Source organism: Nothobranchius furzeri, chromosome 8, assembly GCF_043380555.1.
Source record: "Nothobranchius furzeri strain GRZ-AD chromosome 8, NfurGRZ-RIMD1, whole genome shotgun sequence".
Lineage (NCBI taxonomy): Eukaryota > Metazoa > Chordata > Actinopteri > Cyprinodontiformes > Nothobranchiidae > Nothobranchius > Nothobranchius furzeri.
Window position 1 is genome coordinate 53,673,146 of NC_091748.1, and position 59,407 is coordinate 53,732,552.

The 59,407-nt window shown below is 42.3% G+C and overlaps 2 protein-coding genes across 2 annotated transcripts; one reads left to right on the forward strand and one right to left on the reverse strand.

Annotated features, from left to right (window-relative positions):
- The first annotated feature begins 2,635 nt into the window (after window positions 1-2,635).
- Window positions 2,636-24,179, forward strand: tnni3k (TNNI3 interacting kinase). The gene is made up of 25 exons (XM_015971482.3): window positions 2,636-2,808; window positions 3,000-3,108; window positions 3,236-3,321; window positions 3,544-3,641; window positions 3,775-3,885; window positions 3,953-4,051; window positions 4,146-4,284; window positions 4,373-4,517; window positions 4,598-4,702; window positions 4,779-4,873; window positions 4,941-5,090; window positions 5,157-5,240; window positions 5,320-5,376; window positions 7,267-7,359; window positions 7,450-7,507; window positions 7,608-7,802; window positions 15,314-15,418; window positions 15,491-15,543; window positions 15,892-15,944; window positions 16,337-16,469; window positions 17,272-17,381; window positions 17,924-17,983; window positions 18,058-18,227; window positions 21,652-21,731; window positions 23,867-24,179. The coding sequence occupies exons 1-25, from the start codon at window positions 2,769-2,771 to the stop codon at window positions 23,944-23,946; spliced, it is 2,508 nt and encodes an 835-aa protein (XP_015826968.1). The 5' UTR covers window positions 2,636-2,768; the 3' UTR covers window positions 23,947-24,179.
- Window positions 24,180-26,310: 2,131 nt separating this feature from the next.
- Window positions 26,311-58,649, reverse strand: erich3 (glutamate-rich 3). The gene is made up of 14 exons (XM_015971481.3): window positions 58,404-58,649; window positions 52,478-52,571; window positions 52,257-52,382; window positions 52,076-52,147; window positions 51,760-51,888; window positions 36,729-36,887; window positions 36,464-36,661; window positions 35,608-35,788; window positions 35,350-35,536; window positions 34,153-34,385; window positions 33,943-34,071; window positions 31,238-31,570; window positions 30,115-30,249; window positions 26,311-29,078 (listed from the first exon to the last, which is right to left on the reverse strand). The coding sequence occupies exons 1-14, from the start codon at window positions 58,421-58,423 to the stop codon at window positions 26,425-26,427; spliced, it is 4,650 nt and encodes a 1,549-aa protein (XP_015826967.3). The 5' UTR covers window positions 58,424-58,649; the 3' UTR covers window positions 26,311-26,424.
- Between the last annotated feature and the right edge of the window lie 758 nt (window positions 58,650-59,407).

Below are 59,407 nucleotides of genomic sequence, written 5' to 3' on the forward strand. Positions count from 1 at the left end.
ACCCAGGAAGGTTTCAGGGGGGATCATTACTTCTTGCTACATTGGATTTCATAGAACAATAATACTATATATAACATGTATGTATGTATTCTAACAATAAATGAAAACAAAGAAAACAATCCACTCCGATGATTTTCATGCTCAAGATAGATTTTATTCAGAAGAACAGCATTCACAGGTAGCAGCAGTATCATTTTTCCCTCAAGGATGTAATTAAATTATTTTCTCCACTCCAAACATTTTGACACCAGAGTGCTTGCTTTACCTACAGAACATGGTAAGCTTTGCTCAGTATTGACCAGCATCCCATCAGAATGTGTGCTTCTCTAAGCTCTAGATCTGTTGATGAACCCACGTCTGATGGTTCTACTTCTGCTTCTGCCCGGGCCATTTCCACCACTGTCCACCTGGATGGGGCTGGAGATGGAGCGTGCTCCACTAATGGCTTTGCTGCAACAACCCTGGGACCCGTGTACAAGTCTTTTCCTTAGACAACTGACATAATCTTGTCTAATTTTGTCTTTACAACAACGGAAAATTGGTCTTTTCAGAATACTGGGGCAAGGAAAACAACGTAAAGTAAACCTTAAGTGAATGTGCTGTACACACTAAAATGCAGCAAAGAATTTACAGACTGTGTGTCATTTCACACCCTTCCCTGATGTGTTTCATATAAACAGTTGGCCTTTCTGGGTTGAAGTGAAGTAAATGTGTATTTATTGGTGTGTACGTTTGAGTTTAATCTCAGTTTTTGAAATATTTAACTGCCTTTAAGCTATGCACATGGACATATGTTCTTAACATGCTTCCAGTGATTACATTCTTCCTGTCGTATTAAAATCACTGATCATTTGCATAAGTTTCATATACTTTTCAACACTGTCATGATTAAATGATAAATGACCCACACTTGTATAGCGCCTCTCAGAGTAAGGACTCCAAAGCGCTTTACACTACAGTGTATCATTCATCCATTCACACACACATTCATACACCGGTGGAGATGAGAGGCGAGGCTGCCGAGCACAGGCGCCACTGGTTCCTCCCGACCACCACCAGCAGGCAAGGTGGGTTAAGTGTCTTGCCCAAGGACACAACAGCAGAATTCTCTGTCAGGAGCCGGGATCGAACCTGCAACCTTCCGATTACTGGACAACCCGCTCAACCTCCTGAGCTGCTGCTGCCCACAAGCACACCAACTGGACCTCTTTTGTGATGTGCAGCTTAATGTTGAAGGATCGCCGTGATACAGTTAGTTTTTGGAGGTTAACGGATTCTCCGTTTATTCTGAGGAGCTCAGTAAACAAACGCAAAACAAACTACTTCAGAGGCTGGGTAGGTCTCTGGAGGGACAAACGGTTTATAAATACACGAGGAACCTTTACACATCTGACATACCTGATGAGCTCTGTAAACACAAAGCGAACGACTTCAAAGGCTGCCAGCTCTAATTACAGAACACATTTTGTGTGATTATATAAAAAGAAACTGATTTAACTCGGTTACAAAGGCATACAAGTCATTAGATGGCTGCAGGTCGCTCATGTCAGGAGATGTGAGGCAGATACTTTACTTTGTTGTTCTGTCATGAGACTCTTGGTGGTTGTTAACCATTGCTTTTGTTTTATCTGCTGTAATCCTGTAAAATTTTACATTACGGTCCTTTCATCTATTTGTGCCGCCCACAACGCTGCATGTGTTAATGCAGATTTTTAATTCAGTTTATTGATAACTGACAGATAATAACAGTGGACAGATGGGGTGTGCTGTCTTTTTGTAGCCTGGCAAGCCAGACTAAATAAATGTATTATTTAGTCTGGCCATGCTTCATTGACGGTTCTCGGTTGTGGGGCGGGTTCTACCGTTGTCTTTCAAATGATCTCTGCATTCCACTGGACAATGAATGTGACATACTCTTGTTTCACTCTGTTGCATCATCCCACCCACCAGGCATATAGAGTGCCCTGATTGGCCCACAAAGCGGATAAAGCGCTGTGATTTGTTCGCCTTGGGCTTCCTGACAGGGTTGCGGAAGGCGCTTTATAAATAAAGCTTTGATTGATTGGTTAAGCAGATAGAGCACTATGATTGGCCCACCATTATGAACCAATCACAGCTCTTTATGTGTTTGAAACCCCCTCTAGAGAGCTGTGATTGGCTAGCCAGAGTCCTGGTAGGAGCTTCGGAGGTTCCAATGGAGCATGCCTAGACAACTTTGCAAAGCAAGAATTTGGTCTAGTTCACTAGGCTAGTCTTTTTGCTCGCCGATCAGAAGCTGGGGGGTGGGGTTTGGGTGCATTACGTCATGCATCAAGGGGTAGAAAGCTTAGTATTTGAATGAAATAAACACAGCCATATGTGTACTGATGTGTTTACATATAACTACTCAAATCTGACAATTTGCATCTGTTGTAGCTTCACCAGAACACCAAAACAGATGTTGGTTTCCTTTGACTTTTCTTTTATTCTGCATAAAAGAGTTAAACGAGTTCTGTGAAAAACAATGTAAATCCGCATATTTAGGGATGATCAATCAGAGGAGGACCGTGTTCTAGGTTGGGACACTTCTCACCTTCTTTGTTTTGGGCCATTCACACTCACAGCAGAGGGAGATCAGCTGTCAGAGCTGCAACACATTCCACTCTGAGGTGTTTATTTTTAGCTCACAGCCATGATCTCCCTTTTATCTGGACCTGTGCAATTGTGGCTGAGTGTGAGATTGTATTCCTACCAACTACAGAACTAGAATTCAGAGGAAGAATCCTTCAATGGGAAATTACAAATCAAGACCATCTCAGACTTGCACTGGTAATGTATCTAATAGCCTGTTAAAATACATTTCTTCCACAGAAATCAGGATCAGTGTTGCTTTTTTTGTTTATAGCTTGGCTCTGTTTATTGTAAAGAAAACAATAATAATTAAATCTAGAATATCACCTGATATTTGATAAATGATGATGATGAAACAGACTGTTGTATCTGACTGTGGTAACTTGAAGATGAGTGGAAGAAGAAGGTGGGCGAGTCATACTCTGTGATCATTGAGAGGCTGGACAATGACTTCCAGCTTCCAGAGAGTGCGTTGGCGGACCTTAACCTCGCTTTCAGGTAACAAACATCTACATTTTTCACAAACAGTTATGATACAAACTGCATTACGTCTTCTGCAAATGTATTAGTTCAACTGTCTGAATAGATGAGCTATTTTCACACATTTTGGTTTTTGCCGTTTCAGCTCGGATGAGGCTTTTAAGAAGGTGAATGTGAATTACCGAACAGAGAAGGGGCTGTCGCTGCTGCACCTCTGCTGCGTGTGTGGAGGTATGCATGACTACCGGAGTCTATTAATAACTCCTCTGCAAAATGTGACAGTGGAGGGAAGGATCACTGTAGTGCTGACTGACATTATTGTTTGGAAATGACCTTTCTCGTGTCAGGCACGGTGGAGCAAACAAAAAGATTAAATGTGTTGCATCCTTCTTTCCTATAAGCTTCGTTAAAAGTCAGTGTTCTGCATTTCTGGGTGAACATGTTTGTTTTTAGGAACCAAGGCCCACATGCACACCTTGATGCTAAAGGGTCTGCGTCCTTCTAGACTGAGCAGAAATGGTTTCACTGCGCTCCAGCTGGCTGCTTACAAGGTGATGTTTCTTTAGTTGGGTTGTGTTTAAGAGCTTTTTAAAGATTTACCACAGGGTGGAGTGCAAGTACACACAACTCGTGGCTGAAGATGAGGTTTACACGAGGTGTATCTGTTGTGTTTTCACACTACAGGACAACACAGAGCTGCTGACCGCTCTCCTCCACGGTGGGTCAGACGTGCAGCAGGTGGGATACGGGGCTCTCACAGCCCTTCATGTTGCTACCCTGGCTGGGCATCAAGAGGTGAGAGAAAAGAATCACCTGCTTTGGACTGAACTCAATTTAAATTGTTGTTGTTTCTCCTCACCAGGCTGCAGATATACTCCTGCAACATGGAGCATCTGTAAATGTTCAGGATGCTGTGTTTTTCACTCCACTGCACATCGCCTCCTACTATGGCCATGAACAGGTATAATTTTAGTGTAAATCAACACTTATCTAATAGAAATGAACTCTTATGAATAATGTTTTTTTATGTGTTTCTGTTGCTTTTTATTGTGCAGGTGGTGAAGCTTCTGCTGAAGTTTGGAGCAGATGTGAATGCAAGTGGTGAGGTTGGAGACAGACCGCTGCACCTGGCAGCTGCCAAAGGTTTTCTTGGTGTCATCAAACTGCTGTTAAGTGATGGAAGCAGAGCTAATGGTGAAAATATTTTTAAAAAGTTAAAAAATGCTTGAGATAATAGAGGGATTGTTCATTTTTTCCTCCAATATTCCTCTCTTCTCACCAGTAAACGCCCAGGACAATGAAGATCACGCCCCTCTTCACTTCTGTGCCCGTTTTGGTCACCATGAGATCATCCAGTTTCTTCTCCAAGGAAAGTTCGAGGTTCAGCCTCATTCTGTGAACATCTACGGAGACACGCCGTTACACCTGTAAATGATTTTGTTGTCTCGGATGGTCTCTTCTGTACGTTTTCGGATGACTTCAACACTTGAACGTTGTGTTTCATCAGGGCGTGCTATAATGGTAAGTTTGCTGCAGTGAAGGAGATAATACAGCTGTCTGGTACAGAGAGTCTTTCAAAGGAGAACATATTCAGTGAGACAGCGCTCCAGAGGTAAAGTCAAACCCAGATTATTTATTTGAAGTATCTGGAGGCATAATCCCTGAAGAATCTACGTATATTGTCCCAGCGCGTGCACTTACGGTAAAGACATGGAGATGGTGAAATTCTTGCTGAGCCTAAACGCCATGAGTATCAACTATCAGGGCAGAGATGGACACACAGGTGGCTATTTGCATTAAAACGGTCTCTGCGTGATAAAACCAAAACTAAGTTCACATTTATTTTACAGCTCTACACAGTGCGTGTTTCCATGGCCACATCCGCCTGGTGCAGTTCCTGCTGGACAGTGGTGCAGACATGAACCTTGTTGCCTGTGACCCCAGCAGGTCCAGCGGGGAGAAAGAGGAGCAAACCTGTCTGATGTGGGCCTATGAGAAAGGTGTGTTAGTGCAAACACGAGTGCGTGAGATCAACTAGAGTCCAGTTCTCACATTGTGTTTCACAGGTCACGATGCCATCGTCACTTTACTGAAACACTACAAGCGTCCTGATGATTCTCCATGCAATGAGTACTCTCAGCCAGGAGGGGGTGAGTTCCCACCTGAGAATTCACCACATTTAATGAAAAACCCATAATGAGATTTCTGATTATGATGCTTTTCTTTCAGATGGGTCCTATGTTTCCGTTCCGTCTCCTCTTGGAAAGATCAAAAGCATGACTAAAGGTAGTGGGGTGCAACAGATTTCCCACATCCCTGTCAGCTGGCATGTCTGCACACACTCAGTCTGTTGCCAAGGGAATGGGTTTAGGTGCTGATCAGGATGCTGTGCTGCCCCTGAGAAACTGTTGGCTTTGTGGATTATGGGCCAATCTTTAGTTTAGTACTAGAAAACCTGGTCTAGTCAGAAATTTATACTCATGAGGGCACAAAAGTCATAATAATTTTAGGCTTTTATTTGTTGATTTGAACCAATCTTTTTCCTGGGTTAACGATCTTAAAAAAAAGTGATTAAGATTAAAGTCCCATAGTTGTCACACACATTGGTGTGTGTGGTGAAATTTGTTCACCGCATTTGACCCATCCCCTGGGGGAGCGGTGAGCTGCAGACACAGCACCCCTAAATCCAACCCCTTAATGCGGCGTGTCAAGCAGGGAGGCATCGGGTCCCATTTTTAAGAAGGTCTTTGGAATGACCCGACCCTGATTTTGTTGGACAGTTTCCCTGTTTTATTGTTTTATCTGTGCTTTCAGTGTTTTCAACATTTCTGTTTGTATGTTTCAATTTAGCTGTTTTACCTATGCTTTTAGTTTTTTTAACCTTTGTTTTATTGTTTTTAGTTTGCTGAATTCGCCTGTGCAGCACTTAGGACTGCTCTGTTGCTGGGTTTGAAATGTGCTATACAAATTAAATGGTATGATATGGTTTTGAACCCACGATCTCCCAGTCAGGGGCGGACAACCTAACCCTAACACTAGGCCACTGAGCTGGGTACAAACAATTTTAGTGATAAATAAAAACAGTGCACAGTTTTAACCAAAACAGAGTCAACATTTCGTAACAGAAAATATAAATCCTTCTGTCTTTTCATTAGAGGTGCTAAAGGTTCTCGAATGTCTTTTATCTTCTTTTTAGGGATCATGATTGACTGTAGCTTGTAGCTTCCTCTCACTCGCATCAAAATGATTTATTTGACAGCATTAATTGGGCTGATCAGTACTCTGCCTCACATAATGGAAACCAGTTTGAACCATGGTACTGGAGCTGGAATAACAAAGTAGGACTATCTTCAGTTGAACACAGTTAGGTGTAACCCTAAAACTTAAAAGCTGAGTTTGTGTCCAGAAAACAACACATTTGCATAAAGTCTATCGATCTAGTCAAGAAGAGTGGTCCAACATCAGCCAGAATGATACAAGAAGCTTTTGTTTGATCGAAGTTCAGCTTGATTAAGAACATTTAAATACATATTAGTGTTTTAACACTTTAGGGAAGGGGGAACATCTTTAAAAAATAAAACATGCAGACCTAATTTTGGCTTTTTAACTGCCTATGTGGACATTGGCTCCTCTTATTCTTCTCAACTCAAACCTTTTTGTTATTTTTTACAGACACTTGATATTGACCTTAAGTTTCATTTTTTTTCTTTCGTTTTTGGGTGGGTATATTCGGCAACATTTTTATTTAATTTAATTGTTTGATTTAATGTTTTTTCTTTTAAATCACATCAAATACAAGTTTGGGTCTCAGGAGGTAAAGCTGCTATTGTTTAACCGTAAATTATTGAACTCAGTCATTAAAAGCCTTGGAATAATGTCCATGAAGAGTTTCGTTCAACTTCTGACCACACCTAAAACAAGCAGTGACTAGTTCTCTTGCTAATTCTTTGCTCTAACTATTCTCGAAAATATTTTAATTTGTATAAAAGGTGTGTGATTTATTAGTGCTGTGCTACATAATGGACATTATCTGATTTCAAAGCCTTTACACAATTTGTTCATGAAATGTGCTTGTTGCATATTACCTGAGACCGTAGCAGTGAATTAAAAAAGCTGAATATTGTCTTCCTGTGCATTTCCAGTTAGAGGTATTGACACATTAAACTGTGTTTTCAGAGAAAGCAGAAGTTCTGGTGCTCAGGGCCAGCCTTCCATCCCATTTCCACCTTCAGCTGTCTGAGCTGGAGTTTAATGAAATTATCGGTTCTGGTAGGTCCACTCCTCTTTGTTTTCCCCATTCTGCTGATGTGCTAGCAAATCTGATAATATTATTGATGAGCGTATGCGTTACACACACAGGTTCCTTTGGGAGAGTCTACAGAGGCAAGTGCAGAAACAAAATTGTGGCCATAAAACGGTATTTCTTCCCCACAGAAACAAAGAAGTGATCAAGTATCCCTGCCCTGCTGACAGAAACAGAAAAATGATCAGTTGTTTCGATTTTCTCTCCTCTGCAGCTATCGAGCCAACACGTACTGCTCCAAGTCAGATGTGGATATGTTTTGCAGAGAAGTTTCCATCCTCTGTCGTCTCAATCACCCCTGTATCATCCAGTTTGTAGGGGCATGCCTGGATGACCCCAGTCAGTTTGCCATCGTCACCCAGTACATCTCAGGAGGTTCTCTGTTCTCTCTGCTGCACGAGCAGAAGAGGTGAGATACCAACACCTAAATACTGCCAGGTTTAATCATCAGAGCTTAACTCCTCATGGACTTACCAGACACGGTTAGATGGCCAGGGGGAAAAAAAGCTACAAACAGAAAAAAAGTTAAAAGAAAATCTTTTGTTTTCTTAACCATTACAGTGATCCCTCGCTACTTCGTGGTTCGTTTATCGCGGATTCACGACTTCGCGGATTTTTTCTTTGGAGCCTTATTCAAGGGAAATTCGCCGATTTGCGGTATTTTTCACCGATTCGCGTTATTTTTCTATGCGAAATATCAAGAAATTCCAGTTTTTTTCCATCAATTTCATCATAAAATGCACTTTTTGTAATAAAACTAAAAAAACCAAGTAAAATTTTTTTTTCTTGAGTTTTACCCACAAAAAGAGAATGTGATCATACGATAATTCAATGTAGTACTGTACTGTAAATATGGTGTCCCTACTTCGCGGATTTTCACCTATCACGGCCAGGTCTGGAACTTAGATGGCCAGGGGGAAAAAAAGCTACAAACAGAAAAAAAGTTAAAAGAAAATCGTTTGTTTTCTTAACCATTACAGTGATCCCTCGCTACTTCGCGGTTCGTTTATCACGGATTCACGACTTCGCGGATTTTTTCTTTGGAGCCTTATTCAAGGGAAATTCGCTGATTCGCGGTATTTTTCACCGATTCGCGTTATTTTTCTATGCGAAATATCAAGAAATTCCTGTTTTTTTCATCAATTTCATCATAAAATGCACTTTTTGTAATAAAACTAAAAAAACCAAGTAAAAAATTTTTTTCTTGAGTTTTACCCACAAAAAGAGAATGTGATCATACGATAATTCAATATAGTACTGTACTGTAAATATGGTGTCCCTACTTCGCGGATTTTCACCTATCGCGGCCAGGTCTGGAACGCATCTACCGCGATAAACGAGGGATCATTGTACTTGTCGTAAGGGTCGCAGGGAGCTGGTGCCAATTTGACAAATACGTATGTTTTGGTTTGTGAAGAAAACAACCACATGTGCATGGGGAGAAAAAACACATCTCAGTAAGGCTTCAGCCAACTTTTAAACCATGGATGTAATTTTTGGAAGGGGGGGTGGGTGACATGTCCCCCCCACTTTTTCCAAAGTCAAGTTTTGACCCCTGCACTTTCTACCATCAAAAAACAATATTACGCTATATTAAATAGACACTGGTTGAGCACTAGGACCAAGCAGAAAACAACCATTTGTGCTGAAGCCTGTTTCCCATTAGAACATACTGTAAAGACCCCCCCCCCCCCCCCCCCCCCCCCCGGTCCTCATGCTGGTTGTGTCCCCCCAATTCTAAAGTCAAAGCTACGTCCATGTGTTCAACATTTGACCTTCTTGCTGCAAGACAGAAGCACTCCTAACTGCTCCACTGCACAGCCCAACTAAAGAAAAGACAAAAATTAAATCAAAGTAGAAATGGAAAACCACCATAATAAATAACAAATTATGTAAAGACCCACAAATAGTCATGAGAAAGAATCAAATAAATCAAAGATAAAAAAAGTATGATAAATTCATTCTGAGTACATACAGTACACATCACACGTCACTCAGAAGTAACAATGAAAGGCTGAGAGAAAACAAAAATACAAACCCAAGAAAAAAAACTCAAACATTTATAAAACTAGATGTAAACCAATGCAAAAGCTGCACCAGTTGATGTTAGTTAGTAGGAAATGAAGGGATATCTGTTACATGCAAAATATCTTCAAAATGACACAAACAGATCGACTCAAAGCCACTGCAACCCTGCAAGTCAGTGTTAAGAGACACAAAAAGACCACAAAACACACAAATCTCATTTGCTGTCATTTATTCCTCTTTTCTCTTAAAGGAAGGTCAAGAACCTTCTGAAAGTTAGTTGTGGCACAGTCTGAAGTAAGCAGTTCAAACAGAAGGTATTTTGGTTAATGTCTCTTTTTAGATCCGTTTATTATCATCATCATGGAGTTATAATGTTTTATTATTTGATGCAACTCAATTACTCAAAGAAAAGTGACCTGTTATGGTAATAATTATATTCATATTCCTCCTTTTTATTAAGTGAAAATTATGAATGATTGTAGACACTGTTGCGACATCATTAATTATGAAATATGTCATTTTTGTTAGCCATTACTTCAACCAAGAAATAAGATGCCTGGATTTGATTAATGCCGTCCTATATGTGTAACACACACACACACACACACACACACACGCACGCACGCACGCACACGCGCGCGCGCACACACACACACACACACACACACACACACACACACACACACACACACACACACACACAGACTCACTGCGTTATTTTCAAATAATTTGAATTACTAATTTAACTTGAACTGCATTTGTAATAATTTAATCTCTTATTCTTGAGTAAAATAAAGAAACTGGCTAAATCATCACATCTATGGTATCAAGAAACAACTTCTGAGTTCATACACTCACAGGGATTGAGCATATACTGTTTACATCTTTAGCTCCAGTATTAAGTTTTGATCAGGCCCCCATAATTCTGGTTTGAAAATGATGAAGTAGCAAAAATTGCAGTTCCACCCTCATCCGCTAGGGGCTGGTGTCAGAAGAGAGCAAATCCTCATTGACTCCCATGTTAAAAATACCAATTTTACAGCAAAAATAAACATGTTTATAGCCTGGTTCAAAAAACATTTTAGATTTAATAGATCTAGTTTACATTCATGACAACTCTGAGGGGGGTGATTTTTTTGTAACTCTCCTGTTTAAGTGGAATTCAATGATTAAAGTTCTGAATAATTAATGAGCATTAGAGCCACATGACTTCAGAGCTAGCTCCAGGGAAAGGCCTCAGCGTGGGCTATGGTCTCACCTTAAAAGATGTTCAGCCGACTCTCTGAACATTGTTTTGTCTGTGTGTTCGTGTTTGGATTGGGGGGGATGCTGTGTCATTGAATTGTTTGGTCAAACATGTTATTGAGGCTGCATAAGAAACTTGAGCGGGTGCCCAGCTTCTCCTGTCCCCTGCCCGGGAACAGTTGTTGGAGCAGGCTGTTCCTGTTTTTCTGGCCAACAGGGATGGGCGGACAAAAGTCTGTAGTCATGCTGGTCACTTGTGGATTTCTGAGGGAGACCACAGAAACACGGCAACTCTTTTTGTTCATGCTGCTTCACTTTTGAGTCATTCAGAGTTTGCTGATTGAATCTATGTGTTTACACCGCTTGGTCTAAGATGGGTTGAAATATAATGTGTTGGTGTGGCTGCTGGGTAACGAGAGCTACATATCTGACCGAGGATAGCAGAGGCTATGAACCAGCGAAGCCTGATATCCTCAGTCAGCGTACCTAGCTAAGATTTTGTTACTAAGCAGATTGGAGGTGCCTCACTTTGGAGTCTCTCTACTGCGTTTTTCTGGCTAAAACACCCGGAAAAACTCAGTCAGCTTCGGGTTAGCATGTAGCTAAAGTCCCACGATCTTCGACCATGGAGCATAAGCTGATGTAAAAGGCCACGGCACTCGGCTACGATTGCAGCGGTCTGAGGCTCTTGTAATTTAACAGTCCCAGTCCATATTAGATCGCCACAGGCGACCAGCATGACTACAGACTTGCACGGAAGCCAGTCGGCCAGAGCTCCTTCTTAGCTTCTTGGGTTAGCTAATTTAGCTAGTAGCCACATTAGTTCATTTGTTCCAACCGTAACAGCCCCACCCTCAGTTCCACCTCATTTCCCATTTTTTGATTGTCTGGGCATGACGATACGTGTGGCACGGTCAAAATGGCGGTGGGGGGGACCTCCCATTTAGAAACAAAGGGTGTTTCTCAATGTCAAGGTGTTTGGCCTTGTGAGGCAATGTCTTGCGAGGCCAGGTGCCTTGCTTACGAGGACACAGTTCTTCCTTGGTTATAGAAAACTGTTAAATGGAACAGACTTGCATCACGTAACCGCGGCTTCCACGGCGATCACGTAACGTCACGTGACACGGAAAGTAACATTATATTTTATATGTATAACTTTCAATAAAAATAAATAATGACCGTTTGAATTTTTAAATTGTGTATATATATTTGTCAAATTAAATATATAATGAAGTTACTACCCGCTAGCTGCCAAAGCTGCAACTGATATGCAACTGACCAACCACAGATAACTTTTTTGGATCTAAAAAAACTTTTTTAATTAGTTGACTTACTTTTAAACTTGAAAGTTGCCCCCAAAGTAGCTGCCGGCTTTTGATTCGCCATCCTTTTGAAAATACTGCTGTGCATTCTGGGTAATTTTTTTTACCAAGGCTAGGCTGCAAGACACCTCTCGTGTATCCTTACTCAGCTAGCTAAACGGCTAGCAAACGGAGAACACAAGCCTCGGTAGAACATGAACATTGGAACCCACCTTGGCAGTTCCTGATGACGTATCTCCTAGGCAACCGGGGGGGGGGGGGGGGGGGGGGGCTAAGCAAGACATCAAGGCGAGGTTTCTTGGCATTGAGAAACACCCAAAATTTGAGCCTATAGACATTAAATGTCCAGTATATATGTCAATAGTGTTGAGTTGCACAAACAAAATGTTTAAACTCACAAAAGCTGCAGGTCTCCTGTTTAATGAGCAGACCACACTGGTAATCAGCTTGTTGTGAGTGCTAAACGTTCTTTTGCCACTGCCGTGTGGGGCAGTTGGGGAAATGCATTTCAAAGACTTAACCGAGTCCAGCTACAGAATCGAGCAGAATTCCGACGTAACAGTTCATTGGGCAGCAGTAGCTCAACAGGTTGAGCGGGTTATCCATGAATCGGAAGGTTGCAGGTTCGATCCTGGCTCTGGACAGGGAATTCTGCTGTTGTGTGCTTGGGCAAGACACTTAACCCACCTTGCCTGCTGGTGGTGGTCAGAGGGACCAGTGGGGCCTGTGCTCGGCAGCCTCGCCTCTGTCAGCATGCCCCAGGCAGCTGTGGCTACATCGTAGCTCATCACCATCAGTGAGTGAATGTGTGTGTGAATGGATGAATGATACACTGTAGTATAAAGCGCTTTGGAGTCCTTACTCTCATTTATCATTTAACACCTGTGTGTGAAGGTGCAGGTTTCAACCAGGCCCCCACAATGCGGCTCTAAAATTGAAGCCAACCCGGAAGTAGCAAAAATTGCAGTTCCACCCTCATCCACTGGGGGCTGGTATCAGAAGCGAGCAAATCCTCATTGACTCCCATGTTAAAAATGCCAATTTCACAGCAGAAATAAACATGTTTACAGCCTGGTACCAAAACATGTTTTTGGTTTAAATGATCTAGTTTACACTCATGACAACTCTGAGGGGGGTGAATTTTTTTCTCACTCTTCTGTTTAAGTGTATTAAAAGCCTAAACTTCTGTATAATTAATGAGCCTCCGACACACGTGACCACAGAGCTAGCTCCGTGGAAAGGCCTCAGTAGAGCCTCGGTCTGGCTTGGAAACTGCTCCGGCATTTTGAGTCACGTTTGTGTATAATTTTTTGGATATTTTTTGTGCAATTGTTGGACAAAATGACTTGCTGTGGCATTAATTGCACTAATAGAGCGTCCAAGGAGTCTCCACTTCATTTTTTTCGGTAAGTAAAATTATATTTATGTATTTTAGGTCACTGCCGAGCTGAGCTTGGATTTTAACATGTACTGTTTAACCATGAAATTTAAATGTAATACGGTAAAACCCAGTGCATTTAACATAATGCTGCACTTTAGAAAATGGGTTGAAATATAACATGTTGGTGGAGCTGGGTTCCGACTATCGGCTTGTGGAGCTCTCAGGAGACCGATGTTTTCCACCCGGAATGCCGGCTGTTTCTCCCCGCAGCCCTGTCCATCTCTGTCTGATCGCGGCTTCTGTTAGCTGCGCGGGCTGACGGCTGGTTCTCCCTGCAGCTCGACGCATCGCTGTCTGATCACGGCTTCTGTGTGCTGTGCGGCTGCCGGCTTGTGGAGGTCTCCGAGACCAGGTCTCTGTGTTCCACCCGGTTTTACCCAGTGGTCAGCCCGGCGTATCTCTTACTCAGAAGCTCTGGTGTGGTGCACAGTTAACTCCGGTTGTAGCTAGGTTGCTACCTCCGTTAGCTTAGCTCCCACCTCCGCATTAGCTTCAGGTTCACTTGTAGCTAGGTCGACCGGGTGTCGTCAGTCGATCCCAGCCGATCCCAGCCTTACAGCCCCACCCTCAGCTCCTCCTCTCTTCCCTTTTTTGGAATTGTCTGGGCTTGACGGAACCTGTGACACAGTCAAAATGGCGGTGGTGGCCACCTCCCATTTGGCCTCAAAAAAGTGATATTGGAGCCTATGGAAATTAACTGTCCAGTATACATATATGTTGATGGTTTCAACCAACAGGAGAGGGGGGGAGAGATGATGTAAACGGCGAGTGCATCGCAAGGACCGGACTGATGTTTTTGAGCAAAACTGTGGGAAAAGTGTGGCTGTTTAACATCCTCATTATAAAAAGTGCACACCCACAACCTCCACGGCTGAGATGCGGCGCTCGAGCAGATGTCTCTCATTCTTTTCCGACCCTGTGGCATGCAATGTTTTTAATTTATTAAGCTTATACATTTTTTTACTCAGTAACTAGTAACGGACGTGATTGAAAACGTAGCAAGTACAATTCTTTTAACAATGTTTATGTTTATTCATTTAGGAGATGCTTTTATCCAAAGCAACTTACAATTTATAACCTATAGGCCATGTTGTGACCTGTGGGGGAAACTGGAGTGCCCGGAGGAAACCCACGCATGCATGGAGACAACACGCAACTCCACGTAGAAAGGCCGCAGCCGAGTTTCGAACCTGCAACCTTCGTGCTGCGAGGCAACAGTGCTAACAACTGCGCCACCATGCAGCCCAAACAAAAACATACTCATGTAAAAGTAAAAGTACAGACTTTATAAACAACTTCAAAAGTATTAATACATCAAAAAAGAAACTTTGTTACTTTCCACCTCTGGTGAAGCATTGAAATTTCCAATCACTTTAATCAAAAGTAAATCGTTGGTGATAAATTTCTACTTAAAATTTTTTTTGCACCTTAACTCGCGGTGTGTGCGAAAGATATGTGTGTGTGTGTGTGCGCATGCGTGTGTGTGTGTGAGAGTGAGTGTGTGTGTGCGTGACTTCTTTTACATGAGCTGTGTTTGATGATTGGAAAGTCAATTCCGTTGTACACCTGTGCAATGACAATAAAAAGATCTTGAACCTTGAAAAATTTGAGTCGAGTCCCAACTACATGAAGCTGCAGCAGATGTTTGCACAGAGCAGTTGACAGTTTCAGCTCTCATTATCATATTGTGAGCACCAGTTCACCAATCTGTGCCTCTCAGCTGGGATCACCATTGATCCAGATGAAATGTTCTGCTAACTGTGTGGCCAGGTGCTGTCTTTACAGACTGTCCTATTGATCTGTGTAAAGTGCTGTGTGTGATTGGCAGAGCCCATCGATCTGGTGCTAAGTGGTTGCTGCTTTTAATGATGTGTCAATGGACAGGCTTATCGACCTGCAGTCCAAGCTCATCATCGCCATCGACGTGGCCAAGGGCATGGAGTACCTGCACAACCTCACCCAGCCCATCATCCACCGGGACCTCAACAGGTTGGTGCTAATTGCGCACACGGATGGAGCTCTAACATCACTGCTGTCACTAATTAATGGTGTCTCTACCAGCCACAATATCCTGCTGTATGAAGACGGTCACGCAGTGGTGGCTGACTTTGGAGGTTAGAAAACCTGCTCTTATTTACTGGTCAAAACAATATATTTGAATATTTGAAATTCATAGCTCAAAAATATAAATCAATTGGACGCGGGCTCGTCCAGGATCACTGAACTAAAATCATTCCAGTTTATTACTCAGTTAAACCAGTGACCAAAAGCTTAGATGAGTTTAGCAAAGTAGTGGTTTGACTGTTGGTTTTAAGTGTAGACTTGTGCTAGACCATGGCTCAATTTATTGTGGAGACGTTCAGAAGGGGTGCCGTGAGTCTTATGGGCATCTCTGCAGCGGTTTTCATGATCATTACCGCCTCTTCCCTTTAACCCTTAAACATCTGTCCTCTCTTCTGCAGAATCCAGATTTCTCCAATCTGTAGACGAGGACAACATGACCAAGCAGCCGGGGGTCAGTGCTTCCTTCTTGTGTTTTATGACCTGACTATGGGTTTCCTCACGCCTCTCACACTGGGTGCAGATGCTGTGGAATAAATCACTTTAGGGGGTAAAAAATAAAAATATATGTGCTATTATTCTGCGGGAGGTGAAGACAGAGCTTCTGCTGGCACCTGCCATCAATTACCCAGCAGCTAAAAACTGCCTTCATGCAGAATTTGTTTAAATATGCTGACTCGGCACCACAGAGTGCTTTGCCTGCAGTTTGATGTTAAGTGTGTTGCATCTCTTGGGATCTGCCTGTTGTGTCCAACTACTTGCCCTTGCCAGGTCTCAGTATTTATTACAGTAATTGGGCTCATTGTGTGTGTGTGTGTGTGTGTGTGTGTGTGTGTGTGTGTGTAGAACCTGCGCTGGATGGCTCCTGAAGTGTTCACACAGTGCACCCGTTATTCAGTGAAGGCAGACATGTTCAGCTATGCCCTCTGTCTGTGGGAGCTGCTCACTGGAGAAATCCCCTTTGCTCACTTGAAACCAGGTGATTTCTTTTTCTTTCCTACTTTCTATAGTTTTTTAAAACTTAAAAAAAAGTTTAAACTATTTCAGAAGAATTTTCACTCGAGAGTTTAATGCAGCAGGAAAAACAACAGCCTACACAAAATAATATCTACTGTCGTCTCAAACCAGCTCTAAAAGCAGGTGTCACTGTCTTTTAAGTTCCAAAACAAATGTCCTCCAACAAAAGACCATTGGTAGCAACAGGTGGTTTCTCTTCAAACACACCTCAGACTTTACTCCTTGAACACATTTATTCTGTTATATTTTTTGCAAAAATATAACTCAAAATCAACCGTTCATTTCTTGCATCTTCGACATCTAATTCCCCAAGTTCACAAAGTGATCAGACAACAATTATTTAAAACCCTCCGATCACCTCTTAATCTTCCTAATTAATTAGAGGGCCCAAAATTTTTCTAACTAATCACAAGTTTGTCAAAAATAAAATTATTATAATATTGAGATTGTAAATAAACTTATAATATATTCTTACTCCTTCAGCAAAAAGAAGAATGGATAAAAATTATGATTTATAACAATTCAACCAAAACAAGCATGTCTGGCATTCAATATTTTAGTATTGATCAATATTGCTTAATAAAGTGTTTAACAAAAGTGATTTATATTTATTAATGCATCCATCTTTATTTTTCTGTATCATAAATAAAAGCTAATCATAAGATCATTAAAAAAAACACCATCACATCTAAATTAATTTCCCTCTGGGATTAATAAAGTATTTTTGAATTGAATTGAAATTAAAACTATTCCTCTATCCTCAGCTGCGGCTGCAGCAGACATGGCGTACCATCACATCCGGCCTCCTATTGGCTACTCCATCCCCAAACCCATATCTGCTCTTCTCATGAGAGGCTGGAACTCGTGCCCAGAGGTAACACCCTGGCTTTTCTGTGTTCTTCTCTGTTTATTGGAAATATCAAACAACAACCTCTACATTCATATCAGCTGATTGTCACTCCTCCCAGCATGTACAATAATCTCATCAGCGTCGTTACTGAAGCTCTAGAGTCAAACGATACAGAGTCAGCGCCTCTTTTATGCACACACAGCAGTACGAATGGATAGCGGCCGCTCCCCACATATAAAAGCTGGAGGCTCCTCCCACCACACTGTGATGCTCATAATTAAGCTACATTAACCCCTCTGTGCTTCCAGTTAAGGAGACAAACATGTCACCTGTTAGTCAGCCTGAAATTCTTGTCCTGATTTTTTCTGTCCTGCTTGTCCGCACCGGGGTGCAGACAGACCACTGCTGCTTTCTCGGGATGTGACGCTTAATGGAACAGGTCTCATAGGCCAGTGTGATCTAAAGCACTGTTTTTAGAAACTGACATCACCTTTGATTTAATAAAATTACAAGCACTGCATTAGAAAAAACACATCTCACCTCTGATGCCTTGGTTGGAATTTCAGGATAGACCTGAGTTCTCTGAAGTGGTTTCGAGTCTGGAGGAATGCCTGTGCAATGTTGAGGTATCTAACATATTCTAATCTGCTTTGATGCTGCTTAAATCAAATGTTTGCCTAAGTATGTGATGTTTTTTCAGCTGATGTCTCCAGCTTCCAGCAACAGCAGTGGCTCCCTGTCTCCCTCCTCCTCTTCTGACTGTCTGCTGGGGCGAGGAGGACCGGGCCGGAGCCACGTGGCTGCCCTGCGCTCCCGTTTTGAGCTGGAGCATGCTCTCAACACTCGCGCCTATGCCTTCTGGACTCAGAGGTAGACCAGCTCAAGCACCTCCTCAGACAAAGTGGAGAATAATTTACTACAATGGGGCAAAAAAGTATTTAGTCAGCCACCGATTGTGCAAGTTCTCCCACTTAAAATGATGACAGAGGTCAGTAATTTTCATCATAGGTACACTTCAACTGTGAGAGACAGAATGTGAAAATAAATCCATGAATTCACATGGCAGGATTTTTAAAGAATTTATTTGTAAATCAGGGTGGAAAATAAGTATTTGGTCAATAACAAAAATTCAACTCAATACTTTGTAACATAACCTTTGTTGGCAGTAACAGAGGTCAAACCATTACTATAGGTCTTTACCAGGTTTGCACACACAGTAGCTGGTATTTTGGCCCATTTCTCCATGCAGATCTTCTCGAGAGCAGTGATGTTTTGGGGCTGTCACCGAGCAACACGGACTTTCAACTCCCTCCACAGATTTTCTATGGGGTTGAGGTCTGGAGACTGGCTAGGCCACTCCAGGACTTTCAAATGCTTCTTATGGAGCCACTCCTTTGTTGCCCGGGCGGTGTGTTTGGCATCATTGTCGTGTTGGAAGACCCAGCCACGTTTCATCTTCAAAGCTCTCACTGATGGAAGGAGGTTTTGGCTCAGAATCTCACGATACATGACCCCATTCATTCTGTCCTTAACACGGATCAGTCGTCCTGTCCCCTTAGCAGAAAAACAGCCCCAAAGCATGATGTTCCCACCCCCATGCTTCACAGTAGGTATGGTGTTCTTGGGATGCAACTCAGTATTCTTCTTCCTCCAAACACGACGAGTTGAATTTATACCAAAAAGTTCTACTTTGGTTTCATCTGACCACATGACATTCTCTGCTGTATCATCCATGTGCTCTCTGGCAAACTTCAGACGGGCCTGGACATGCACTGGCTTCAGCAGCGGAACACGTCTGGCACTGCAGGATTTGATTCCCTGCCATTGTAGTGTGTGACTGATGGTGACCTTTGTTACTGTGGTCGCAGCTCTCTGCAGGTCATTCACCAGGTCCCCCCGTGTGGTTCTGGGATTCTTGCTCACCGTTCTCATGATCATTTTGACCCCACGGGATGAGATCTTGCGTGGAGCCCCAGATCGAGGGAGATTATCAGTGGTCTTGTATGTCTTCCATTTTCTGATAATTGCTCCCACAGTTGATTTTTTCACACCAAGCTGCTTGCCTAGTGCCTACCTATGATGTAAATTACTGACCTCTGTCATCATTTTAAGTGGGAGAACTTGCACAATCGGTGGCTGACTAAATACTTTTTGCCCCACTGTACATGATGGTATTTAAGTACAAATTACAGAAGTTATAAAATCTGCTTCTCTTAAAGGGACTTTACGGAGTTTTGAATTTTTATGCTCGTGATTGCCCCTCTGGCCAAAAGCGTAATGGTAGCTTCAATAGGAGGCTCGTGCACGAGGCACGCATGCTGTATGTGCACATTCCTTAACGAAAATAACAGCTGAGACGAAGCTCTGTGAAACTGACGGGGGTCAGCTTCACAGAGCTCTGAGAGCTGACAGTCCCGTATGTGTGTGTGTGTGTGTGTGTGTGGCCCGGACGACAGAGGGCAGGAGAACACGCAGCTAATTAATTAAACAATTTGGTTCTGTACCTTTTCTCTTCAGCACAGCCGACAAAGGTTTATGATGGGTCAGTCCTCCTGCATGCTCAGATCATTCCCTTCCTTTGCTTGAAAAATTGTTCCAAAATGAAAGTTGAACCCACATCTTTTTTATCTGTGAATTCAAAGCCGTTCGGCAAGTCTCAAATAAAAATTTGGGCATCTTACAGTAAAAAAATATACCATTAATGTAAAAAAGAAACTCTAAAAAAACTGTGTTCTCACCCAGAATCAAACCCAGGTCTCCTGCATGAGAGTCCAACATCTAACTAGACGAGCTAAACCACCACTGACATTTTGGCATCTGTAATATTTATATCCTTGATAACAGCTGAAACAACGTTCAAAGAACGGTTCGGAGCAAAAGTGGCTATTTTGTTGTTAATTTGCAGGAAATATCTAGAAGAAAGTAGCTAAGGGTCCTCAGAAATGTAGCTAGGTTCATCACTAGGCATTAGGAACAGCGACAAAGTCGCTGAGTTGGCACTACCTCACTCTCTGCTGCTAAAGCTACTGATAGCAAATGCTACGGGCTATGCCTGAGCGTGAGCGCGCATGAAGCAGCCTGCTCGACCCGAGCAGCTCTCTTTTTCTGTGATTTTACAGAAAAGCAGGCAATCACAGTAAAAATGCCAGGGCTCATTCTACAGGACCAGGGCATTGCAGGAGAATGTATGAAGAAGAAATTTATTATTTCTATACATGTTTTGGCGGTCAAACTTCCATAATGCCCCTTCAAGCACATGACATCACTAAGTGATGCACAATTTGACAAAAGCAGACATGTCTTTACAAACCAACACTATGAACTACATTTTCCTCTTGAAGCTATCACAATTTTTATTTTGGATAAATAAATGACACAGAAATGGATAATGAAACACTTAACACATCTGCAATTTTTTTCTCGGTGTTGTTATATTTTAAATTTCTTCTAGTTCTAAGCAGCGGACCTGCTGATAGATTTATGTCGAAGAAATACAAAAACAATACTCAGTTTGTTGCAATTTCTGATGAACTAAATGTAAGTCAGACCTATTTTGATTTAACACATATTTAGTGGCTGTAATATTAAAAACTGAAAAATATTCAGTATTGATGATCAATCTTGAAAAAAACTCAAAATAACAGGGTGAAATCCTGAAATTTAAAAGTGACAAATTATTATAATTACTAAACTGAAAAGAATGCATCTAAAAGTAGAACAAACAATGATGCCCAGTTAAAAAAATCATTGCCCTGGAGGCTGGTTATGATGTACAATGCCAACCAGAGGAATAGATCAAACAGGAAACATTGTAGTCTAAAACATGAGTGGCATTAGTATATACACGTGTGTGTGTGTGTGTGTGTGTGTGTGTGTGTGTGTGTGTGTGTGTGTGTGTGTGTGTGTGTGAGAGAGAGAGAAAACCGGTGATGGTAATTGTGAGCTCAATAAGTGATTTATTATTATTGTGTGATGCTGATTTTCCTGAAGACAATGCTAATTAAATCTGTTAAACTTCTGCAATCAACTAAGCTGAAATTCCTATAAAAAATCTGACTGTTAAAAAACTCCTTTGTGTATTTTATATGCTGTTTCTGCCCCTTTAAACCTATCATCAATTTATTATGCAGGGCTCCTGCAGAAAGAGAAAGCAGGGCATATTGAATGTCTTCAGTTGTCCCCGTCTCATCTGTCCTACCTGTAAACATAGCAGCATATGATTCTGGACACGGATTGCTTTGCAGGTGATTAATGAGTGTGGCTGAGGTCGTTCTTGTTCTCTCTTCATTCCCAGCGAGCGTCGGCGAGCTTCTGGTGGCCTCACGTTGGAAGAAATCAGGAGGAACATGCAGTTCTCTCCCATCGATCGTAATGGTTTGTCTGCACAAGATGCTCGCACTGACTCAACACAACAGTTATTGTTTTAGGATAAAGAGTTATTTGAAGAAAATCTATACTCCATCGACTGACAGCAAATTCTGAAAGAAGGGTATAAATTATGTTAATTCTGTTGGTTTTCTTTGCACAAAATTATAATTTTCTCACATAAATAATCTATACTCTGCTGAGATTAGGGGTGGGAAGTTATTATCAATGTCAATGCCCTTGTCGATTCTGTCGATCAATCCATTTCCTTATCAATTCCCAAGCTGTTCAATAGGTGGCAAATTATTAATTGTACACAATCTCCTGCATTATAACCTCCAGTTTATTAATGGTAAATAATCTACTGTACTTGGTATCAGTTGGAAAAATCTTTCCAAATGGCCTCTTTTATGCCTCTTGTGAAGGCAGTCATCCTCCTGTACGGTGCAGTGTTGCTGTAGCTTTTGCAAGATGGGCAAAATCTCACCACAGGTCTGACTTTAAGGCTAATTTATGCTTCTCCAGCAGCTCTGCGAGGAAGAGACGCACATGCATGGGCAGAGACGTTTCGCTCTCAGACTTCTCCATCAGCTGGGGATTGTTGCAAATCAATTCCCCGCCAGGACAACAGAGGGCGTAGCATTATTCTGATGGATCCTGTCACCATTACAGTCATGTATCTGGTCCACAACAGTGTCTTTACTATTGTGTTTACGATGTTGTAATGTATTTCCGAGCCAAATTTGTTAAGCCCGGTTTACACTTCTCCGTGAGCTCCGCAACAGAGAGACACACACGGAGTGTCGAAAAGGTTTTCGCATTGGAACTTCTGTTCAGGCAGCGGAGTGTTGCAAAGCAATTCCCCGCCAGGACAACAGAGGGCGTAGCACTTTTCTGTGGTATCCTGCCACCATAACACTGATGTATCTGGTCCATGACAGTGTGTTTACTAATGTGTTTATATATTTCAGAGACTAAAACACGGATAGATTTGGCCTTCATTTTTCTCCACCTCTTCATGCGGTCGCCACCTCTAAACCCATTTTTCCTGTTGTATCCGTCCACGTTTGCTCCGTTTTTTGTACTTGTTCACTCATGGGGAAGATAATTGTTATTGTTTTCAGACTTTTATCCGCAATGCATTCTTCATTCTGTTCTGGGTCTGCTGCTAAATATCGTTTTACTCTTTAATGGGGCAATGGCAGTGCTGGTGAGGAATTTACAGGAAGCGTCATCCTGACCAATCACAAACTTGTGTTCTCTGTCACTTTTGACAGATGTTTAAAATTTTTGGCATGTCTCAGTCTCTCTCTGTGAGCCTGTTGGAGAGCCCTTGCGCCGACGCATAATGGCATTGCCTGTCTCCACACTGACACAGACAGAGAAGTATAAATCAGGTTTTACAGGAAGCAGCGTACTGACCAATCACAAGCTTGCGGTCTCCGTCTCTTTCGACGGATAGGTAAAAATTGGGGCATGCCTCCACCACCGTCTGCGAGCCAGTCGGAGAGCTCTTGTGCCAATGCACATTGGCTTTGAATGTCTTTGTCCCGACGCAGACAGAGAAGTATAAATTACTTTAGTCGCTGGAGTCTGCTAGTGTGGAGGTGTGTATACAAGGCAAATGATGCTAAGATGATAGGCAGTGTTAGTTCACTAGTTACCTGCAGAATTAACAGGAGAGAACGTGTAAGTGTTACCACTGCTGCTGCGTTGAAATTATCTAGTTCGGAGCGGATCAAAAACATGACATTCACTTTGAGTTATCACGTATTTTGTCCACGAATGCTTTTGCATATTTGTAGTGTTTCCTAGTGAAATATCTCTGTGAGTATTGCAAGTTGGCCCTTTGCCATCCTTTCTCATAAAGTATAACCAAACGTCTGAGCGTTTGTGTTGCTTAGGTGCCGTGTTTTCTGCTGAGTAAATGCGTAAGCTACATGACGTAAGGGAATCGTTTGCAAAAATGGCAAACAATTCCTAGGGATTGAAACAGTACAGATCAATTCACGCTCCTCGCTGTCATGCAGTCTCCTTTCATTTTAAATGCAAATCATCAGCCTTTCACCTTTCTTCATCACTGACATGTAAATGTTGATATTTAGCACATAAAGCTGAATCTGAGTGCTGTTGCTTTGTTTCAGGGTATGTTTCTGATCCAATGAGCACCATGAGGTTCTGCACGTCGTTCAGCAGCAGTGGCAGCTTTGAGGACGGTACCTGAACCCAAATGGAGCCGTGTGGTTATTGCATACACATACCGAGTGAATTTGTCATTGGATTTTAGAATACATTTAATACATTTTTGTGCAGTTGTACACTTTTGTTTATCTAATTCTTCATATATATATATATATATATTTGTTTGTGTTTCTGGTTTGCATGCATATGAAATAAGCAAAATTATTATTGTTAATGTGACCATCTTTTGTTTTTTAATAAAAAAATAATAAGTCACCCTGAATACTCAGTGATTTTATTCTATTTTGGCCAGTTCACGCAAGTTTTAGGTCACATGAAATCAAGAGGCTCTTCACTCACAAGCTAGCTTTAAAACTAAGATTAAAACAAAGTTAACTGGGAAACAGTTTTTGCTCGTTATTTTTTAAATATGATTGATCACGCTGAGTTTCACGTGCAAGTGAAACACAAACACCTATATCCTGCATCAGCTAGATGGGAAAACGCTAGGATTAGAAAAGTACATCATAATGTCAAATTGAGATTCATGGACTCGGCTATATTGCCTCATGACAGGGAAAGGCTGTTGGTTTAGCATCCAGGGAACAGCAGAGAACATATCAGCTAGTCGAAGCTAACCGTTAGCATTAGCGGCTCCACAACATGAAAGAATTCCTTCAGGTTGAGTTATTTGTGGAGATGAGACATCAACGTTAAAAAGCACATAGGGAGCCCAAGCCTCCTCCCCTTTCCCGTCGGCTCATGGGTCCACGGAAGAACAGAAAAATGAATGCAAGTCAACGGGGATAAAGGAGCTATTTTCTAATCCGTTTTGCCTTACGCCCTGGATCGCACAGATATTATACTTCTATTTAAATAAAAACTGATGAGTGTTTTGACCACGCCAGTCACATACTTTGAGATTTATCAGTTTGTAAAAGTTCGTAATTAGCATGACTACAAATCAGACGTCAGTATGCCACATAAATGACGTTACCACAGAATCTCCTCTCCCGTAGCGTAGCTGCTACTTACTAAACGGACAGATTTATGGTGGTCCTGTCTTCCTGAAGAAAGGATTTGAAGTTTGCTGAACTTGCAGCCCTTTTGCCTCTGTTTTCTCTGTGTCTGGTTCGATGACGTCACTTTTGTGAAGTGCATTTGTTATAATAAACGGAATTAGAAAAAAGCGTTTTTAGTCCAGTTGACTTGCATTTGTTTTTTTGTTCTTCGAGGGACCCATGGTCCGGCAGTAGATGGGCATGACTTAGGCTCCTTATAGAGTCCGTGGTAGAGTTGCATTGCTGTTAGCCAATCAGAGGCAAGATGTCTGAAAATCAGGAACAAAGACTCCAAATTCTGATGTGCTCTGCTCAGCTCTGCTGTTGCTCACTTTTACTTCCTGAAACAAGAGCGCCAGAGCTTTTTCCCAAAGAGACTAACTCACAAGGCATTCATATTCAGATGGGCTGCATGGTGGCACAGTTGTTAGCACTGTTGCCTCGCAGCACGAAGGTTGCAGGTTCGAAACTCGGCTGCGACCTTTCTGCGTGGAGTTGCATGTTCTCTCCATGCATGCGTGGGTTTCCTCCGGGTACTCTGGTTTCCCCCACAGATCACAACATGCCCTATAGGTTATAAATTGTAAGTCGCTTTGGATAAAAGCGTCCGCCAAATAAATAAACATATACACTAGAGACCACTGCAAATGTGTTGGGGAAAAAAACGAGTGAACTTGGTCTTTAACCGGCGATAAAAATGTTAAAAACAACCACTTTAGACAGAGGTAGAATTAGCATTGAGAGCCATTTCATCTAATCATTATCAGCCTAATGCTCCTGTTGATAGCATCCCGGAGTGATGATGTCAGAGCACTGACTGAAACGGCAGAGCAGCGTTCCGGTTACAGAGCTCTGATGAAAGCTGGGGAGCTTTTGTTCACCGGGTGGAAATGTAAAATGTAAGAGAGGCAAACTAAAGAGTCTGGCAGCTATGAATTATTTAATCGTGTGTGAGCAAGTAGATCAGTATCTGTTTACAGGTAATAGATGGTAGCAGCTGCACTCGATACCGCACTGAAAATACACTTGATTGATCCCAACAACAGGAGGAGATGGTCCTCTGTAAACATTTAATCCAGCAGTCAAAACACCCATTTCTGCAGATTAAGACATGAAGAGGGTCTGAGGAGCTTTTTAAGCTAATCCTGTTCGATCTAAAACGGCTGCTGCTGCTACAGCTGACTGTCAAAATTAGGAATAACAAATATCACATTACCTTACTGTTCACTCTCAGTGCTTGAAGCAGTCAGTAAAGGATAAGAAGTGTGACCAAGCAGCGATCTGTCCTCTGAGAACGAGCTCATGCCTCTTTTCACAGTGTCTTTAACGTCCCCATCGTCTCACTCCGGCCATTTTCACTGTAGGACGTGTCTTAGCCTTCATCAGCTGACTTAGATGTAGATGGTTCTGTAGTTTGGGTTTTGTTTGTGTCTTCCTGACTCTCTGGTTGGACACCCTGATTAAAATCTTGTTTTTAGGGACACGTCAGCTTGTTTTACATTAAAATCACTAACGTTTTCACCACTTTCATCCTCAAAAACACTCCCAGCTGTGACATCACCTAATAAACTTTCCACTTTAGTAAACATATTACTCTGGGACTCTTTCTCTGGTCCATCCTGTTCTTCTGTTCCATTGTCCATTTCTTCACCTTGTAATGAGGTTTTTACCTCATTTGTCTCCTTTTCTAGCAACGCATCATTGGTCTGCTCATTATTCTGATCATCTTCACCTCGAGTCTCCTCAGTTTCAGTTGGAGTTTTGTCCTCCGGCTCCGTTTCGTCCTCCTTCATCTTTAGCGGGCTCTCTGACCCCGCCAGCTCTGTAGATGGAGTTTCTTCATCGGTTCCAGACTCTTTTAAATCGGAATCCTCTTCCCTCAGATCATCCAAAGGCTCAACAAATGTCTCAAAATACTTGGAGCTTTGATGCATTTTGATCCAGTTTGTGACCATATCTGTGCTGTCTTCATCAGCTAAGGCTTCTGGGATGTCTGTCCTCACAGAGACCGTCTGTCCTCCATCATCTGCCTCCTCGTTTTGTGTTTGAGGCTTGAGCAGCACACTCGCTCCTTCCTCTGAGACCTTGCTGGCCTCCTCTCTGTCGTCTCCATTTTCTCCAGACTCTGGGAGTTTTTCACGCTCGGGCTCAACCTCCCCTTTGTCCAATTGTCCATCGACATCATCTACTGGTGCAGAATTGTACTCATCTGCCAAAAGAGCTCTCTCACTGACATTATCCTTAATGTTGGTGTCATCTTCAGTCAAATCTAGCTCTTTGATTTTGTCATCAGTGTCTGATTTGATGTCATTTTCATCTTCCCCTGTTTCATCATTGTCTCTTCCCTCCTCTTGTCTAAGATCTTCTTTCATTTCTGGACCAGATGTCTCTGGTTCTGAGTCTTTATTGGCTGATTCATTATGTTTTTCCAAACTGTTATCACCTTCTTTAGCGTCATCCTTTTGTTGTGTTGGAGAGCCTTCAGACTCCACTCTTACTTCTGCGTTCTCATCCTCTGTCGCTACATTGGTTTTTATTTCCTCTTCACTTTGCTTTACTGGCTCAGACTTGGTTTGATCTCCACCTGGAGCCGCCTCCTCCTCCTCCTCATCATTAGATTTGCCCTCATCTACAAAAGAAATCTCCCCATTTTCAGCATCGACTTCTCCTTTTTCACTTGTTTCCGCAGTTCCTTCATTAATGTTTTCATCTTCTGCTGTTTTTGGTGTTTCAGTCCCATCTGCTGCTTCCTCTGACTCAGCAACAGTTTCAGAATCTATCTTTGTTGTCTCTTCAGCCATGTCAGGGGCTTCCCTTTTCTCAGGTTCTTCTTTGATCTCAGATGTTTTGCCTCCTCCTGCTGTGTCCTCAATTACATCTGTTGTTTCTTCACCTTCTTTGTTATTGTCAGATTCTTTGTTCTCTGTCTCAACTTCCCCTGGCTTTCCTGCTTCATCATCTTTTTCCTCAGAAGCCATGTCTGATACGTTTCTTTTTTCATCTACTTGACTTTTCACATCTACCTCTGCTTCCGGTTCTTCTTTGATGCTCTGATTTTCAGCACGCTCATGATTCTCATCGTTTTCAGTCTCTTCTTGTTCTTCTATGTTATTTACTTCATTCTGAGGTTTTACAGCTTCTTCTTCATTCTCCTCCCCACCAGCCTCAACTTCAGTAATCTCTGCTGTGATACTGTCATCCACCTTGTTTTCATCACCGATCTCTTCTGTTTGATCATTTTCTCCTTCCTGAGTATTTTCATCTTCTGTTATATCATCTGAATTCAGATGAGGTTTTTTCTCCTCCTCCTCGCCGTCATTAGACATCTTTTCATTTTCTTTCATCGCTGTTTCTACGTGTTCCTCCTCCTCACGCTTCTCCGGTTCAGAGTCATTGTTTCTTTCATCAGCTTCAGATGTTTGATCATTAGCTTCTGTTGTTGTTTCATCTTCTACCGTTTCCTCTGCTGTATGTTCGCCTGTAGGATCTGCAGCTGAGCTGCTCGGATTCTCTTCTGTTACTTCCGTTTCTGATGCTGGAGATGTGTCCTCGCTGTCTGGCTGCTGCAACCTCTCTGTGTCGGCTTCAGGTGGCTCTTCACAGCTGAGGGCCTCTAGCTCCTCTGAGGACTCTGCTTTGATCTCCACTGTCTCGCTTGCAGCGGTCTCCTCAGGGTTATCTGTCTCATCAGTCTCTTTACTCAGCTCTAATACTGATGATTCTTCTCTGCTTTTTGTCCTTTCATCCACCTCGCCAGGTTGAACATCACCCTCCTGATCAGTCTTCCTCTCATCGTTTTCTGAAGCCACAGCATCAGGAGACTCCCCTCTATCAATAGGATCTGTAGTCTTCTCCTCTTGAGCCACATTTCCTTCATCCACATGAAGCTGTGCCCCACCTGCTTCCTCTGATTCATCTCCATCTACTCCAGCTTTTTCATCTTCCTCAACCTCTTCGACCTTCTCCTCTTTGATGTTTTCACAGCTGTCAAGAGGCTCTTGCTCCTCATCCCCCTCCTCTTTCGTTGTTTTGGATAAATCTTTTTGTTTCTCTTCCACTTCTTCAGTCACACTTTCTTCATGCCTTGGCTCTTCCACAACAGTTTGCACTTCTTCTGAAAATAGAAGAAAATATTACAATTACTTTCTTCAACATACACTGCACTGCCAAAAATGGAGTTAACTAAGCAAACAGGTAGGAGCCTCCTGTTGGATAATTACTCTATATGGGTGATAATCTTTCAGCTGGCAACAAGTGATTTAACCCCAACTGGTGCAACGACCTGCTTCTCATTTCTTAAGAACCACATCTAAAGGCACATCTGGTGGTTGTGGAAAAGATGTTAGGCTGTTTGAGAAGGGTCAGATCATTGACATGCATCAAGCAGAGAAAACATCTGAGGAGATTTTAGAAACGACTAAAACTGGGTTAAGCTCTGTCCAATGCATCATTAAAATACCTGAAGGATAATGAGGAACCATCGTCTCTGAGGATTAAATGTGGCCGGAAAAAAATCCTGAACGATCGTGATCGGCGATGAATTAAATGTTGGGTAAAACCAAATAGAAGAAAAACAACATTAGAACTGAGGGCTATGCTTAATAGTGAAATAAAGAACATTTCTACACGCACAATTTGACGCGAACTCAAGGGACTGGGAATGAACAGCTTTGTACCTGTAAGGAAATCACTACCGAAAAAAAAAAAACTGGAAAAAAAAAACTGGTTTTAACTCTGAGTTGATGAGTTTTAAAGGGTAAAGTTCTGCGATTCAAAGGGATCTTTGGATGTTGTCCAATTAGTTGACTGAGTTTTAAGGTTAACTCTGTTCTGGTTTTAAGACTTTTGTCAACTTTGTGAAAACGCCTTTAGTTTCGGTAAAACTTTTAGGTGTTTTAATTGTTGATAAGGTGTCTTTTAACTGTTAACCTTTTTGAGAATTTTTTTGTTTTAATAATGCTCATCATCTGTTTGCACTAGTTTTTAAAACTTTTGATGACAATAAAACACTTTTAATTCCACCGTTCCAAGCTCTTATGTTACCCCCACCTTCACATTTTAAACAACACATGTCGGGGTTGTAACAAGCTGCGTGAAAAAAAAAGTTTTTCACTTTTCATTAAAAATAAAAAAAGAAGAAACTCTGGTACCTTTCTTGCCCGGGGTAGAGTCTTTGTCAGCGGACCCTTCCTCTTCCTCGGTGCTGGTGTCGCTCAGTTCAGGCTCAGAGCTGCACTGGGACTCCTTCAAGATGGCTTCTGCTAGCTTCTCCTGCACGGATTTAGCTTCAGAAACACAGAGACACGGTGCACATACAGATATTACATACAAATACCCTTTTTCTTGAACTGGAGGAGAACTAAAAGTAAGTAAACTGATGTAAAACAATGAGGGGAAAAAAGAGACGAAGAAGAAACACACCATCATAAACAAATGTTTTTAATTTGTTTAGGAATAAAAACACGAAAACACCAAAAACATGCAAAATGTAAAACATGAGGCACAAACAAACAGACTTTGCAAACGTCTCATTTTGAGGATTCCTGTTATGATAAAATAATTCATACCACTTGGTCTAAGAAACTGGCTACAAACAAACTGCTAATCAGTAAAAATGAGGAGGTAGCATTCCTAGAGAACGCCGTCTCAGCAACCCAAACGTAGACTTAATACTTACAGATAATTTCAAAAGAACTGAAACTGTTTAATTTGTTCGGGTGCTCATTAGATTTGAACAGGAAGCAGCTCCCAGCTGCACATTTCTAGGATTCTTAGATCAATTTCTGTATGTAATTATGTGTTTTTACAAATCACTGCTTCCTTCGTCTTCTCTGCAATTTAAACAGTGAAGACTATTTTTACATGATTAGCAGCACTTTAAAAACAGATAAAGCAGTTTTAAGAAAAACGAAAGCAGACGAAATGTAAATAAAGTTTTGTTCAACCCCAAAGGGTGAACAAGATCAGACAAATAAAAGTTTAATAAGTGAAATAATAAAAATGAGTCAGGCAGAGAATCTGGAACACATAAAAAACATTAATAAAAGAAGAAAGCATTTGATTTTTCCACCATTGAAACTTTAAGCTTAAATAAATGATGTTGATAACACAAGCTAACAACACAGGAACACTGTGTGCTTGTTTAGTTTTAGTGTTGCTTAAACTCAACACAAATTCTAGTAAGATTCAACTTTTGATAATTGTGGAAAAACCTCCACGATGAAAGCATCGCCCTTGTTTACTCTTCAGCTGTATCTTTAGGTTTATTCTCACCCCTCTCCTGCTCATCCTCCTCTTTGTTCCCGTCTCCCGTGTCCTCGTGGGTCTTGTCTTCTGAGTTGCGATTGTTTTGTTTGTCCTCGCTCCCTGAGGGGACGCTGGTCTCAGAGATTTCTATCTCTGTACTGTCCCCCGCACTGTCCAATACAGTCTCTTCTTTGGTGGCAGCAGGTACTTGAGTTTGTGGTTCCTCCGTCTCGTCGGTCGGAGAGGCAGCTTCCTCCTGATCCTCTTCAGGTACATCCTTCTTCTCGTCCTTTATGCCTTCACTATCACTCTCCTCCTGATCGCTGCCTGAGCTGCTGGAGCCTGAATGAGATGTGATGTCTGTGCAAAGAAAAGGGAACTTTTTTTTATATACTTTAAAGGTATACAGTATTTCACCCCTAGCTGAAACTTAGTCTGATGCCATATTCCCCAGCGTTAGATATGCATTTTGTAACCAGCCCAGTCATTGTCCTAATCTGGCAGAATTTCATTTGCGTTAGCTTCGCATAAACAATAAGTGAATGGTAACAGCTAGCCTTTATGCAATAATCATCCAAAATTTTCTTGGTGACCTCAATAATCACATCAGAGGCAAATGAAAAACACGTAACACAAAGAAATTATACGAGTAAGTTTAGCCCTGGGAATGCTTTATGAAAAAGCACCGCTGTAAAGGTTGATTTATGCTTGAAGCTTCCGCGAGGTCCGCACGGCTCCGCGCGGAAAAGTTGCGTCATTTTGCGTCATTTTAACAACCACGCCCCTCTGCCGCGCCTCCGCACGGCCCAGAATTTCCGCAATGCGCACCTCGGAAAATTTCTAACCACGCGGACGGACGAACGCGGAAAAACATGGCGGACCGGCAAGAACTAGTACGGCAGAGTTCGTAAATACAGTCATTTGTATGATTCAGCTCTCAAAGATCACCGTGATCAGCATGTTGTTAATAATTCTTGGAGAGAAATAGCTCGTACTGTCGGAAAAGACGAGAACACTGTTAAAAATGCTGAAATGCCATGTTGTAAACAGTCATTTCTACTTCTACTATGCTGTAGTGTTGGATGCATGCCGTAGAGCTCCATGCTGCCCCGTTCAGTTTGGGAGAATATTGGCTCACCGCAGAGACGAGCCGCACGAACCATAAACACTACGAGTTGTGAAGCGCGTTCCAGCCGCGAGCCGCATCACCGCGCGGAAAGTGAATGCGTCAAGCATAAACCAAGCTTAAGTCGTCGCTGCAAGGCAAGCACCTCCAAAAGACATGTACTTACACAAATGCATGGCTACTAGGCCTACACTCATTAGTTTTTCTGAAGGAACAGCACTAAAATTGCACTAAAATGGCAGAGTACATTACAGATGAAGTAGGAGAATTTTGGGATGTAACAGTTTGTCCATAGGGGGCGCTGGGGCGCCACCCCACCAGTCTCACAGGAAAAGGAAGAAGATAGGAATTACTAAATAATTTTAAAACACCTTAAATTTTTAACTGAACAATCTGTATATAATACAGACTATACATTCTGTGTATTATCTGCGTTTGAGTAGTTCTAAATGTTCTCCGACTCTTTTACTAAGGTCGTGTGATGTTTTTCCTGTTCCTTTGGGGTGAAACATTTTACCATAGACCTACGCTATAACTGGCACATGCACATGGATCCCCTTCCAATACAGAACATAGGAGAGCCTTCGGGTGCAGAACTTTGCACCTGAATCATGTGCAGAAGAACGGAGCTGAGATCAGCTGAGATCAGGACGCTCACCCAGAAGCTCTCCTCAGTCCAGTGCTAGCTAACAGGCTGTGCTACTGGTGCTTTGTTGGGTTTCTGTTGCCTCCTTTTTGAGCTGCCTGGCACAGATCAAGCCTGGAGTCAGACAGGTATTACATATCTAAACTAACTAAAACACACTGTATTTTTGCTTTAATGTAATCTTTTTAAATAGTGTGATGAATAAGAATGGTACTTTGGCGTACCTTAGTGGTAATATGTGGTTAGAGCGCATCTAAAAACTGACTTGCAAAAATGCGCCCCAGCAAAAAATTATTTGACCAGCCGCCACTGCTTTTGGGGCCGCTGCATCACCAAGAAAAAGTATGATCATTAATGAGTAATTTTAAAGGCTAGCTGTTACCATTCAGTTGCACTGGCTATGCTAATCTAATGCAAATAAAATTTTGCCAGATTAGGAGAACGACTGGTTGCTAAATGCTTTTTCCCACTTATCTAATGCTGGGGAATATGGCAATAGACTAAATTTACCTTAGGAGCGTAATATACATTTAACCTTATTTTCTGTCAATTTTTAAAATATTGACATGTTTAATTAGGATTTAAATGATACATGACCCACACTTGTATAGCGCCTCTCAGAGTAAGGACTCCAAAGCGCTTTACACTACAGTGTATCATTCATCCATTCACACACACATTCACACACTGATGGTGATGAGCTACAATGTAGCCACAGCTGCCCTGGGGTGCACTAACAGAGACGAGGCTGCCGAGCACAGGTGCCACCAGTCCCTCCGACCACCACCAGCAGGCAAGGTGGGTTAAGTGTCTTGCCCAAGGACACAACAGCAGAATTCTCTGTCCGGAGCCGGGATCGAACCTGCAACCTTCCGATTACTGGACAACCCGCTCAACCTGTTGAGCTACTGCTGCCCGATTATGCCCTCTTTATGTGTTAGAGCAAAAAGATTCACCCACCATCATCAGTCTCAGAGGCCTCCTTCTCTTCCTTCTTTTCAGTGTGGTTGAATGGAGATGGAGATGTTCCCTTTACTGTGGCCTCCTCTACAGGACCCTCATCATCTGCTTCAAAGTCTTCTTCATAATCTAAGAAAACAGAACACATGAGAAAGATCTGTGAGCTGAGCTTTAACTCAGAAACAGTTGTGTTTAAGTAGATTTGGTTACCATCTCTGCCTTTGGCTCCAACAGGTGCCGTTTGTTCTTTATTTCTAGTCTCTGGGTCACGTGTTGGACTGGTGTCAGATTCTGAGCGGCAGGCTGCATCCTCCTGTGTCCTCGCTGTGCCCATCTCAGGTGCATCTACCGGGCTATCCGCCGATTGCTCTTGTGCGCTAACTTCTTTCTTTCTCTTTGGAGGAGGAATGGGCTTTGTATCTAGTCCCATCGCTAAGATGCACCTAAAAATAATCACAAGATTGTAACATCATGAAACAAACAAAACACCTTTTGAAATCAATAATTCATCTTGTGACTGTATTCAAATATTGTACAATATTCAGAGTAGTACAAGAGTGGTAAGTCAATTACTTCCTTCCTAGAGCAAATTTTAGTTCCTATTTAATAATAAAACACACTGAATTTAACTGAAAATGAAACCTAATATCCTAAAAAAGATCAAAGGATGTTTGAATAAAAAGTCAAAGGTGCATAATTTATTAATAATATCATTATTGATTTATATGATTGTTACCTAAACGAATATTATAACCATTTTCTCTAAATAAATAAAAAATAATGAAATCAATTTTTAAAAAAGAACAAAACTATTTCTTTATTCTTAGTGTGAATATTAAAGGGTTAAAGTTCTCAAATTGCAATTAAGAGTCTTAATTACAACAGATTTCCTCCATACTCCCAAAAGGTGTTATTTATTTATTTATTTATTTTTAGGAAGAGGGGCAATACATATTAATGAACATTTCAATAAATGTAAATATGCCACATTATAGCCTTGGGCTAATTTCCACCTGCAGACCCTCCGGCAGGTTGATGTTAGACACAAAGTAGTGGAAACATACAGAGATAGTATTTACAAGTCATGTGACAGAGACAAAAACAGTCATCCCATTATACTAACACAAACAAATGTCAAGGAAAGTGGACACAGACGACAGCATAGATAACAATAACGGAAACACATCAATTATATTGCACAAACCCCGATACTGCATATGCCCTGACTGTTTTTAAAAAATGGTTTTACTTTTCAGACGTCCCTTGCACTATTAAATATCATTAAGGGTTTAATGGTTGCCTTCTACAATCCGAAAAAAATCATGTTACTATTGATGCTGAACAGGACAAAGATGTGACTATTACCCTCTACCCATTAACCCTGCCTGTACGCCTTGAATGCCCTACCTGTAACAAGGAGCGGCCCCCTCCACGCTGGAGAAGCCAAAGTGTCCGTGCCGTCCTCCGAGTCGGGAGCTTTTCTTGTGTTTGAACTCGCAGCAGGAGCTCAGCCGCTCCACCTGCAGCCCGTTCAAGTAGAAAGTCAAGCTGAAGGGGAAGCCTCTGTGTCGCCTGGAAATAAACTGGAATGTCTCTGAGGGAGAAATGGAGGGCGAAGATCAGAGAGATGAACAACCAATTCTAAAATCCTTGTCCCAGACACACCTCCCTCCTGGAGATATCCCCTGAACACACACAGGTTTTCTCCTCCACAGTGCTGCTGAAACACTCTGACCTCGTCTGATGTGTCGATCAGGTCGTTGGAGAGATGCACCGTTTTACCAAAGTACACCATGTTCACGTGTACTTTGGTTTGGTGAATGGAGCTCCTCAGCCACGGGGGCTCCTGAAGGGCATAATAAGGAAATATGGGGCTCAATAAACAGTTTTAAACAGTAAATCAATCAAACCTCATTGATCCTATTTCAAACACACCAAACTGTTCCACATTAATTTCAGTAACACTCAGTTGATAATTGGCAAACATTTTATATCGTAAATTGAAGGTTAATTTTACTCATATTTTTAATACATTTGCAGTGGTCTCTAGCAGGAATGAATGCCTTGTAAGTTGCTCTCTGCGTATCAATATGGGTGAGCCCATAAACGCTGTGATGTGGGATGTTGAACTGACAGGCTTTTCTAATCCAAGCATTTCCTGTCTAATTTTTATTGGTGGCTAATGCAGGAAATAGGGGTAGAAGACTATTTTCACTTTTAGCCTGCATGAACTCAGAGTGACTGATTATTTTAAAAAATAATGATTAAAAAATGGTTTCTCAGTGAACTTGCTCTTTAAAGCTGATGAGGGTATTTGCACTGGCTGATACAACTACAGTGTAGTATTTTTTGATCTTCTGTAACTATTTTTGAGAATTTTAAACAAAACAAAAAGAACCAAGCAAACAAAGAAATACAATAAAACTCCTGATATGACCAGGAAAAGGGGCATTTCTGAAATTTTTTTTTTTTAAGATTTGTTGTCAGACTAAGCGCAGGTGGGCTGAAAGAGAACACTGACGTCAGTGCCACTGGGTGCAGTGGTGGGGTGCAGTCTGCGTCCTCTGATGGTGCCACTGGGAGTGACCTTTAACCCCCCCTCTTTCCTCTTTGTCACCGGAGGCACCGGTGCCACATAGTTGTTGATGACTGGGAGGTAGGGCGAGGTGCCGTGGTGCGCCTCCAGTGTGGTCAGATGTCTGCAGGACTTCCTGTCCATCTTGGGAAGAAGATCATGAGGTCTGATCAAACTCAACATTGTGATCAAAAAAGTGATAAATACTCACAGTTTGGTTGAACAGCAGGTCGTTCTCAGGAGGGGGTTCATGGAGTCTGTAGGGGGAACTGTGTTTGAGCGAAGCAGAGGCGCTGGCACTGTGGATGGGCTTTAGGCGCACCGGCCTCTGCATCTTCCCTGGAGCTGTGTTGGGTTGAGACGAGCCCGGCTAGAATAACCACAGCGTTTAGTTTTGTTTAATAAACCCTGAGCAGAAAGAATAGTCACTGTGTGGAATATTCTTTTACAAACTTTGTGGTTTTATGTGTCACAATGTTTTCACTAAACTTTGTTTTGTTTGTTCTCAACCACCAGGCTACGGATGAGTCCTTTGACCAACTGGGTCTCAGAGTAAAAACAAAGTTTTCTAACAAATCATGTTATTTCAACATTTGTATATATTAGTCTGCTAGGTGGTTTATTTTGAAATCTAACATAATAATATTGTTCAAAACTAACTTCACTCATTTTTTTCAACACATTTGCAGAGGTCTGTAGTATCAATGAATGCCTTGTGAGTCTATCTCTGTGGGAAGAAAGCTCTGGCACTCCTGTTTCAGGAAGGAGAAGTTAGCTGGGGGAGTGAGGAGCAGAACACGGCCGGATTTGGAGTCAGTTCCTGATGTTTGGACATCTGTGCTCTGATTGGATAACAGCAACACGACTCTACCACTGACTCTGCTCTGCAATGTTGATGTTTTATCTCCACAAATGACGCAAGCCTGAAGGAGTTCTGCTATGTTGTGAAGTTGCTAATGCTAACGGTTAGCTTCCACTAGCCAAGACATTTTCTGCAGTTTGCTGGATGCTAAATCAACAACAGCCTTCCCTGCTGTAGTGGTAGTTTTGTATTTCAAACAAACAAACATACTTTGTACTGAACATTCGTCAGGGTTTTCTAATCTGAGTGTTTCCCTGTCTATTATCTATCAGCGTCTAATGCAGGAAATAGGGGTAGTAGACCATTTTCACATTTAGACTGCATGTTAAACTCAGGGTGACTGATCATATTTTAAAAATAACAAGCAAAATGGGGTTTCTCAGCAAACTCTGTCTTTAAAATGTGTCTTATCTTGTGTATTTTATCGCATCCTGAGGGTATGATTATCACCACCACTGTTCCACTGATCCATCTATGCAAAAAGAATCTTGTATGAAACAAATCTGTCATACAAAATAAGGAGACCCAACGAACTTAAAGGTTGAATGTTTTTTCATCAGACACATAATTAAATCCTCATTGTTTAAATACCGTAAATCCTCTAATACAGGCCGGTATTCAATTAAAGGCCGGGTCTCCAATTTTGGCCGGTGTCAGAGTCAGCGGAGGTAAATAATGGCCGGTCTCTTATTGTGGCCGGATGGAATGTGGTAACAAGCAAGTACAAGCGTCCCAGCGGCAGGGTTATAGTCCCTAAATCAACCAGCAGGGGGCAGTAGGGGTTCACGCAGACATTTATTTGGCTTTTTCTTCAAGCTTTATAACGCTTCAGACACGATCCTCTATCACGCTCCTACCACACAGAGTCACGGTGTCAGTTAACCATGCTAATTCAACCCGCTCCACAGAACACACATCACCTTCCCTGTGGCTTACATAACACTCACACAACACGCAAATCAGCACATAGGAACTAGCAGAACGATAGGAAACACATATAACACAATACCCAGAATGCACCTGGCTTACAACCCCAGCCAGGTCATTACACTATCAAGTTCAAAGAGAACGTGCTGATTATGCTGCAGAACACTCTGGAGAGCAGCAGTAGGCGGTGTATGAACTACAGTAATCCCTCGTTTATCGCGGTAGATGCGTTCCAGACCTGGCCGCGATAGGTGAAAATCCGCGAAGTAGGGACTCCCAGCATGCCCCTCGCGGGGATTCCCTCCACGTCGCATCTACGTCACAAACCGCGGCTATAAACGGAAGTCGCCTTTACAGCTCAGTCATCGTTTCTTCAGATTCATGATCAGAGTTTCCAACCTACCGATCAATCCAACGAACTATCAGCTCATAGTAAGTTATCTTACTTACTTCTGGAAAGCCCGGCATTTCTGTGTCACTTCGTTGACGCTCGAACGCTCGGGGGTTTCCTAGAGCAGCCGGCGTTTCACCGACGCTCTCACTTCCGCGTCTGTGAAACCACGCTCCCTATTGAATTATCGTATGATCACATTCTCTGTGATCAGCAATGCGCTGTGCCAGACCGTAGGTACTGACACGCGATCGTTCATGTCGGTTCAATTCCTTTAATGTTTTCTGTCTTTTATTTGCGCCTGATGCATTTCGCTGCATGCTGTGGAGCGGGGCGGTGCGCGCATCAACTTGTCCTCCAACGCACTGATCACTGATACGGCCGCCAAACAGCGAGCGCTCCGCTGTTTTTGCGGTCGGTAGATATTTTAGAACTGCAGTTCAAAGGTAACTCATGAGGTGAATATATATGAACCCAGGCAGCAGTTTTTCTTTAGGATTGAGAGGAGATGCAGGAAGATAATAAACAGACAGGACAGAAAAATAGTCAAATAAAAACAAGTTAGTTTTTGTACCTGCTGTTGCAACAAACAGACACCACTGAAGGTCATCAGAAGTGAGGAACAGAAAATGAAATAATTATTTTAATGTTTAGAGCAGCAGGAACTCCGAGAGGCTGCAGGCACATCAGTGAGTTTGTGGCTGCTGCGCAGGGGGAGGGGGGAGAGGGCTGAAGCAGAAACTACCGTTGTTAAAAGAAATGTGTTTAACTTTGAAAATGTGGGCACAATTTTAATTGTCAAAAACTCCAGCAAACCATTAGTTCATTTTGCTCAAATAGAAATAGAGGCCTGCCTCTAATACTGGCCCTCCTTCCAATAAAGGCCTGGAGCTTGATGAGCTTGAGTCAAATACAGGCCCGGGCCTGTATTAGAGGATTTACGGTATAGAATTGTTACATTTTAATTTGTCTTTTATGTACAGTTCTGGTCAAAAACATGCATTACTTATCACAAAGAGACACTGACCCATTCTCAAAACAAATAAAAAAATTCCAGCTTTTCTGTTCCTTAAAGAGCAAATCACCCCCAAATCAACTTTTTTTTCTGATCAACTAAATACACACGTGTCTAATCGTGCTGCAGACACGTGTAGTCAATAGTTTTGTACTTTAGTGGATTTTAGTTAAAATTTAAATTTTCTGCCTAAAACTGTCAGTATTCTGCCATTGTCAGGTAAAAACTCTGCACTGCATTTGAATTTAAATCTGCCATTGCTATTGGCTAAGAGGTACACTAGAACATTAGCTGGTACCATATGATGTCACAATGTCATTGTGAGCCTGTGTGTGTGTATTTGTTAGCGGCTCCGCCCTCTCGGTCTGTTGGGCAACAGCATTCGTTGTGTTTTTCAAACAGGAAGTGGGAGTTGAGTAAGAATATGGTAGGGGGTGACTTGCTCTTTAAATGCTTTGGTATTCTAGGATATGAAAATTTCACATTCAATATAAAAATTAATAAAAAAAAGCCTTAAGACATTAGCAGACATAAGTACATCTGTGCTTTGTTTCTGTCTTCTCATCCTCTCCTGATTGATGTGTTTCAAACAAGACTCAGCCTGCTGAGGTGAGAGATGTTTGCAAAATAGAGGAGGAGATTCATCGAGTAAGCAGAGATCAAGAACAGGATTACCATCTCTGTTTGTTCAGGCATCAAGCTCCGTGTCTTTTTCTGTTTCAGAGATGACATTCAGCTAATCCTCTCCACTCAGAAACATGCTTTTGCACACAGAGTAAACAGCCGATAGAGTTCAGACATCAGCAGCAGTGTTGATGCAAAGATGGAGACTCTCACCATCCACAGAAAATATTTATATTAGATTCTGAAAGAGTAGTGTTGGAATTCTTAAAATGTGATTGACAAAAAGATCAATCTATTTGCTTCTTTATTTGCCTTAAAGGTACGGTTGACTGAAAGTATAACTAGTATAATCAGTCAATGAGTTTTTCATGCAGGCTGAACATGAAAATAGTCTCCTACACCTGTTTCCTGCATTAGCTTCTGGTAGAAAATAGATGGTGAAACTCTAGGATTTGAAAATCCTGACATATCTACGAGACCGCACCCCTCGGGGGGCCCTATGGGGGGTACTCCGGGAGTATGGGGTACCAGGCCTTCTGATACGGGCTGTTAGGTCCCTGTATGACCGGTGTCAGAGCTTGGTCCGCATTGCTGGCAGTAAGTCGGGCTCGTTCCCAGTGAGAGTTGGACTCCGCCAAGGCTGCCCTTTGTCACCGATTCTGTTCATAACCTTTATGGACAGGATTTCTAGGCACAGCCAAGGTGTGGAGGGCATCCGTTTTGGTGGCCTGAGGATCAGGTCTCTGCTTTTTGCAGATGATGTGGTCCTGTTGGCTTCATCAGAACGTGATCTTCAGCTTTTGCTGGAGAGGTTCGCAGCCGAGTGTGAAGCAGCTGGGATGAGAATCAGCTCCTCTAAATTTGAGACCATGGTCTTGATTCGGAAAAGTGTAGAATGCCTTCTCCAGGTCAGGGATGAGGTCCTGCCCCAAGTGGAGGAGTTTAAGTATCTTGAGGTCTTGTTCATGAGTGAGAGAAAACTGGAGCGTGAGATCGATAGGCGGATTGGTGCTGCATCTGCAGTGATGCGGGCGTTGTACCGGTCTGTCGTGGTGAAGAGAGACCTGAGTCAGAAGGCGAAGCTCTCGATTTACCAGTCGATCTACGTTCCTACCCTCACTTATGGTCATGAGCTTTGGGTAGTGACCGAAAGAACGAGAGCGGCCGAAATGAGTTTTCTCTGAAGAGTGGCTGGGCCCTCCCTTAGAGATAGATAGAGTAGATAGAGTAGATGGAACTCAGTGAGATCCCCCCTGAATCAGTCCATTGACCGAAACAGTTTGGATTAGGGATTCAATGGCAGTGCACGGGCCGGCGCATGTCACTCAAGAACTCCCCTCTGATTGTTGGGTTGTATCAATGAAGAGCAAAAGAACAGAGTAGAAAAGAATGAAAGGACAGAGTAAAGAAAAAACGAGAAAAAGAACAGAATAGAGGAAAAGAAGAAAGGTAAAAAAAAGGGGGGGGGGGGTTTGGTAGAAACCAGGTAACAGAGGTGGCACCGTGGTTTACGTTCAACCACAACTGAGCCGGACTAGGCTAAACCTGGCTCCCCCAATTCCTCCTCCTAAGTATAGGAGAGGGAATGGGAGAGTAAAAAAGGTGAGAAAGAGAACAGAATGGTTTGTAGTGCGGTCCCAACTACACTTCTAAATAAAGGTCTGTACATGCTTTATCCGTAATTTAAACGAGTTATCTTAGCTCCGTCATTCGGGAGGGGCTCGAAGTAGACCCGCTGCTCCTCCACATCGAGAGGAGCCAGTTGAGGTGGCTCGGGCATCTGGTCAGGATGCCTCCTGGACGCCTCCCTGGTGAGGTTTTCCGGGCACGTCCAACCAGGAGGAGACCTAAAGGTAAACCCAGGATACGGTGGAGGGACTATGTCTCTCACCTGGCCAGGGAACGCATTGGGAATCCTCCGGAGGAGCTGGCCCAAGTGGCTGGGGAGAGGGAAGTCTGGGCCTCTTGCCTTAGGCTACTGCCCCCGTGACCTGACTCCAGATAAGCGGATGAAAATGGATGGATGGATGGATATCTACGTCACACTGTGAATTAGCATTAGTGGACTCACCGATTTTGGCTCACGACAGGGAAGACTGTTGCTTTAACATAACAGTGGATGCATCGGCTAACAGGGCTGCCAGGATTTGAACTTTTTAATGCGTGAGAGCAGGGGGGTTGGGGGGAGTGCGTGCAGACCCTACCATCTTTGTGAACTTACCATGAGAGTGAGGGGGGGGGGGGTGTTCTTCAGCGTGACATATTGTAGGTGTGGGGTGAGAGCGTGTGCAGAGGGTCAAACGCATGTGTCTTACACTCAGAGAGTGAGTTTTTATTAGTGAGTAAAATTATATTAATGTACTTTAATTTGCTGGTTGAATGAGGGGAAATGCTGTGTTATTTATCTGTTTGGTCAAACATGTTAGTGGGGCTGCTTAAGAAGCTTGAGCGGGTGATCTCATAAGTATGGACTTGGGCATTTTCAACATGTCTTAAGGCTGTGGTTGGCACTTAATGCACTGTGATTTATTATCGTGTGATTGTTCAGCAAAACAATGTTGATTTTATATTTCCTCATCAGGTTGACACAGTGATAGTTTGCTCTTGTTGTATTGTTGTGTCCCTTTTTTGTTCTGTTTTTCTCTTTCTGCGGGTCTAAAAGCAGACTCTTGTTCATCACTGATTGTTTATTTTTGTGGGACCCCCCCCCCCCTTTTGTTTCTTCCTTTCTCTTTCACCTCTGTCTCCGTGTCTGGTCGGAATTATAAAGCATCCAAGCATCCAAAAACAAAGTTTTAAGTATCAGGCGTGACATTAAAGCAGCAGCTTTGATGCTCCACCTGAGAGTAAATCTATCATTCAGACGTTAATTCTGTTTGAGTCACAGCCAGACAGAACACAGGAGAAAAAATAAAGAAAGAAACTTGAGCGGGTGCCCAGCTTCTCCTGTCACCTGCTCGGGAACAGCAGGCGGCTGGCTGTTCTTGTTTCCCGGGGCAGCCGGGATTTGCGGACCGGCTTTGATGCGAGGCTGTAGTCATGCTAATCCCTCTGGGATTAATAAAGTATCTTTGAATTTGAATTGAATGCTGGTCACTTGTGGATCTCTGAAGGAGACCACAGAAACACTGCAGCTCTATCAGTTGACGCTGACTCACTTTTGCATCGCTCAACTGCAGTTTTCTCTTAAATACTTTGCTTGTTGAATGGGGGAAAATTCTATGCATGTACCATAACACTGCTTGGTCATTCAGCTCCCTGTCGACACAGAGCCGGGAGCCGAGTCAACAGTGGTGAACTCGCGGATCTTTGACAGTGATGGACCAGCAAAGACTGATATCCTCAATCAGCTTACCTAGTTATGATTTCATTACTAAGCAGGCCAGAGGTGCTTTCATTTTGGAGTTGCTTTACTGCGTTTTGCTTGCTAAAAATGCCTGGAAAAACTCAGTTAGCTATGGGTTAGCATGTAGCTAATATCCTGCTGATCTCCAACCGTGGAATAAGAGCTGATGTAAAAGGCCAGGGCGCCTGGCTACAATCGCAGCGGTCTGAGGCTCTGCTTGTAATTTAACAATCCCAGTCCATTTTAGATCTCCACAGCCGACCAGCATGACTACAGCCTCGCATGGAAACCAGTCGGCCGTGCGGGTGGGCTATTTCGGAGCTCCTTCTGAGCTTCTTGGGTTAGCTAATTTAGCTAGCGACATTGGTTAATTTGCTCCAACCGTAACAGCCCCACCCTCAGCTCCACCTCTTTTCCCAGTTTTGGATTGTCTGGGTGTGACGAGACGTGTGACACCGTCATTATGGCGGTGGTGGGAACCTCCCATTTGGAAACAAAAACTCATAGTTCGAGCCTATGGACATTATTTGTCCAATATATATGTCGATGGTTCACACTGACATTGGTGCACACATAAACAACTGCAGAAATACATCCTGATGCTTTTTTCAAATCTTTTTAGCTTCTATCATATTATTCTACTCTTTTGTAATTTGATGGTATAGTTTTAGAACTGCTGTTTTAACCCAGTCAAAACCATTTATTTACATAATTTTAGTATGAAAACAATAACAAAAGTGGTTCTAACTGAAAATAAGACTTGTTGTAACAATTAATGTAATGGTGATCAAAAAATAGCCTTGAAATCACGATAATGATATGATATATGTGTAACGTGAGGAAATATGGGTTTTCTGTCACAATGGTGGTGTTGGACTCAGCTGTGTCAAAGCTGGGTCGCTGAGAACTTTCACCCACAGATTAAGACCTGAACGCCAGCGAGTCTGGGAGGAAACCATAACATCTGCCACCTGCAGTCTACCAGAAGATGTGTTTACATGAGTTGTACCCAGACCAAGTCAAAACATAAAGTTTAAACTTCTTTTTCTTGATTTTAATGTTAAAGTAACCATTATCATTTTGCTCATTATAAATGTGATTAATCAAATGAATGACTATTTAGCTTTGGGGTAATTATAATGGTTTAATGAATCCATTCTTAAATAATGTTGAGAATGTTTGTTACTGACCTTCACACACACTCAAGCACAAACATTCACACACATCCACACACACCTGCTCACAGTAAACTCCAGACACATTTGATGACGCACGTTTGCTTTGAGAAGAGAAAGGTTTTTGGTAAGTTTTCAGTCTTATGATTCAGTTCGTGTTGGGACAACGAGAGAGAACATACCTGAAAACCAAAGGGGGGGCAGAGCCTGTTGGCTCGTTCTTCCCCCCTTTCACGCTGTTTCTGCCAAGCCAGGCAGAATAGCTGAATCGCGACTTCTAACGAAGACTCATTACCGAGTCTTTTGATTTCTGAGTGAATTAACTTAAGAAAGCGCATCGATAAAACGCTCTACCACCCACGTGTACCGAGGGCAACTCTGGACCGGTTCCGTTCGACACCTATGTCTCCTGTCAGCCGCCGGTGTCATCTGGATGAACCACAACATCCTCCACGGCCCGGATCCGAAAGAGGGTCCACAAGAGTTCGGTGAGACAGAGCACGGTTTTAGCGTTTGATGCAGTTCTCTGATAAGACCTAAGTTTATCCAAACCATCACTTCACTCAGACACCTGTTTCTTCCTGAAGCAAAATCAGACTCACACACGCATTCATGTCACAACATTCTCAATCTTCATAAATTCACCAGAAGGTCTATTTGAGCAAGAACAGCATATAAACTGTTAAAAGATTGTCCCACAAAGTTGCCAATGTGATTGTTATTTCCTGTTTGTCAATTTTCAAAATCATTAGTTTAATTTGAAGAATTAAAACTTTTAATCCTTCAAACTTGTTTCCTCATTGAACTGAAACACAGACACTCAGATATTATCGGCAGTTTATGGATGAAAACAACCTTTGAGTCTTCTGAACAATATAAAATTTGGTTATTGATTTATTAAAATTAATATTCCGAATTAATACGTAGCATGGTTTCTCTTTCATAAAAGAGCATAAATCGATAACGCTACATTTAATGGCGAGCGTATCCAGTCTTCTATATCTGCGATATGTCTGATTTCTTACATCTAAAAGCTACAAACAACGCTTTTCTCTGTGTTTCACTTTGATGTCTTATTTTGAACTTAACCGGAAATTGTTCCGCTCACTAAATTCTCCGAACCTCAGAACCGAGACTAAATTCTCGGACACCTTTCGTCTCAGTGTGTTGACACTGTGGGCGAGCTATTGTGGAAAATATCTCCATTGCATGGGCGACTTATAGAAACGGAATCTGAACGGAATGCCCGTAGGCACCTACTGTTGCTTGATTGCACGGTAAACGTCGTAAGCCGGGTTATGGCCGTCACGCGTTACTGCATTCAGATTGCGTACGTTTTTTGAAGTCCGTATTACAAGCGGGGCGAGATGCCTACTTGTTAATCGGGAAAATTTAAGTCTGGTCGCTACAGACAAAGAACGCTAGACCTGGCCGGAGAGCTAAGCTAGCACCACAGTTAGACAAAAAGGGAACGCGTCCCGTTAGATTGTCATACCATTTCTGACACAGTCAGTCTGTGTCCTCACAAAACCCGCATTGGCGGTGGTTCTTGTAAATCGCTACGGTGTGTAGAATCTACATTTTGCTACGTTTGTCCGTCTGATAGCATCTCGGCAGCGTAGGGTTTATAATTTTTTTAATTATTTTTTTTATTATTTTTATTTTGGACCGGTGATCGGGTCGGCTTTCACAGCCTCCGTTGCTCGGTTCCATGCCTTTTTCTTCCATCTTGTGAAGTTGTGTGTATTCATTTCTCTATCAACAATTCCTTGTTTTACCCTGTGTCATAAAGTTAAGTAGGCTACGGACAGTCCTTGTTTGTGTGAGACATATTAAGGAATCTGCCCGGAGTTGTACGTCGGCTCAGAAGGTAAAAACGCGAGTTGCTCTGAACTTAATGGGGGATGGACGAGACACGACAAAATCTTTCTTGCACTGTTACACCTGATGTAAGGTTCTCTGACGTTCTGCTTCCAGAACATGCCAAGACGCAGGAAATTCACCGGCCGGGCATCGCTGGTCCCTCCGCCCGCCCGAACGGGCCCGTTTTAGGCGGGTGCCGCCGGTCGGGAACAGTGGGGACTAGTGGCTGCAGTTCGGTGCCAGCTGCACTGGGTCGGAGGTGGTTCTGGTCTGCACTTCATGTCGTGAATTCGAGCAGCATGCTGTTTACAGTCATAATGCTTTTTCTTTACTTTTATTTCTTCCAGGGGGTCAAAAACCCACCATCAACATCAAGGTTTGAAATAAACAACACTTTCTCTGCTGCTTTTAAGCTGAATAAATCTCTTGAGCCTATGGTTAACCTCTCTGACAAACAGGTTGTGCTTAATCCTTTGGTTCCTAATGCTTCTCCTCTGTCATCCATGTTAAAGGCTGAACATCCCTCCAGCATGGGTGTGAAATCTTCAGGCTGTGATCCACCGCTTCAGTCAGAGGTCTGTTTTACTCGTCAGTCCACCTCATGCACAAACCAGCTTCTTTATCGGGGCGTGATGGAAACGTCAGCCACCGTGAAACACTTGTGGTCTCCGGACGGAGCTACCATGCCATTTAGGGGGTTTGTGCCCGGACATCTTGACCTTTATGTGAATGACCTTGTCACTTTTCAGTTTGTGACCTCTGCTAATACGGTGGCCAATTCTTTTCTCCTTTCACAGGGGTGTGACTTAGTCTCGGGCCTCTGTGCTCTCTTTCCTGTGATTTCTCTTACAGGTGACCACGACGACGCAGAAAACCCTGCGGTTTCCAGCAGTCCTGTGGTCAGTGGCGATATTAAAGGTGGCTCGGTGGTTGCTGCGCACACCTCTCTCACGGGCTCGGGAAGACAACCCGGCCCGGGAGGTGTAGGTGCGTGCAGTGATGCTCTGGTCGGGGCCCCTCCTGACAAAAGGGGGGTGCCGAGTGGCTCTGAGTTTTCCGTGGCGGACTTCAGGCTGTTCGGGGGAACGCCTCCTCTGAGCGGGCGGGTCATTGCAGAAATCGACACTGACCTTCCACCAATTCAGCTGACGACATTGACCTCCGACCCGGAGTTAGGTGCAGCACCTTCTACGGGGCGGAGTTCTAGTCAGTCTGTAAATACTCTGGTTAAACCGGGTTTTTCGGATTCTGTGTGGGAACCTCCATCATTCTTGGGAATAAAGTATTCTTGGCTTCAGTTTTCAGGACAGACCATGTTCCTAAAGCTAGTGTCATGTCTGTATCTGATTCTAAACATAGCTAGGTTTGCTTTGACACCCGTGACACAACCATCCTTGGATCACTCCTTTTCAGAACCTCCAAGTCCAAAACCTCCAGGTCTTTGGACATCTGAACACCTACTCTTTCAGCACGATCCAGGTGACACTGTGCATCTTCTTGGTAATAGGGCTTTTAAGAGCTTAAGAACTGTTTGTTATGCTTCTCCAGTCTCACAGACATGGCATAGGTTTGAGCAACAAAAGGGGGGTGGAGAGCCTCCTCCTGCTTTGCGAGCATCATTTTCGCATTTCCAGTTCACTACTATTTCTGATCACAACAAAGTCGCCTCCGTAAAGCTGCAACACAACTTTGAGCAGGTAAAATCAGGTTCTGATCCAACAGTTAAACCATCAGCTTCGCTCCAGTTCCAAACGGAACCCTCAGGTAAATTCAAACAAGTTTCCCTGTGGGTTCGTAACACAAGATACAAACAGTTTGATAACCAAATCGCTTATGAGCCTGCTCCCACAGATACGTCCAAACTCGTGTCTCTGTGGGTCCGCAATACCAGATTCAAAACTCTATTCTGACCGACTATTCTGACCGGATTCTTTTCCACTGACTGGTGGACCGTTACAAATTCTCTCGTTTGTGGGATGAATTTTTAACAAATGTGATATCCTTTGGGGTTTTTTTTCAGGTTACCTGCCCCCAGCCAGGGTCCTGTTACTAACTCTCATCTTTAGGGATTACTAACCTACTGATTTACATTTTTAGAACTGATTTACATCTCTATCTTTTTATTAGTGCTTTGTGTAGCATGATTATATTTGATTACAAAGTTAATTTTATTTTGTTACTATTTCCCTTAAAGGGCCACAAGCCAGTTTGCCCTTCATTTTCATGATTATTTCCTTTATATATATGCCTTTAATTAATGCAGCCTGCTGAGTTTCACATATCAGTTAGGATTTACTTTCTTTTATTTATGTTTTCCCTGCATCACGTTTTTACATGACATGTAGAACAGGGTGCAGTACATTTCTTCTTTAGATAATTCACAAAAGGCACCCACATTTTCCCAGAGGCACTCATAGATAGGTTTTGATTGATTTCTTTGTTTTGCATCAAATGCTATCTATCGTGTGGGCTGTCTCACTTTGTCTCCTTCTCCGAGCTCGTATGGACTACATCCCATCAGAGGGGTCGTCTTCACCATCCTTCAACTGGTTTCCTGTCGCATGGGGCTTCGGTCGTGGTTCGAGATGGGTCGAGGTCTGCGCTGGACTTCGCCTGGACTACGCCTGGGGAATACATCACCTGCCCAGCTCCGTGTGGCACACGAGCTGCTTATCCTTTGCATACCTTTGCATTATTGCTGATGAAAATTAACTGCTATTGAAATAGCTCTGCTTTCAAGATTCCTAAGTGGATTACTTTACAATGATTGCAACAGTTTTGGCCTTAATCATCTGATCAGGATAGACTCCCTTCTACACGAGACCTGTGGTGACGCTTCATCGTTCCTGCCTTCATCTGGGATGTCCACCTTTACGAGTACATCACGTTATTGTGGTTGTGACGTCAGGTGGCCTCTGCTTGACCTCCATGTCGTCACAAAAGGGGGGAATGTAACGTGAGGAAATATGGGTTTTCTGTCACAATGGTGGTGTTGGACTCAGCTGTGTCAAAGCTGGGTCGCTGAGAACTTTCACCCACAGATTAAGACCTGAACGCCAGCGAGTCTGGGAGGAAACCATAACATCTGCCACCTGCAGTCTACCAGAAGATGTGTTTACATGAGTTGTACCCAGACCAAGTCAAAACATAAAGTTTAAACTTCTTTTTCTTGATTTTAATGTTAAAGTAACCATTATCATTTTGCTCATTATAAATGTGATTAATCAAATGAATGACTATTTAGCTTTGGGGTAATTATAATGGTTTAATGAATCCATTCTTAAATAATGTTGAGAATGTTTGTTACTGACCTTCACACACACTCAAGCACAAACATTCACACACATCCACACACACCTGCTCACAGTAAACTCCAGACACATTTGATGACGCACGTTTGCTTTGAGAAGAGAAAGGTTTTTGGTAAGTTTTCAGTCTTATGATTCAGTTCGTGTTGGACAACGAGAGAGAACATACCTGAAAACCAAAGGGGGGGCAGAGCCTGTTGGCTCGTTCTTCCCCCCTTTCACGCTGTTTCTGCCAAGCCAGGCAGAATAGCTGAATCGCGACTTCTAACGAAGACTCATTACCGAGTCTTTTGATTTCTGAGTGAATTAACTTAAGAAAGCGCATCGATAAAACGCTCTACCACCCACGTGTACCGAGGGCAACTCTGGACCGGTTCCGTTCGACACCTATGTCTCCTGTCAGCCGCCGGTGTCATCTGGATGAACCACAACATCCTCCACGGCCCGGATCCGAAAGAGGGTCCACAAGAGTTCGGTGAGACAGAGCACGGTTTTAGCGTTTGATGCAGTTCTCTGATAAGACCTAAGTTTATCCAAACCATCACTTCACTCAGACACCTGTTTCTTCCTGAAGCAAAATCAGACTCACACACGCATTCATGTCACAACATTCTCAATCTTCATAAATTCACCAGAAGGTCTATTTGAGCAAGAACAGCATATAAACTGTTAAAAGATTGTCCCACAAAGTTGCCAATGTGATTGTTATTTCCTGTTTGTCAATTTTCAAAATCATTAGTTTAATTTGAAGAATTAAAACTTTTAATCCTTCAAACTTGTTTCCTCATTGAACTGAAACACAGACACTCAGATATTATCGGCAGTTTATGGATGAAAACAACCTTTGAGTCTTCTGAACAATATAAAATTTGGTTATTGATTTATTAAAATTAATATTCCGAATTAATACGTAGCATGGTTTCTCTTTCATAAAAGAGCATAAATCCATAACGCTACATATGATAAGTAATATACATTTTCTTTTAACGCAACAACATTTAACAATGTCAATTGCTTTTTACATTAAGGCTGCAATAGCAAATCTGCAACACAAATGAGCTCAAAACAGTTTTTCATGCCTCAACAACATAACATAATATAATAAGTAAGAATATGTTATCGAGATAAAAAAAAGAGACAAAAAAAAAAAAGAAAGAATTGTGTCGCATTTGTCTAAAAATCTCCACCAATAACATGGTTTGGCCTTAAGCCAACTATTGGACCATCCGGTTGTCAGTCTCGCCGAAGCGCCGCACTTCCCTGGGTCCTCCATAACACACTTGTGTATGTAGCAGCAGAACACCACTGGTGTGAGAGGTTCTCTGCTCAATGATATCAGAGATGGAGAAACAGCCAGCTGTTACCACTTCAATTTTAGAACAAACTAACACAGTCCCAAAAAGAAAAACATAATTTAAAGTCACAGACAACAAAAGACGTTTGGATGTAGAAATTGGAGAATGGTGCTTATCTCGGTCCCTCTGCAGGTTTCTAGTTCTGGCGAACAAGGCCCAGGGAAGACTCCTGAGGGGATGGGCGAGTGTTCCGTGACCGTGTTCATGTTTGCTAGTTTGCAGATTCGATATTGCAACTAGTTTCAGTTGAACCAGTTGGCATAACTTGGTTAAGTAAATTCAACACTTAATTTCTTACAGTGTAGGTAAGACATATATTAAAAAGCTGTATTCTGAATCGCGTTGAGTTTTCCTCCAACAGGATGTTTTTACTCACAGACTCAGATGATTCAGAGTGCTCCTCCTCAGGTCCGGAATGCGGTTTCCCATGGTCCCTGGCCCCAGTGGGTGGACGTGGGGACAGGACGCGAGTAATGTCTTCATCATACCTTCTAGAGCGCCCCATCTTCCAAAAAAGACAATTTGTTATGATGCTGTATATTGTGTTTATTCCAAAAACTGATATGTTTAATTTTAACAATACAGATTATTCATGTGTGCAAATCAACTCTTGACATCGAATGTGTTTTTGTCATGCGAGAATTAATTTGTAAAACAGGGCAGCAAAGCTTGATTAAATGTAAATGATGCACCTTCATTTTTTGCACTCTCTCTCTTCGTGCAAACTCCTCCAGCTTCCTTTTGATTGCTGCTTGGTGAAGGCGCTGGAAGAGAAGCGGGTAATATTAGCATTGGTTAGTGAGAAAGGAGAATTAAAAATTAGTTGGGCAAATTGTAATAGTTTATTTTCTTCATTTCTCCACCTCTTCTCACCTCCATCTCCAACACCCTGTGGAAAATGGCCTGGGCCAGGCCCTCACTGATGTGTCTCTGGTGGGTTTTCTTGATGAGTTTGTGTTTGTACTCCTTGTCTGAAACAATTCGCCCACTCCTGGTGATCTGATGAGTCAAGGGACAACAGATAATATGAGTGCACTGAGATGCCATATAATTATTACAGACAACTGAACCAAATCACTGTGATGCCGGTGTACCAGTCCTGCTCTCTGCAGGTGTCTCCTGATTCGAGTGTTGCTGAAGTAGCCGGTGAGATGTTTGTCCGTGAGGCTGTTGTAGTTTGACAGGAGACTGAAAACATAAAAGGAGACTCTGAGCACTGCCCAGCATTGTGAAGAACACCCATACTATAAACTTCCTCTTGATTACAGCTAATCAAATGCTTTAGTGAGGCACAGCACCGTGTTTGTTTCTTGGCAGTTATCCTCTTGTCCTCATTAACAGCAAATCAGCTCTTCCACAAACCAGGCATGGCTATAGGCACCTTTCTTTTTTTTTCCAACACAGATTTGATTTCCACTAGCATTTGTGCACAACACAACAGGATCGTACAACTGCAGAGTCTGTTACAGGTGTCTGATTACACACATGAAGGCACACTTGACCTGGCGGCCTTTTCTTCCTGTAATCGGTTCGTTTGTCTCTAGTCTTGGTTACACTTTTTTTTTTTGCCTGGTAATGCATACTTTAAATTTTGAATTTGTTTGTGAGTGTTTATTAAAATTTGCCCAACCATTCCAATGTTCTGAGAAGGTATGATCCAATGACTCTAAGCAGAGTTATGTCACTCTTAAATCTATTGTTTCTTTGTCATCATGTTTGCTTTTTAGAGCTTGTTCTGTTTAATTTGTGTTCATAGAAACTTGTTTTGCTATGCTTAGCTTGTTTTCAATAGACTTATGGGAATACTGACCTCATGGCATGTTTTCAGAAGGAGGTTCTGTATTTACAGTCACTACAGCAAAAAAATACTGTAACATATTCAAAAGGATTCATATTTATCTAATTAGCTTTACCAGTGTAACACTCAAATCTTGTAATACATTAAGTAAGTAAGTATATTTTATTTATATAGCACTCATCACAGAAAGAGAATCACAAAGTGGCTCACAGAGATAAAATGTATATATACCGTAAATCCTCTAATACAGGCCCGGGCCTGTATTTGACTCGAGCTCATCAAGCTCCAGGCCTTTATTGGAAGGAGGACCAGAATTAAAGGCAGGCCTCAATTTCTATTTGAGCAAAATGAACTACTGGTTCGCTGGAGTTTTTGACAATTAAAATTGCGACCACATTTTCAAAGTTAAACACATTTCTTTTAACAACGGTAGTTTCTGCTTCAGCCCCCCCCCCCCCCCCCCCCCCTGCGCAGCGGCCGCAGACTCACTGATGCACCTGCAGCCTCTCAGTGTTCCTGCTGCTCTAAACATTAAAATAATTATTTCATTTTCTGTTCCTCACTTCTGATTACCTTCAATGGTGTCTGTTTGTTGCAACCACCAGGTTCAAAAACTAACTTGTTTTTATTTGACTATTTTTCTGTCCTGTTTATTATCTTCCTGCATCTCCTCTCAATCCTAAAGAGAAACTGCTACCTGGGTTCATATATATTCACCTTACGAGTTACCTTTGAACTGAAGTTCTAAAAGATCTACCGACCGCAAAAACAGCGGAGTGCTCGCTGCTTGCCAGCCACATCAGTTAGGTGCGTCACCGAGGAGAAAACAGATGATGCGCCCCGATCCACAGCAGCGAAACATATCAGGCACAAATAAAAAAATAAAGGACAGAAAACATAAAAGGAAATGAGCCGACATGAACGTGTTAAATTAGTTTTTGAGGTTCGACACCTGATTTGATAATGTTACTGTGGCCGTGCTCAGGACGCAGATGTCTGGAGCGCGTCAACAATCAGAGCTTTGCATGTGCACGCTGGTTAAGGTTAGGATGGGGGTGAGGGGAATGTTAAATTGCAAGGGGGTAAACTTCACAATTTGGTTAAATGTCCGTTTTACGGCGGGTGTCAGTACCGACGCTCTGGCACAGCGCGTTGCCTCCCGACGTGCAGGAACTTGTCACCTGCTGACAGCAGGCTGCTGTCTTTTCCGAGGACTGCATCTTGCCGGTCATTATCACGTGACAGCGACTAGTCGATGACAAGCATAAAAAGTCACTATAGAGCGGTGAAGTCGACTAGTGACTAGTTCATACAACCCCTGCTACTGCTCCCCAGAGTGTTCTGCAGCATAATCAGCACGTTCTCTTTGAACTTGATATCAAATTTTCGCCTCCTCTTCATCTCCGCACGGTTAAAGTTACCCTCGCGGTCTATCACTGGCAAATCAAAAGTGAGATGATGACACAACCACCCCCCGTACTTGCTTGTTACCACATTCCACCCGACCACAATAAAAAACCAGCCATTATTCACCTCCGCCGACTCCGACACCGAAAATATGATACCCGGCAGTTAATTAAATACAGGCTAATATTAGAGGATTTACGGTATTTGGCATTATTGACCAATATCTTTGATTTATTTGTTAAAAACATCAAGATGCATTACAGTGAACATGATCATAAAGTACATTTTTCTAGTGCAGAGAGGAGACAACCCATAGAAGCACTGATTTGATCTCATTTCAGAGAAAAAAAACGTTGTTGGCATTTTTCCCCACACACAGTTAAACAAAACAGTGTTGATTAAGGTGTGTGTGAGAGAGAGATAGAGACGGAGAGAGAACTAAAATAATTTTAAAAAACCCGACCGGAGTGGAGGCAGTGACCGACGCATGCACGAGCCGTTTTCAGCTCTGTCTTGTCAAATGCACCACGTACGTTACGAAAAAAGTAACTTTAAATATTGAACTGAAAAAGAGGCGAGCTGAAGAAAACCTAGGGAGTTCTGAAGAAACATGAGAGACAGTGAAGCAAGCACAGAGAGATCCGTTACTGTGTGTGTGTGTGCGTGGATGCCTGGGTCGAGCTGACTGAGCTCCCGGCTGCAGAGTTTTGTGTGTAGGGAGGGGTGGGTGCTCTATGTGACTGGCCAATCACAGAGCGTGAAGACAGTCAGTTACCCAATGAGGATTTTCCTTCAGCACGATTACAGATATTTACGAGTTTTACACTCGTTTCATGCTCATATTCGTCAAAAATGCTTTATCCGTATGCTCATCCCTAGCTGTAACCACCCTGCCCTGCCTCCTCCTCCTTGCTGACTGCCGGCTGTGATCACAAGCAGCAACACAGTAGTTCCCGCTGCTTCTTCGGGAAACGGCGCAAAAAAAAAAATAAAATAAAAATCAATAAAACTTTGGATCTTGTAGGCATGGAAGTGGGATTTCAGCCATGGCGGGCCGCCACGGCTACACCTATGTAAGGGAAACACTGTTGCTGGCACCCTGAATCAATGCTAATGCTAACTACAGCTAAGCTACAGCATAAACACTCACTTGCGGCTAAAGGTTGGTTTTTGCTTGATGCGTCCGCGAGGTTCACACGGCTCCACGCGGTAAAATTGCGTCATTTTATCAACCACGCCCCTCCACCTGGCCTCCACACTGCCCAAACTTTCCGAACCGCGCACCTAGGAAATTTTCTAACCACGTGGACGGTCGAACACGGAAAAACATGGCGGACTGGCAAGGACTAGTTATGGCAGAGTTCTTAAATACAGACATTTGTATGATTCAGCTCTCAAAGATCACCGTGATCAACATGTTGTTAATAATTCTTGGAGAGAAATAGCTCGCACTGTTGGAAAAGACGAGGACGCCGTTAAAAAATGCTGGAAAAACATGAGGGACCGACATGTAAAGGCAAGGAAGGGGAACAAACTGAAAAGCGGTGATCCTGGTGGAAACAAGAACGCTCCACCAATTCTAAAAGAGCTGAGTTGGCTCTCAACTTTCATTAAAAACTGTTATAAACAACAGTAATTTCTACTTCTACTATGGTGTAGTGTTAGATGCATGCCGTAGAGCTCCATGCTGCCCCCTACAGTTTGGGAGAATATTGGCTCACCGCAGAGACAAGTCGCATGAACCATAAACGCTGCAAGTTGTGAAGCGCGTTCCATCCGCGAGCTGCATCACCAAGCGTTAAGTAAATGCGTCAAGCATAAACCAAGCTTAATCCGAGTCCATTGCTACGAGCCTGGCTGAGACCGCGATGCTTTTATAACCTATAGCCACAGAGGTCAGACTCCTTACATGGGACCTGGTTACGTTTCTTGGGACATTGGTCAAGACAGATTTCAAACTGCTGTTGTAAATTTGTGTAGAATATTTTTGAGCTGAAGAGGTTGCTGGACTGAAGGTTTATGGCAGAATTTTAATTTTTTTAAGAAAATGCACCAAAATACAAAAATAACAACATGTCTACAACACTTATTTATATAAGTTATCAGCAAAAAAAGTAGATTTTGGTGTGACTTGCTCTTTAAAGCAGTGGTTCGATACATTGGCAGTGGTCTCTAGAATGAACGTCTTGTAAGTCATTCTAGCGAGGGGGGGGGGGGGGTTACTGGTTGACCATTTCTTGGACCTAAAGGTATCTATCCATCCATCCATCCATCCATCATCTACAGTTGAGAGCTAGAGATGCATGTCTCAAATGTCTCACAGGCACTTTCATTTAATTATTTATTAAATAATGTAAAGTAATTTAAATTTAAATTCTATCTAGAGGTGGCTCATATCCTATCATCCACAGTCGTTATTTCTTGCCCAGAGAAAGAAATCTATCATATTACGGTAAACTAAATTCATGATGCATTCTTATGTCATGCATCCTCTAGTCAGGATTACACACCCTATTACACTCTATTTGTCCCTCACTACTCTCCGTAGATGTTTCCTGACTACATGGAGGAAGCGTTTGGCATAAACAACGCTCCGGTCGACAGCCACGGTGAAAAGGCTCGTTAAAACACACTTGGACACCCCAAATAATAAAAGCCACGAAGCCAAATGCAAAGTTTAGACCAGAACATTGACCCAAAGGTTCTTTGATCAAGCAGATGCATGAGAATTCATGCAGTGACCGCAAGCTAGCGGCTAATGCTAGCAGCTAGCCGCTATAATCGAGTATGGTGTGCTTCTTCAAATATTAATGAATGTTTATGTTCACATCTTAATGCATCGATATTTTCTTCAGCTCTACTGAGTGCCCCATCTAAACAAACCAACATGCTGCCTTAAACTTGCTCTGATTGGTTCATCGGTGTATCTGTTGTACAGACAGAAGCAGATTAGCAAACAGAGTGACTCGCTGAGAAAAAATGTGTGCCCATAGGCGCATCCAGAAATAATGGCGTAGGTGATAGATTGCAAATGGTTCTACGATCTCCGAGCTTTGTTAGATCATCATCACTTTATAATCCTTAACAATCTTATATCGTTAGATTGCACGGCCCTAGCTTAAACTAGCCAAGACATCAGCTGCTGTTTCCAGACACTAAAAACACAACAGCCTTCCCCGTCATGAGTCAGCATCGATGAGTCCATGAATGCTAATTCCCAGAGTGACGCAGATCTGTGGGGATTTTCAAATCGTAGAGTTTCACTATTTATTTTCTGTCAAAAGCTGAGATAGCTGTAGGATAATCATGTTTGGCCTGCAATACTCTTGAGTGACCAATTATAATCAGAAATAATTATTTAAAAATGGGTTTTCAGCTTTTCAGTCACCCACACCTTTAAATTATCCAGAAAACTGTGTGATTCTTATATTTGGTGTTTTTCTCCAACTGATTAGTCCATTAAGTTTGACCATATTAGTAATAAAAGCATGAAAATAGCACCTCAGTTAAACTAAATGTATCCCGTAAAATAAAATAAAATTTCTGAAGTTTGTTCTTTAATTTTTTTTCTTATTCTCTCAGACTTTTTAAAGTCTTTTAGTACGTTATTTTCAGGTCTAATCTTAACTGAGCGTCTGGTAATGGCTTCTGACGCCACAAAAATGTTAGCAGTTTCACAAGTTCGTGATTTAATATGTGTTAAAACATTTATAATTAAATAAAAACAAAACGGGTAACTAAAACTAGCAGCAGACAGAGTCATGCTGCCACGTTTAACTTAATTTTCTTGAAAATAAAAATGTAAATGTTCCTACCCTTGACTGAGATGACTCATGGTTCTCTCCTCTCTCGTTTTCACTCTGTAGAATTCCCGCGATATTTCAGGTATAAAAGACAGAGATGTGATCCCGGTCCTCCCTGGAAGAATTAGGAAAGAAGCAAAGTTGTTAAAACAAAAAGTGTAGCGGAAGGTTTTGACCAGAGACTGATTCGGAACAGCTCCTCTAACCACCGCAGGACCGATGACAGTTACCCGTTGCCAAGGGAGACCACGTGACCCGGCTGCTCTGGTTTCCACTTACAGTCCCACCAACAAAAAGATATAGATAGATAGATGATAGATAGATAGATAGATAGATAGATAGATAGATAGATAGATAGATAGATAGATAGATAGATATCTAGATAGATAGATAGATAGATAGATGATAGAGGTCATGCATTGCTTAAATGAACAAAAAAGTAAAACAAAATAAATATATATGTAATAAAAAATATTGATGTAGTAATTCATGCATTGCTTAAATTAAACTAATTAAATTATATTTTATAAAAAAAATGTTTTAGTAATTATTTTAATACAAAAGTGGGAAAGAAAAATGTTTTATACTTACACAACACGTGAAATATTAAATTAACACTAAATTCACACTTTAACTGCCCACCACTCAAAAAGAAATACTCCTAAAACCATCATACGGAGTCTGTCTACACGGTAAACGAGCCGATATCTGTGGATGGATGGATCAACCATAGAGTAAAATTAACAACGCAGATCAAAATGAGATATGGAAAACAAACTAATCCACGACAAAGGAGGAAAATAAATGCAGAAATTGTGAACAATTAAGGCACACAGTTGAAAAACAAATGCAACGTTCTTTCTACTGAACACAACAGCAACTTAAAAAACTAATTATTGCACTTTCTATGACAAAGAAAGATTTATACAATATTAATATAATTACAAAGAAAATACAGACGTATTTGTATGATAAAAACAGGTGTCGTTAGCAAAACAAGCTATTTTACCAAGTTC

What these genes read in the sequence shown, in the direction of transcription:
- tnni3k (XM_015971482.3), top strand. Translation starts at nt 2,769, where the DNA reads ATGGGAAATTACAAATCAAGACCATCTCAGACTTGCACTG. An exon ending in CCCTGGCTGGGCATCAAGAG is followed by an intron (nt 3,886 to 3,952) that starts GTGAGAGAAAAG and finishes TCTCCTCACCAG; the next exon opens with GCTGCAGATATACTCCTGCA. An exon ending in ATCCACCGGGACCTCAACAG is followed by an intron (nt 15,419 to 15,490) that starts GTTGGTGCTAAT and finishes TGTCTCTACCAG; the next exon opens with CCACAATATCCTGCTGTATG.
- erich3 (XM_015971481.3), bottom strand. Translation starts at nt 58,423, where the DNA reads ATGAGTCATCTCAGTCAAGG. An exon ending in ACCTGCAGAGAGCAGGACTG is followed by an intron (nt 52,383 to 52,477) that starts GTACACCGGCAT and finishes TTGACTCATCAG; the next exon opens with ATCACCAGGAGTGGGCGAAT. An exon ending in GGAGGATGAGCAGGAGAGGG is followed by an intron (nt 30,250 to 31,237) that starts GTGAGAATAAAC and finishes GTGTTTCTGAAG; the next exon opens with CTAAATCCGTGCAGGAGAAG.